Here is a 71903-nt window from a genome sequence, read left to right on the forward strand (position 1 = left end):
TCTCCCAGAAAGATGGGATTAGCTTGGGGACCTGACCTAAAAAGACTAAATCTAAAAATGTCAGCTGAGGGAGAGGCAGGCAACCCTAGCAAGTCAGACACTTCCAAATCTGAAAGCTCCAGGAAGGGTGGACACCGTGGACCTTCGGGATCTTGGAGCCAGGAAGACAAATAAACGTGGGCCGATCACGCATGTGACCTCATCAGCATCATGGCAGCTGTTTCCAGGAGACATTTTCTTTTAGCCTCAGAGTTGTTCCCACAGAGGACACTTCCCAGACAGCAGTTAGATTGGCCCCAGCCATTTCTGGGGCCTCGGGAACCTAACCTTTCCAACCCCACTGGCCCCTTTCGAAGCATAATTTGACAATGAACATTTCCTCCGATTTAGGTAACAATTGAGGCAAATGTAGCTTCAAAGACCCCTTTCTACCCTTAAGATATCTTGGACACAGAGAGCCTGACCAAGGACATGACATTAGGCAAAGAAATAAAACTCTCTGTTTGTAACAAGTGCAGTACACTGAACACCACCCCCTTTCCCCCACAAAATCCAGAAGCTATGTTCAGTGTTTGCAGATCTGCCAAATGTAGGGATGAATCTCTGCCCGGGCTGGATCACAAGTGGATTCTTTTGAAGTCTCAGGATATGAAGGATGGGAGACTATCCCTCTGTTTCCAGATAATTCCCCAAGCCTTTCTCTCCTCCATTCAGTGTGAGGTCCAAACAATTCTTCTATTACCACTGGGTGCCAGGGCTAAGATTCTTTGAAGGATGTTCTCCATCTTGGTATCTTTCTGGAAGATTCTTTTTGCCACATATCTGCCCTTGGTATAAATGGCCTTTGCATAACATTGGGTTTAGTTGGATTGTACTCAACAGACATTTTATTTATTTATTTTTTAATTTTTTTTAACCTTTATTTATTTTTGAGACAGAGAGAGACAGAGCATGAACGTGGGAGGGGCAGAGAGAGAGAGGGAGACACAGAATCGGAAGCAGGCTCCAGGCTCTGAGCCATCAGCCCAGAGCCGGACGTGGGGCTCGAACTCACGGACCGCGAGATCGTGACCCGAGCTGAAGTCGGTCGCTTAACCGACTGAGCCACCCAGGCACCCCTCAACAGACATTTTAACTCCTAGCAATCACCTTTATTAATAACCTGCATTAGGGTGAGATTCGTGACAAGGATAATCATAAATGCCTGTTATTGAACACACACTGGGCAAGCCATGGTGCCAGCACTTTTCCTCCACTGCCTCAAATAACCTTCACAGAGAATCTGAAGATCACTGCTAGCTCCCCCATTTTTAAGCCTGCTAGCTTTGACACAGTGAAGAGTTGGAGGCTCAGAAGAACCTCCCTAGTTGTCAGACAACTTAAATGTTAGAAAATACTTACTGATAGACTTCTTGTGAGTATCAGTGAAAATGAGAAAATTGTAGAAGTCCAAGGGAGGGATATTTCTATGGGATCCAAGCTTCTATGAGACCCAAGGAGGTAGGAGGGGTCAAAGTCTTCAAATGTCCTCGAAAATATAAATGTTCAACACTCTTCTCCTCTCAGGCAACAGGACACTCTTTTCTGTCCACCACCACACAGGGCCTGTTTGCTAAGGGGACACACTGGGGCATCCGAAGAGTAGGGAGCCCATCTGCACAGAGATGCCATCATCCTTGCCCAATTCAGGGGTCCAGCAGGACTCCTGGAGTCTGGTGAGAAGCCTGGATTTGTGGGACATTTTATTGTGTCCTACTCTCCTGTCCTCATGACCCCTAGTTTACTGCCCACGTGAGAGCAGCCTTCTGAGCCCATCAGGGTGATGTCCTGACCCCCTTTCTCCAGTTACAGAATCCCAACTGAGATTCCAAAAATCTGCTCTTGGGTCCTTGCTCAGGGGGTTAGAATATTTCTTCTAGTTCCCTCTCCCAGCCTGAGCTGACGTGGCAGCCTTCTCTTCCTCCATTCCAGGAGCTCCAGCTCACCTCTCCTAGAATGTGGAGCATGGAGACCTTTCCCATGGTATCAGCAGAAATCAAGAAATTCTTCTCACATTCTACTAGGCTATTTTGAAGGATATGACTAACCACAAGGCACAGAGTACCCCAACTGCCCTTCTGAATCCAAAGAGGCACCCAGAAATGCTGGAAAGTGACCCCTTTTGGGTTTCAGAGGAGGACCCTGATTCTTCTGGTCTTCCTAGAGGTTCAAGGATGATGAAAGGCTTTGGGGACCGTTATGAAGTGGCTCTTCCCTCTGTGTCTCTCTTGGCCCAGACCTTGAGCTGGCAAAATCCTACTGGGATCCAGGAAATTGTTCTCTCCCAAGTTAGATGTCTTCTTACCTTGAAGTGTCTTGTCTTCTGTGCCTTTTTAAAAGCCCAAGTCTCTTTTGACCCTAATTACCCCCTCCAGTTCCATGAATATCTTGCCGTAAATAAGGGGCTGTTCTCTTTCTTCCTCATCAATAAAGGTTTCATGACAAATCACCCTGGGTCCAGACAATTAAGGCCAAGGGACTAGCTTGTAGAAGCATGGGGTGGGAAGCGTGTCGGCTAGCTCCCTCAAGTGGGGGGGGGGGGAGGCGCCAGAGGAACCCAGGGAAGGAAGAGGAAAAAGAGCAGGGTATGGCCAGCTGAGCAGGAGAATATGTCCTCTGGTTCTTGCAGAGCTGTGTTCCTTCAAGGCTGAGCCCACCAGGGTCTCAGCCTGGATTTGGGGGCTGAGAGTTTCCGAAGCCTTGGCTTTGTCTGCACCAGCTACAGTGAGTTTCCAGGGGCTGCCTCCATTCCAAGGGCACAGAATCAGGCCAGTGGAGAGTCCAGAGGGAGAGACTGGTGATCACCCATCCTGGGTGCAAAGCTGAGGGGCCGGTTGTGAGGGGACCTGGCCTGGACTTCAGGCTCAAGAGAGGGTACTCTTTGGAAAATTTGCTGTTCATGTCTCCTCACTCCTTATGGTCTGTTTGGACTTAGAGACTTTGGCTTTCCAGGAGAAAAGGAGAAAGAATGGTGCCTGGCACCATGTCCGTGTCAACCAAGTGGACTCAAACGTCCTACTGCAAGCCATTGGAAGGTCAAGGTAGATGCAAGTAAAACCAAGGTCTCCCAGGCTGCCTAGGAAGAGAGAACAAAGGTGGAGTACGGGGAACCTCAGGACAGGAGCCCGTATGGGTGGAGGACTCTGTGGGCACATTCACTGCGAAGTCTTGGCACACTGGACACACCCCAAGGCCACCCCCTCTCTCCACTCTCCCTGATTCATTAAAAGTGTTTACTTATTCGGGGAGCCTGGGTGGCTCAGTCGGTTGAGCATCGGACTTTGACTCAGGTCATGATCTTACTGTTCGTTAGTTCAAGCCCCACATCAGGCTCTGTGCTGACAGCTCAGAGCCTGAAGCCTGCTTTGGATTCTGTGTCCCCTCTCTCTGCCCCTCCTCCATTGGTGCTCTGTCTCTCTCTCAAAGATAAATAAACATAAAAATTTTTTTTTAATTAAAAAAATAAAATTCATAGTGCTGATGGACACACAACTCTATGAATAGACTAAAATCACACAATTGTAGCCTACACATAGCTGGATTGTGTGGTATATGGATTATACCCCAGTAAAGCTGTTATTTTTTTAATGTCACACTTCATACTCATTTTTTTTTAATTTTGGAAAACACAACTGCTTTTGATTAAAAAAAAAAGATGGTGTTTATATTTCGTAGCCCATAGGTTGGGAACTGTTATATATAATTTCATTAATAAACATGTTTTTAACATTTTTCCATTTGAGTTGATTTAGAAAATATTAATAGACATAACCCACCTGAACAAAAGCTCTTGGGGATCTTTGATACATTTTAAGGATAAAAAGGAGTCTTTGAGACCAAACTTTGAGACCTGCTGATCTAGGAAGAAAGTTGACCAAAAAGGAAAGCAGTGGTTTCTCCCTAGTGTTGAGAACTTACATGATGGTTCTTTTCTCCTTATATTGTTAGTTAATGCCCTGCGAGCCACCCACATACACCTGGCATGATCTGACTGGTAGGGGTCAGCACCCCCCCCCCCCGGACAGACCACACTCCAGCAGCAACTCCTGGCTTGGTTGTGTTAGTTTAGACAGAGAAGTCAATCCTAAATGCAAACATTTCTTTTATCTCTTCCGTTGCTTTCATTTCTCTTTCCAGTCCAGTTTTTGGCATGACTTCTCAGAATAATTTTAATATGAATCATGAAGTCAGCAACATGCAGTGCCCTACAAACCAACGGAGTGTGGAGAAATGTGGGGTGCTGTCTGGGGTGCAGGGGTACCTCTCCGCGGTGAGACCCGAGGCACTCGGTACCATGCCCTGGCTCCTAGCCGGACCCACCAGCCCGGCGGTGCCTGGACCGGTCATTCGTGCAGCGGTTTCCTTATTATGGTTTATGCTTGAAGATGCACTGGGCCAACACCAAAGAATCAAGCCAGCTAGAGTCATATCAAGCTGTCCCCTGAACTTCCAAGTGAAGTTCATCTGCATAACTGGGGCTTCCCCCACCAGCGCCCCTGGTTTGCACTGGGTGCAACTCCCGGCCTGACCTCAGAACCCTTTCCCGACTTGGATCACAGGACACGGTTCTTCAGACCTTGGAAGAGTGGACACGTGGGCGGGCTGGGAGACTGCAAGGTTATCCTCAGGGCCTCCTAGGCCCCAGGACGCCTTCTGCCGGTTCCTGCTGCAGTTGCAGAGCGCCCCCTGGGGCTACCACGACGCCACATCTCTTTCCAGGGTCCTTCTGCAGGGTGTCTGTCAGTGGCAGAGCCTTTCCCCAGGGAAGGCAGTGACTCAGAGCCCAGGTTCCCAGGAGGTTCCTTGATAACTGCTTCAGACACAGCCCAGTGGCCACGCCCACACAGACGTAGTCGCTGGTCCCATTCGAGGTCCCCAAGGCGAGCTTTAGGCCCATTCGGATGTCCGCTGCTCTCCCGTCCCAGCCCCAGCTCCAATTCCCAGCGAGCAGGCGCCACACCCGCGGGGACTATTAGTCAGACTTTCCTCTCTCCCACTAACGCTCTTGGTCTTCTAAGCCTTTGCTCTTCCAAAGCCTTTTCCAAATCTACAGGGTCCTGTCCCGCCTCATCTGCCTCGTCCCGCACCTCTCTGTCTGGACCATCTTGTGTCTCTGACCACCAGGGGGCACTGTGGGCCCGGAGTTGGCGGCAGTGGAGGATGCCCTGGAAAGCACTGGTCTCTGCTTCAACTAGGGGGGAGCGTAGGGAGAGGAGGCTAGGAAGGCAGAAGGTAGCCATGGGGGCAGAGGCCGGCTAGGGTCTCACTGGAAGTTTGTAAGTAGGGCTGTGACCTGACCTGATGAATGTTTGCCACTCCTCCTCGCTCCCCTCCCCACACTACGGCTGGATTATGTCCCACGGGGGAGTTAAACAGGGAAGCAGAGACACCAGCCAGGAGACTGTCTGCTGCTCCCCATGGGGGATCCTGGCTTGCCCTTGAGTGGCCCTGGGGATAGCCTTGTGGACATCCTGGAGGTGGAATCACTGGGACTTGCTTAGAGCAAATGGCAGGTGTGAGGGGTCAAGAGACCCTCTAAAGCTCGGTCCTGACTTTCTGAGATTAAGAGGAATGGAAGGGAGCAGGTGTATCAAAAAAAAAAAAAGGTAGGGAGGGGGTAAGAAGTTAAGAAGTTGGCTGCACTGTATTAGATTGCAGACAATTCTATCACTGAGTGAAAAAATTAAGTACAGAATAGCAAATGCAATAGAATTCTATTCAAATAAAATGATATATATACTCATTCAATCGCTATTTGCAAATGTCTCCGGTTGATTTTGTATTTTTTACCTGATGCTGCAGGGTTGGAGGGGCACCAGCAAGGTCGGTTTCAGGTCTGGAGGAGTGACTATAACCACAGTTCCACTGCCATCTCTCCAGAGACCTCAGAGACATCCCATTTCTCAGATGGCCAGAATTGGGACCTCAAAGTGAGCCCTACATAAACTTGCAAGTCAACAAGGATATGCCTTCAAATTCATGCCCAATTCTCTGAACCCAACATGGGAGCACCCAAATACATAAGACGGTTAATAACAAACATAAAAGAACTAATCAATAATAATACAACTATAGTAGGGGACTTTAATGCCCCTCTTACATCTGTGGACACGCTTCTAAGCAGAAAACCAACAAGGAAACAATGGGTTTGAATGCCACAGAGGACCAGATGGATGTAACAGATATATTCAGAAAATTTCATCCTCAGACAGCAGAATGCACATTCTTCTTGAGTGCACATGGAACATTCTCCAGAACAGATCACATATTAGACCACAAAACAGGCCTCAGCAAATTAAAAGGGCTGAAGTCATACCAAGCATCTTTTCTAACCACAACACTATGAAACAAGAAGACGAGCACAAGAAAAAAATTGGAAACAGCACAAATACATGGAGGTTAAAGAACATCTTACTAAAGAATGAATGGGTCAGCCAGAGAATCAAAGAAGAAATTTAAAAGTCCATGGAAACAAATGAAAATGAAAACACGGCAGCCCAAAACCTTTGGGATGCGGCAGAAGGCAGTTCTAAGAGGGAAGTTTATAGCAATACAGGCCTAGCTCAAGAAGCAAGAAAGATCTCAAACAACCTAAGCTTGCATCTAAAGGAGCTAAAAAAAGAACAACAAATTAACCCTGGATCAGAATAATAACCCTGGATCCAGAAAGGGAATAATAAAGATTAGAGTAGAAGTAAATGATATAGGAGCTAAAAAAACAATAGAGCAGATCGATGAAACCAGGAACTGGTTCTCTGAAACAAATCAATGAAGAGGGCCTCCTGGTTGGCTCAGGTCATGATCTCACGGCTCGTGGGTTCAAGCCCTGCATCAGGCTTGCTGCTGTCAGCTCAGAGCCCACTTCGGATCCTCTGACCCCCCACTCTCTCTGCCCTTCCCCTGCTCGTGCTTGGTCTCTCTCTCTCTCTCTCTCTCTCGTAAGTGTCCAACTTCAGCTCAGGTCATGATCTCATGGTTTGTGGGTTCAAGCCCCACGTCAGGCTCTGTGCTGACAGCTCAGAGCCTGGAGCCTGCTTCGGAACCTGTGTCTCCCTCTCTCTCTGTTCCTTCCCCACTCACACTCTGTCTCTCTCTCTCCAAAAATAAAAAGATTTTAAAAAATGTAAAAAGCTTCTGCACAGCAAAGGAAACAATCAACAAAACTAAAGGACAACCTACTGAATGGGAGAAGATATTTTCAAATGACATGTCTGATAAAGGGTTGAATCTAAACTATATGAAGAACTTATACAAATCAACGCCAAAACAAACAAACAAACAATCCAATAAAAAGTGGGCAGAGGACACGAACAGACATTTCTCCAAAGAATACATCCAGATAGCCAACAGACACGTAAAAATATCCTCATTATCACTCATCGTCAGGGAAGTGCGAGTCAAAAGTATAATGAAATATCACCTCACACGTGTGAAAATGGTTAAAAAAAAAAACCTCTAGAAACTAGTGCTGGTGAGGATGTGGAGAAAAAGGAAACTTCTTGCACTGTTGATGGGAACGCAAACTGGTATAGCCATTCTGGAAAACAGTATAGAGATTCCTCAAAAAGTTAAACATGGAACTACCCTACAACCCAGCAACTGTACTGCTGGCTATTTACCCAAAGAATACAAGACCACTAATTCAACGTTTATTTATTTTTGGGACAGAGAGAGACAGAGCATGAACGGGGGAGGGGCAGAGAGAGAAGGAGACACAGAATCGGAAACAGGCTCCAGGCTCCGAGCCATCAGCCCAGAGCCTGACGCGGGGCTCGAACTCACGGACTGCGAGATCGTGACCTGGCTGAAGTCGGACGCTTAACCGACTGCGCCACCCAGGCGCCCCACAAGACCACTAATTCAGAGGGGTGCACGAACCCCTATGTTTACAGCAGCATTATTTACAGTAGCCAAGATATGGAAGCAGCCCAAGTGTCCATCGACTGGTGAATGGTTAAAGGAGATGTGGTGTGTATGCAATGGAATATCATTCAGCTGTTAAAAAGAAAGAAAACTTGCCATTCGCAACATGGTTGGAGCTAGAGGGTATAATGCTAAGTGAAATAAGTCAGAGAAAGACAAATACCATATGATTTCACTCATAGGTGGAATTTAAGAAACAAAACAAATGAGCGAAGGGGAAAAAAGAGAGAGAAGCCAAGAAACAGACTCGTATCTATGGAGAACAAACTGGATGGTTATCAAAAGGGAGGTGGGAGGAGGATGGGTGAAATAGCACTTGTGATGAGCCCCAGGTGATGAAAATAAAAACTTAGGGGCACCTGGGCGGCTCAGTCAGTTAAGCATCTGACTTGAGTTCAGGTCATGATCTCACGGTTTGCAAGTTTGAGCCCCGCGTCGGGCTCTGTGCTGACGGCTCGGAGCCTGGAGCCTGCTTCGGATTCTGTGTCTCCCTCTGTCTCTCTGCCCCTCCCCACTCATGCTCTGTCTCTCTCTGTCTCTCAAAAAATTAAAAAATTAAAAAAAAAATAAACTTAAAATAAAAACTTAAAAAAAAATCATTACTGAATTCTCTAAGCATCGGTACACCCAGGTTCACCACCAGCTGCTAGATGTTTTCCGAGAAGAAACAGAAAATCTGGTTTTGAATTATGTTCACGTCTGCAGAATTAGTGTCAATCCCAGAGAAACCCTGAACCCAGAACCATAGCCACCTGTAAACTGGTGTCAAATTGGCCATAGGGGGCAGGCTGGTCCCATCCAGTGGGACAGCACCAGGGGTGGCTCCTGGGTTTTGCTCCTGAAGTGCTAGGTTGCAGAGTAAAAACATCAAAGCATCACGTCTTGATGGAGGGAACGGCTGGCTAGACTTGTTCTCTGTGGCCTTGGCTGTTTTCTTGACTGTTGTCTTTATTGAACAAGAGTTGCCACCATTTATGGAGGATATATTACGTACTAAGGTCTGGCCTCAGTATTTCTATCTGCGTTAGAGACAGTTATTTGCACCCATTGGTGGAGGAAGAGAGATTCAGAGAGGGGCAGTAACTACTTCAAGGTCACACAGCCTATCCCTGGTGAAACTGGAATTCTAAGGCATGGCTGCCAGTGTTCTTGAACCTTTCACGATGCTGTCCCAGCACCCAGGAATGCACTGCTCATTTTATACTTTGTAATACATTCTGGACACCCGGCCTCCTAGTGCAGCTGGAGGAAGCCTTACAGAGAATCAGGTCCAGGTGTTTGCTACACTGTTTTCACTGCAGAATCTGTCATTCCAAAGACATCCCGCAACTGAAGTAAGAGGGCAGCCTGCTAGAGCGGTCCCCAAAGTGTGTTCCCCAGACCAGCAGTATCCACATCACCCGAGAACTTGTTAGAAATGGGACTTCTCAAGCCCACCCGAGACCTACTGAGCCACAAACTCAGAGGACAAGAACCCCACCCCTGCCCAGCGATGCTGATGCTGCTTAAATTGGAGAAGCGAGCTGAGGCAGGGATGTGGGAAGAAGAGCCTCCCTGCCTCAGTTTCTCTCTCCTTTCCACTCCTTTGGAAAAGATTGGACCATCCTCCACCCTGGTCTAACGGGGGCCACGGCTACTGGTTGTGCAGCCCAATTTATTAATCTGGTTACAAATGCTGTAGTCTGGTTTTTGAACACTTAATCTGGTTCTAGTACTTCCGGTGACTAGTGTTTACAGCCACTTTTTAATCTGTGAGTGGGGAAGGCGAGGGAGCACTGACTGGTACGGGCAGCCACAGGCCTTGGGTCTGTTCAGTCCCAGCCTCCACCTCCCCAATTGCCTGGAAAGGACTAGATATGTCTTGGGGCTTAAGTGATGGAATACACGCGGGGTGCAGAGGGCACCTGCCTTGCATCCAGGCTCCAGGTGAATAATGCACTCCCAGCCCCCAACCACAGTCCACACCTTCACCCCCTGAACCTCTAAATAGGTTAGTTTATATTCAAAAAGGACTTTGCAGATGTGGCTAAGGATTTGAGATGGGGGGGGGGGTTATCCTGGATTATCCAGGGCGCAATGTAATGACAAAGGTCCTCCTGAGAGGGAGGCAGAGAGAGATGTCTCATCGCTGCTCTGGAAACAGAGAGAAGGGCCATGCGTCGAGGCGTGTAGGTGTCCCTTCGAAGCAGGAAAAGACAAGGAACCCAGTCACCCCTAGAGCTTCCAGACCAACTCATAGTGGACTTCTCGCCTCCGGAACCGCAAGAGAATAAGCTTTAAGCCGCTAAGTTTGTGGTGTTTGTTACAGCAGCAGTAGGAAACCCATACACGAGCTTTCTGGGCTCTTAACAGACCTGCCAAGCTCCTTCCCAACACGGAGCCACACACACAGGCTATTCCTGCAACCTGAGCTGCACCTCCCCCTTCCCCACCTGCCCCTGCACAAGGCCAGTCCCCTCAATGTCCCGGCCTCAGCCTAAATGTCCCTTCTTCGGGGTAGGCTTCCCTGATATCCTGTCCCCATGCCCCCATTATTGCTCTTAGGGCTTCCCTTCACTTCAGCACCCCTGCCCCCACCGATCTCCCTGATGACCCCTTGGTCCCCAAGGTCCCGAGTTCCAAACGCCTGTCTCCGACTTCTCTCTATCCTGTCCTGTATTGGTTGAAGAGCCCTCTCCTCTGCCTGATGGAAGGTTCTGTGTTGGCACCAGCTCCCCAGATCTCAAAGGATGTTTACGGGATGAATGAGTGGCTCCTGGAGGGGTGAGGAAGTCCAGCTGGGCACCAGCCCACAGCTGTCACTCCTGGCACAACATCCTTTATTCCTCTTCCTCTTCTGGTCCATCCCTCATTCAACAAACATGACTCAGCACCTCGCATGCAGTGCCAGGCTCTGACTTCAGAAAGCTTCAGAGTCTCGTAGGGAAGACAAGGTCATTGAACAGACGCTTGGAGAAATGAGTGATGGCTCTGAAGTGTGCTGAGGTCAATCTAGAGAAGCCCGGAGCCAGCAGGTGTCCCTGGCAGGGATAGCCCGAACCCAGTCTTCCTCCACTTTGAGTCACATTACCTGTGGCACAGAGTTAAAGCCAACCACACACACGTGCCCCTGAGCCACACGCACGGCGGATCAACGTGTCCAGCTGGTCCCAAGGGTTTCTGCTGGCATTTCTTTGAAAAGACAGTTTTGCACCAGACCTAAGCATGCTTGCTCTGTGGCCAGCCTGCCTAGGACTCATTCCCTGTGCAACTGCAGACCAGGCAGTTAATCTCTATGGTCTGTTCCCTCATCTGTAAACAGAAATGACATTTATAATCCCTATTGGGGCATGTATTATAGATGGTGGTGGTGACAAGGCAATGAGATAATCTAAATTAGGCCCAGATCCCGGGCCTTCAACCCAGAATAAATATTAACTTGGGTTTTTCCCTGCCCCCCCCTGCCCCAGCTTTTTTTTTTTTTTCCTTGATTATTTGCTAGAATGTGGTAGCAGGTGCCAAAAATGTAAGGAAAAGCATCACGGAAAATACTTCTACGCATTCCTTTTTCTCCAAAGCAGAGAAAACAACTGTTTGTCGTAGCAGATGTGAGATGGGCTGGCAGAGACTCAGAATTGCATCAATGCACCGCCGTGGACAGATGGCCGGGTTCTAAAGTATGGAGGAGCAGAAAAGTGACTTCCTCTCTGATGCTGGCAGAAGGATTCTAGGTGGGCTCGCTTTTTCCCCGAGTCAGAAGTGAGAGGGCCTGGGTGGCTCTGTCAGTTAAGCTCCTGACTCTTGATTTCATCTCAGGTCATAATTTCACAGGTTCGAGCTCCGTGTCAGGCTCCTAACGTGGGATTCTCTCTCCCCCTCTCTCTCTGCCCCTCCTCCCCTCCCTCTCTTGCTCTCAAAAATAAACAACTAACTTTTAAAAAAAGAGGTGGGAGAAGCCAAGATCTTGGAAGAATAAGCTGGGGTCTGGATGGAGGGGGACAGGGGTTGGGGAGAGCAGCTATATGGAGGCTCAAAGTGTGGAACTGGACTGGGTCATGGTGAGTGGGGTACAGCGTGGGTCCAGAGAGGAGCCCCCAAAGAGACAACAGTCCATTCATCCATCCAGCCAAGGATTATTCAGCACCAACTCTCCACGGAGCACTGCACCTACAGTAATGAATGCAGACCATCAGGGTGGAGGCATCAGGCAGGGAAGGCCATACAGAGAAAGCAGGCTATAACCATCCAACTGTGTCAGTGAGAGAGGACAGAGGAGGCCGGCCGCTCTCAACCAGAGGCTGGACTCCATGCCAAGTGGCAGAACATGCCTCTAGGGACTCCATCCTGGGGGAGGACAGCACCAAGTGCCTGAGCCAGGACAGCGCCCTGTCCTTCTGCCAGGGGGTCCATCCTTGTTCCAAGACACTCACTGAAAAAGCCCCCATTCCCTGGAGCGCCTGGGTGGCTCAGCCAGTTAAGCGTCTGACTTCAGCTCAGGTCATGATCTCTCGGTTCATGGGTTTGAGCCCAGCATCGGGCTCTGTGCTGACCTCTCTCTCCGCCTCTCCCCTGCTTGTGCTCTGTCTCTCTCTGTCTCTCAAAAATAAATAAATGTTAAAAAAAAAATTCTTTACATAAATAAATAAAAAATCCCCTATCCTCAAACTCAACTCTGGAAAAGATTTGAGAGCTCGGAGGTGGAGGGGAGATGCTGTGTGTCTCCCTTCTTCTGAGCCCCTGGGGAGACAACGACGTGCTGGGCACCCCCCCTCCCCCCTCCCCCCCCACCACGGATGACCAGCTCCTGCAGGGTGCCTGCCCTCCCCATAACCACATTCGACCCTTCCCCGGAGTTCTGCAGCGGGTCTCGTGGTCAGACCCCCTCCTCCATGGACCAGACACTCCTGGAGGGTGTCTATGCCGTGAGAACCTGCAGGAATCACGTCACCTCTCTGGGCCTCAGTTCCCCCTCACGTGAAAGGCCGGGGGAGGAACTTAAGAGTCCTGACATTCTGCAGAGTTGTGCATATAGCTGCCACTCCATCGCCTGGAAGAGCTTTAATTATGGGATGGAAAAGAAAGGAGCCTGAGGGTTTGGAGGACACGGACCATGAACTAGGGGCCTCAGCCGGGCCAGATTTAGCACTCTGGGTGTGTCGGCAGCCACCTGCGGCCTGGCGGGTCCAACAGCACATTGGGGCTCCGGTCGGACCCACCTGCACAGCCCGTGGCCGTTCTCAGAAGCGCGGGACAGGGTGCAGGCGAGGGGGAGGGACAGGGATGGCGTGCTCCCGCCGGGACATGGCACACAGCGGCGGTCTCGGGTAGGACGAGGTGTAAATGCTCTCCCTCAGGGCAGCCCTGGGCGTCAGCCACCTCTGCTTCAGCTGCTCATAGAGTCCATAGTTGGTAGGGGGAGCTGCAAGAGAAGCCGGGGTCTGCGTGAACGGTCCGGGCGTAGACTGGCCGGGGGACAGCGCGGCGGGGGCCCTGGGGGTTTCCCGGAGCGAGGCTGGCAGGGCTCCGGAGGGAAGAAGGGCTTGCGGGGGGCCGGCTCCCTGTGTCCTCAGGAGGGACCAGGCGCCCGTCTGTGGGCCTCGGAGAAGTCAGCGCCGTGACTGGTTAAGGATGGAGGGGAGCGTCCTGCCCCAGCGGCGAAGCGAGCAGTGCAGGTGTGTGAAGGCTGATGTCGAGGACAAACCCCAGGGTAACGGGGCGTGGCGCGCAGGTCACCATCGGACCCGCGCTCCTTTGCGTGGAAGGGTGGGAGTACAAAACATAGGGTGCAGAGAAAGAGGGCAGCTTGAAATGTAAATCAGATCAAGGCCCTCTCTTACAAAAATCACTCCAAAGTCCTAGTTCTGCTGGAAGGACACAGCCCCCCTCCTCACTGTGGCCTCTGAGCCCTGATGTGGTCTTCCCGTACTCCTGCCTTTTCACTTGCCATTCCCTCGCCTGGAATGCTCTCCCCGCCCCCACTCCTGTATGGCTCCCTCCTTCTCGACTCAGCTATCTCTCCCAGAAAGACCATCCAGCATCATTCCACCCGAAGGAAATTCACAAACACCCGCCTCATTTTCTGTTGCTTAGCTATAAGTTTTCTTCATGACGCACATCCCTGTCCAAAATTACCGTATTTACTAGATCTTAAGGTATCTTATGCATGCATGGCGTCTGATCTGAGACCCACTGGAATGACGACTCCCCAAGGGCAGGAATTTCTCCCCTGTGTGTCACTCCTGTGTCCTCAGGTGCTCCCGCAGGGCAGGGCCCCTGGGAAGTAACAGTCCCCATTTAGCACAGCTGCCGGATCCGAATGTGCAGCGGTGTTTTTCCTGCCACCTGTGCTCAGGTGACCATGTTTCCATGGTGCACGCAGGTGAGGGCTCCAGTGCACGGCCAGCGTCACCTCTGTGTCAGGGGGCGGGGGCAGGCAGCAGCCCTGGGGGGACACGGGATTCTCCCGCTCTCGGGTCATTCTGATGCCCTCACTGCGCGTCTTTCAGCCTGTGCCCGGCACACCTCAGCCCTACGTGGCTGTGGACCCCTCGCAGCCCACTACGGGGGGGAATCCTGAATTATACAAATACCAAGAAGGGGGAAGTCTGCTTTCTCCGGGAGCCACAGCAACTTGTGTCCACTCCAGGTGCGACGCGGGGGCAGGCTGGGGTTGTAATTATGCCGGTTGTAATGGTCGTCATATGTGCTAATCAGATGGCGGTGTGAGGGCTCCTGGTGGTGCGTCAGCAGGTGTTTGTACGGGAGCCCCTGGAAGGACAGACACAGCGGGTGTGTTACTGGTCAGAGCAAGGCATCCACGGGGCGGTGGACGGAGGCAGAAACTGTTGCCACCGAGGCTCGTGGTGCTGATGGCGAGGAGGCCTCCACAGGCCGGCGGCGAGGGTCTGCCGCCTGGGCCCTCAGGGCCACCAAACGGGAGACGCGGTTGTCTGGTCCACCCGACACAGCTCACCTTCACACACACATTCCATCTTGGCTGCAGTCCGTTCTCCGTATGAGGGCCCCCAACCCATGCCAAGTCAATTCATCCCTAGAATGGGCAGTGGGGACACATTAAAATGAAAGTCAGGACATCCAGCTGAATGGGAAGAGTCAGAACCATCTCAGTGCTGCCCTGTGATCTGAAATTATACCCTTTGATTTGTCTCGAGTCTCATCCATCCAAGTGCCTATTTTCATGGCTAGAGAAAGACGTTGAATACCGAGCCTGACATAAGCACCTTGTATTTCAATCAGTTACTATGGGAAGAATCAGAGCATGCCCCATAAATTGCCTTCTCCTGCAAAGGATTTATGGCTCCCTCAGCTGGAAACTTGGGGAGCGATTTCTTTGGTGGGGGTTATTTACAAGGAGAAGAAAGCCATGTTCTCCTTATTCTGGGACGTTTGCCTGCATCAGTGCTTTTCCTAAGAAAATCCTCTTGGCCCTGCAAGGGAATCTTGGAGGACTGGGCTGATTTACAGGGGAAGATAATGTGGATTTCCATGCCTGTTCTCTTGTCTGGACCAAACAGGGAGGTCTGTGTCTGCTATGGTCTGGAAACGCTGACTGCACATAATATTTCAAGTAGTGGTTCCATAAATAAGTCAGATCACAATGCCGAAGGGAGACAAGGGGGGAGGCACAGACATTAAGCAGGGGTTCCCAAGATCCGTATCACTGGGTGCCCAGAGAACATTTCCAGTGCCAGGGAGGGCACATTGGCGGGGGGGGGGGGTTCCCATGAACCAAGGGAAGTGCTGGGGAGGCATCACGGCAGGGAAAGGAGAACAGCCACAAGTTTCTCTTGGTGTGGGGTGTGGCCCTGCTGTCTGGATTATGTACCTAGGATTTTTGTTTTGATCAGGTATGGTCAGGTGGCAGAGAGGGAGACAGCTGCCTTTGAAAGAAACAGTTTTGAAAGACATGCCACACCACATGGGGCCACATTAGGGAAACACCCAGAAGGAGAGAAAGAGAGAGAGCATGACCCAGGTTGTCCATGTGGTTTCCAAGGGAAGGAACAGGTGAGGCAGGATAGTCAAGTTTGAGTTGAGGATTACAGAGTTTGAATGATTTCAGCAGGCTCTGGGCTATAGGGGTGCCCACTCTTGTTGGTGCCTGGCCCTGGAGTGATTTGGGGCAAAAGTATATTGACTTGGCATAGAAGCGTTAGATAAAAGGTGGTTGGGATATAGGCTCTGGGTTGGTTGCTTTGTATCCTAAAAGCTTGTTTATAGGCAAGTTGTGTACTATCTCTAGGAATTAGCAAACCCTGGGAAGGCAGTCTCTCCAGGATCAGCAAGGCCCCTAAGATGTCAAGCCATCTAAAATACAAAACATAGGGGGCGCCTGGGTGGCTCAGTTGGCTAAGCGTCTGACTCTTGGTTTTGGCTCAGGTCATGATCTCACGGTTCATGAGTTCAAGCCCCGCATCGGGCTCTGCGCTGACAGTGGGCAGCCTGCTTGGGATTCTCTCTCTCCCTCTCTGCCCCTCCCCCACTCACTCTCTCTTTCTCTTTCTCAAAAATAAATAAATAAACTTTAAGAAATTAATAAAATAAAATAAAATACAGAACATAGAAAATTTGGTTAATACACCTGCCTAGGGGCAAAGCACAGGAAGGGGGTTTTCCCTGGGGAATGCTAACCCCATCTATCCAAAGTCAATTTGAAGGGAGATCAGCATTTGCCTAAGAAGGGGGAGGTGTGAGGTGGGGGATGGGAGAGGTGCAGAATGAAATCCACAGAACAGCTGACGGACTGAAACGGCTGTTCAGAAGCAACACTGTGTCCAGGGTCCCTGGCACACAGATATTTGAACAGAGTCCTTAGAAGCGAATATCTGATTGCTTGGTTCTATTTTGTGTATATGTTGGCAGGGGGCTTCTTAATTTTAAACGGACTGTGTGTGTGTGTGTGTGTGTGTGTGTGTGTGTGTTTATCTCATCAGGGTTTGTTATGAGTCCAAAGAGAGGACACCTAATGTGTATTGAGAACTAGCCTAAGCACTTCTTATGTATTGATAACCGGGGACCAGGATCCCCAGATCGTGGGTTTTTATTTTGACTTCCTTACATTAACAGGCATTTGGCACGCTAGTGGCAAAGGCCAGCAGCTCCAGACCATCAGCAGGGTCTGTGGATGCCAGCGTGCTCCAGGAAAGTCAGTGCAATCCAAAGATGCCAGGATTGTCCAGAGATGCCAACACAGCCCAGCGGTGCCAGCACAGAGCTGAAAATTTGCTGCTATTTATACTAAGATGGACCCCCAAAATGCAGAAGACAGAGTCAACTCCAGCAGATAGTGTAAAGGAATATGAAGATACTTCTTGCTTGATTTACAGACCGGCCACCTGCTTTGTCCCTTACCAACCAGCCAAACGGTTTTGGACAAACCATTGACCACACCTGGGACACCTTTTTATCTGAAAAGGAGGGTGCTGAGCTGAACTATCTCTCAGATCCCTTCCAGCTCCAAAATGCTTCCATCTGACAATGTCCACCCCTCACTCTGGGCCCCCACCCTGAGTTTAGGCAGGTAAGGGTTAGATGGGTCATGGTGGGGGACGTGTCCTGAGGATGCAGTGCCCTGCTTCCTGCTCCGGAGGCCTGTGACACAATGACGCACAATGTGCTTCACTGACGCACAATGAAGCCCTCAATGAGTGGGAGAGGACAGAATGGCCCTTGATTTTATACAAAAGAACAGGAAGTTGGGGCATAGATGATGCAAAACACTGCCGTTCAAGCATCACCGCTACTTGTTTTTGGAGGACCTCCCCTATTTCCTCACTATGTTCACCTAATTCAGTATTTACCCTTTGCCTACCTCCTGTTGGGAAAGTGTGGGGGAACGGGGAAAATGATCCAAGAAAGTGCTGGGGTACAGGGCAGAGGGAATGCTACTGGGTTGACATTTGGTGGGTTGTAAATAAAGGTGAATGCCATCAGTGGCCCCCGGGTGGGGGAGGATGCCCACGAGACTGCTCCTGTGTCCCCAGAGGGAACCAAGCCTAGAAGGAGGTGGTGTCTCCTGAGCTCTGGAGGGGATCCCAGGCCTGAGTGTGGGGCCCCCACCTCCCCCACTTACCTCCACTCTCCTCTTGCCATACCACCTGGAGATCTGGTCGGGTCTGTGGCCCGGGAAGGGGACATACTCTTTTCTGTAAATGGACTGAGGTCTTTGCTCCATGGCTTTGGTGAACTGAAAAAGACCAAATACTCAGGATAACTTCTGTGATGCACCTTCTCATGCTTCTGTAGCGTCCCCTCCCCTCCTGGGCTATGGGAGGCTGGGCAGAGGAAGGATAGACATGACCCCAGGGCAACAGCCTACACAAGCCGGGCTTCATTTTGCCCCCTCCCTCCCAGAGCTTGAAAAGGAACATGCTCAGGCCATTGGCACCCCACTGCCCAGACCCACGCCTCAGGAAAGCTGTTCCTTGGGTCACCCGGCCACTTGTCATGGTCTGCACCTGTTCCCTTTGTCCTCTCTCTCCCCGCTCTCCACTCCTGCTAGCCTCCTTCTTTTCTTCTTCTTTGTTTTCCTCGCTCTTCCCAGTTCCACTCTTTTTCCCCCCATTATCTTATATCTCCTGGTTCAGTTCTTAAACATTGATTGTGGTAAAATATACGAAACAAAATTTACCATTTCAACCATTTTTAGGCACACGGTTCAGGAGCATTAAGTACATTGATATGGTTGTACAGCCATTAACACCATCAGTCTCCGGAACATCATCTTCTCACACTAAAACCCTGAACCCATTAAATGGCTCCCTCCCCAGCCCCTGGCATCCCCCATTCTACTTTCTGTCTCTATGAATTGGACTCCTCTGGGGAGTGCACACAAGTGGAATCCTACAGTATTTGTCCTTTGGGGCCTGGCCTATGTCACTTAGCATAGTGTCTTCGAGGTAGGATTGTCTTCCTTTTCAAGGCTGACTACCGTTTCGTTGTATGTATATGCTACCTTTTGCTTACCCATCCTACCGTTGGGCTGCCTTGAATAATGCTGCTACACACATAATGTATGAACCTCTCTCTTCCAGATCCTGGTTTTAGTTCTGATGGTTATAAACCCAGAACTGGAGTTGCTAGATGATATGGCTGTTCTATGTGTACTGTTTTTAGCAACTGCCATAGCTTCTGTCTCCCACAGCAGCTATACCATTTTACATTCCCACTAGCAATGTACAAGTGTTCTGATTTCACTTACATCCACACCAACACTTATTATTTTCTTTTTCTTTCTTTTTTTTCAATATTAGCCATCTTATTGGGTGTGAAGTGGTATCTCGCGGTTTTGACTTGCTTTTCCCTAATGACCAGTGATGTTGAGCATCTTTTCATGTGCTTTTTGGCCATTTGCATAACTTGGAGGAATATCTTTTCCAGTTTTTTCCCCATTTTTAATTGTTCGTTTGCTTTTTTGTTGTTGAACTTTAGGAGTTCTTTATATATTTTGGATATTAATCCTTTATCATATGTAATATTTGCAAACATATTCTCCCATTCCATGGGTCACCTTTTCACTCTGTTGATAGTGTTCTTTGATGCCTAAAAGACTTCAATTTTGATGAAATCCAATTTATCTATTTTTTTTCTTTTGTTACCTATGATTTTGGTGTCCTATCCAAGAAATCATTGCTAAATCCAATGTCATGAAGTTTTCCTATGTTTTCTTCTAAGAGTTTTACCATTTTAAGTCTTACATCTAACTTTTTGATCTGTTTTGAATTAATTTCTGTATGTGGTGTAAGATAAAGGTCCAATTTCATTCTCTTGCCTGTGGATATGCAGTTTTCCCAACACCATTTGTTGAAAACACTGTTTTTTCTCCATTGAATGATCCCTGTTGAAATCATTTGACCAGATATGTGAGGACTTACTTCTGAGCTCTTTATTTTATTCCATTGGTTTATATTACTGCCTTTATGCCAATATATCAATATTTGGTTACTGTAGTTTGTAATAATTTTTGAAATCAGAGAATGTGAATCCTCCAACTTTGTACTTCTTTTCAAGATTGTTTTGACTATTCTCGAGAATGGTCTCTTGAGATTCCAAGTGAATTTTAGGGTGGATTTTTTAATTTCTGCAAAAAAGATCATAAGGATTGCATTGCATGTGTAGCCATTTTGGGGTGGTATTGACATCTTAATGATATTAAATCTTTCAATCCATGGACATAGGAGGTATTTCCATCTATTGGCATAAACTTTCATTTCTTTCAGTCATATTTTGCAATTTTCATTGTATAGGTCTTTTGCTTCTTTGGTTAAGTTTATTCCTAACTATTTTATTCTTTTTGATGCTGTTATAAATAGAATTTTTTAAATCCCCCTTTTAGATAGTTCATTTTTAGTGTATAGAAATGCAAATGATTTTTGCAATTTGATTTTTGTATCCTGCTACTTTGATGAATTCATTTATTAGTTTTGACAGGTTTTTCTGGGGTTTTTTGTTGTTTGTTTTGTCTCTGTATGTGTGGTCTCTAAGGTTGGTACATATAAGATCCCTCATCTGCAAACAGAGATAATTTTACTTCTTCCTTTCCAATTTCTTGTTATTTCTTTTTCTTGCCTAATTGCTCTGGCTAGAACTTTTAATACTATGTTGAATAGAACTGGCAGAGCACGCATCCTTGTCTTACTCCTGATCTTAGAGGAAATTATTTTTGGATTATTTACCACTGAGTACGATGATAGCTGTGGGCTTTTCATTTATGGCCTTTGTTATGTTATAGTAGTAAAATACTGAGTAGAATTCACAAGAAAAGCCATCTAGTCATGGACTTTCATTTGGGAGATTTTTTTAAATGTTTGTTTATTTTTTGAGAGAGAAGGAGAGAGAGAATCCCAAGCAAGCTCCTCACTGACAGCACAGAGCCCGGTGTGGGGCTCAATTCCACAAACCATGAGATCATGACCTGAGCCAAAATCAAGAGTCGGACACCTAACCAACTGAGCCACCTAAGCGCCCCAGGAGATGTTTTTATTACTGAATCAATTTGCTCACTAGTTCTAGAACTATTCAAATTTTCTATTTCTTTGTGACCCTTTCTTCAATATGTACTCTCCTTATTTGGTTCTTGTAACAGTTTTTGACTTAAAGTCTACTTTTTATGATGTTGGTATAGCCATGCCACTCTCTTTTGATTGTTATTTGTATGGATATCTTTTTTCACTTCCAACCTACGCATGCCCTTAGATCTAACGACTGTCTCATATGAGTCATATACTTGCATCCCAGGTTTGGGTTTTCCCCCCCATTTGCCAATCTATGTCTTTTGGTTGAAAGTTTAATCTATTTACATTTAAAGTAATGACTGTCAGGGGAGGACTTCATTTAACTACTTTGTTACTTATTTTGTTACAGGGTTTTTGGTCCCTCATTTCTTCCATTACTACTTTCATTTGTGTAGTTGACTTTTTGTAGTGACACATTTTTATTTTCTTCTCGTTTCCTTTTGTGTATACTCTGGAGATATTTTCTTTGTAGTTATCATAGAGATTGCATATAACATCCTAAACTTATAATAATCATTTTAATAATCTATTTTAAACTGGTACCAACTTGACTCAGCTCAGACATAAAAACTGTGCTCCTGTACAGCCCTGCCATCTCCCATTTTATGTTACTGATGTCATAAATGGCATCTTGATATATTTTGTACACATTAACATGGATTTATAATTATTTTTATGCATTTGGTCTTTAAATCCCATAAAAAATAGTGGAGTTACAAACCAAAATCACAATAATAGTGGTTTTTATATTTGTTCATGTGTTTAACCTGTACCAGAGGTCTTTATTTCATATGACTTTGAGTTACTGTCTAGCATTGCTCTGTTTCTTACAGGGCAGGCCTAGTGGCCATGAACTCCTTCTGCTTTGGTTTATCTGGGGATGTTTTAGTTTCTCTTTCATTTCTGAAGGACAGTTTTGGTAGCTATAGTATTCTCAGTTGATAAGTTTTGTGGATTTTTTTTTTTTTTAGCACTTTAAATATATCACCCCACCCCTTTCTGGACTACATGGTTTCTGCCGAGAAATCTACAGATAATCTCATAAAGGCAACTTTGTACAGTGATGAGTCATTTTGATTTTGCTGCTTTCAAAATTCTCTCTTTATCTTTGACTTTCAACAGGTTGAGTATAATATGTCTTTGTGTGGGTCTCTTTGGATGTATCTTTTTGGAATTCACTGAGCTTCCTGGATTTGTAGACCCATATCTTTTCTTCAAATTTAGGAATTTTTCAGCCATTGTTTCTTCATATACTCTCTCTACTCCCTTCTCTTTTTTTCTCCCATAATGTGTATACTGGTCTGCATAATGGTGTCTCATAAGTCCTTAGACTCTGTTCACATTTCTTTCTTTCTTTCTTTCTTTCTTTCTTTCTTTCTTTTTTTTTTTTTTTTTGGTCTTCTCAGACTCAAGAATTTCAAATGATCTCTCTTCAAGTTCTCCAAACACCTCTAGTGAATTTTTTCAATGTAGTTATTGAATTTTTCAGCTGCAGAATTTCTATTTGATTTCTTTTTATAATTTCTATTTTTTATTGATATTCTTATTTTGTTCATATATCATTTTCCTGATTTCCTTTAGTTCCTTTGTTCATGTCTTCTTTAAGCTCTTTAAGCATATTTAAGACTTTTTAAGTTTTTGTTTAGTCCTTCTGATGTCTGTCTTTCCCCAGGGCAGTTTTCCCCACTTGGTTTTCTTCCCTTCAGTGGGCCATGTTTGACTATTCCTTTGTATGTCCTGTAATTTTTTGTCGAACATGGACATTTGTAAAAACAGCCCCCTCTCATAGTCTTTGCAAACTGGCTCCATTTAAGGGAAGATCTCCACTAATTAACAGGGCATGTTCAGAGGCTTGGAATCAGCCTGATATGAAGGAAGGCTTAAGTTCTCAGGAGTTTTCTGAGCATGCATCTTGCCTGGGCCCGTGTATGTGTGTGTGTGTGTGTGTGTGTGTGTACCTTTGTATTTAGTCTGTATTCACAGCTACTTTAAAATGCCTTAATTTCCCAAAGAGTGTCTCCCCTGCTTCTTCTCAAGGCCCTTTATGTTCCGTTGTATTCCTCTACCTGTAATCTCAGGCCTCAGACCTTCACTGGTTTATAGTCCCCTGGCAACTTTTGCTCACTGTAACCAGTCTGCTTTCAACAGCCTTTCTTGGCCTGAAACATGAACTATGACACTTTTCCCCATCTGAGCTCTGAGTCAAGAAAAACAGAGACCAGTTCTTTAGGCAGCCTCCAGACAGATTAAAACGTTGCCCCATTCAATAGCCAAAGTACGGAAAGAGCTCAGATGTCCATCAACTGATGAATGGATAAAGAAGATGTGGTTTATATACACAATGGAATACTACTTGGCAACGAGAAAGAATGAAATCCTCTCATTTGCAACAACGTGGATTGAACTGTAGGGTATTGTGCCAAGTGAAATAAGTCAGTGAGAGAAAGACAGATACCATATATTTCCTTTCATATGTGGAACTTGAGAAACTTAACAGAAGACCATGGCAGAAGGGAAGGGGAAAAAATAGTTTCAAACAGACGGGGAGGCAAACCATAAGAGACTCTTAAATACAGAGAACAAACTGAGGGTGGATGGGGGGCGGTGGGGGAGAGGGGAAAATGGGTGATGGGCATTGAGAAGGGCACTTGTTGGGATGAGCACTGGGTGTTGTATGGAAGCGATGAATCACGGGAATCTACCCCTGAAACCAAGAACACACTGCATACACTGTATGTTAGCTAACTTGACAATAAACTACATTATAAAAATAAAAATAAAAAGTTTGATGTCCAAAAAGTAAAAAAATAAAAAATAAAAATTTTAGCCCTCTTTTCCTCTTTGCAGGAAAAAAAAAAAAAAATGTGCCTCTACTCTCTCTGGGCTCAAGGGAGGGGGAATGGCCGCTAAGCCACTGCTTCTCTGAAACTGAACTATGCTGTTCTAAGGAGAGAATGGGGAAAAAAGCAACTAAAAATACCTTAGAATTTCCTACCATTTTGAATGTGACTTTTTCTAAACTGGGCCTTTTTTTTGTTCACTGTGGACCTTTAACTATTTCCCAGAGCTCTTGTATAGTTGTTTTAGACAGGCCATAGTTGTTTCCATGGGAGAATAAGGAGCTGGAGCTTCTCATCTACCAGGTTTCTGATATCACTCCAACTCTGCTCTCTTTATGCAATCTCTTCCAAGTATAGGACCAACCCATAGTATTCCTGGATACTACCTCACCCACAAGAGCCTGGAGGATTGCTCAGCCAGTTCTTCTTGCCCTTGGAACTTCTCTTACACACACCCTTACTCCCCAAATAAGGCCAAGTGAAATCAGAGCTAACAATGGCCATAGACCACATCTAGCCAGAGGGCTGGTGAATTCCAATGTTCTCCCCGAAAACAGCCTTTACCGATTCTCAGAAGTCACCACCAACCTTCTCCACACTTAAACCAAAGCCTCCAATTGTATTTCACTCTCTTTTCTTTGCTCATTTCCCAAGAAGAAATGAGGATGTCTACATGTCTCTGCAGACATTTAAGTGGCTCAGTCTTGATTGCCACTAATGAAGATATTTAATTTCAAGTAGGCCAATTCAGGCAAAGTATTTTTGTCGTGGCCTTAAAATACACGGGAACACCAAGAGCCCATTCGTTCTGTTTTGAAAATAAAAACTGAGGGGCGCCTGGGTGGCTCAGTCGGTTGAGCGTCTGACTTCGGCTCAGGTCATGATCTCATGGTTTGTGAGTTCGAGTCCCGCGTCAGGCTCTGTGCTGACAGCTCAGAGCCTGGAGCCTGCTTCAGATTCTGTGTCTCCCTCTCTCTCTGCCCCTCCCCTGCTCATGGTCTGTCTCTCTCTGTCTCAAAAATAAATAAAAACATTAAAAAATTAAAAAAAATAAAAGAAAAACTGAAACGCACAGGCCGGGCAAGGTTGTGGAACAGGAGCCCATCCCTGGACATCAATGTAGAAGAGTGGCAAGCCTTCCTTGGCAAGTACCACACTCTGGGAAGGGCCAGGCCAGGGAGAACGGATGTTCTTCAGCTCAAGATGCAGAGGAATTAGAGACAGGGAGCACCAGATGCCTAGAAACACTCCACTGAAAATAATGCTGTAAGGCACAGCTATATTCATACCTGTACTATCGTGTTTTCAAGCTATACCAGGGACCTTGCTGATTACTTGAATGTAACTCCTCTCCGAAGAGCACAGAGACCCTAATGCCCCATTCTTAAGATGTAACTATCTATGGCCCCTAATTTGGAAATAGTAATGACCTCACTCCTACCTCTGCCTGCCATCAGTCCATCCCCCAAGCCCTCTGTCCACTCTCTCCCTTTCCTTACCTTCCTCCTCTCTTCCACCCAGTTTCCAGTGAGCACTCGGGTTGAATACTTGGTCTCCACCTTCCAGCCTGGGGTAGAGAATGACTGTGGACTTACTGCAGCCAAAAACTGCATGGTAAGTGCTTGCCCCGAGTCTTTAGACTTGAGACAGTTTCAGGCTTTAGGGGTGGGTAGATGTTATGAAGTTGCTGAGTGTAGGGTGTCTTTCTCTCTTATCGTCCCAGCCACTCTTCTGAGTGGATAGAGATGACACCCTGCCAACTTCACAAAATAGATGGGCCTGAGAGTCTGCTTTCTGCCTCCAGGGAGAGGTGATGTGATCTTGGATTCCCTACTGTTGACTGTCTCCATGGTGATAGATTGTGTATAAATACTCTCCTGAAGGGAGAAGCTGATTCTTCAGGAGCAAAACTGACCTCATAAAAGCAAATCAAACCAGCAATAACCACCACAAATGCAGGAGCCAGAAGGGCTTGGTGTTCGTGCTGTGACCCCGTGAGAGGCATCATCTTTAAGACACTCTTTACAAGGGTGAGTTGAGATGGTCGCACTCTATCACTACGTAATGAGTACTGATGTGTGAGGCCCACTCTGAGATATCTGCGTGCATTCACCCATTTGATCCTCACGGCAGCCCTTTGAAGCAGGTGCCATCGTTACACCCATTTTACAGATGAGAACAGTGAAGCAAAGAGAGACCAAGTAGCTGTTGAAAGTCCCACGTGTGGGAGAGCTGGGATTTAAATCCAGTCTGATTCAGGCCTAGACCCTTGGGCTCCACTCAGTGCCTGTCTGCCCCTTTGCCCAAGGAGTTTCCACAGAGAATCCTATCTTTGTGCTCAAGCTGATGCTGTATGGTTCATTTGGTTAGTCCTCATTCATCCCACAATCCTCTCACTGACCACATGCTACATCTTGGGCACTGAGCTGCGGCTATAAATGCATCAGTGACTAGACCAGGGTCCCATCCCCACAGAACCCAGTCCGATGGGAGAAAGACTATTATTTTGTTTATTCACTAAGCAAAGGAGTCTGGAAACCACACGTGGAGGCCACACGTGCCTCCTCCCTCTACCACCTGACTCCTGCAGTTGTCACTTCCTTGTTGTTTTTTTTTTTAATAGGCTGAGCACCAAAGGGTGTGTTCCTAAACACTAATGCTTAGCCTTGCCCATTTGTGGACTTGATATAAATGCAACCGTAGAGCATGTATTCATTTGAGTCTGGTTTCCTTTCCTCAATATGGTTAATGCTTTTAAGATTCATTCATGTTGCATATAGCTGTGGTTACTATGACTATTTTGGATCTAGTATGTGTCTCCTGGTGCCCAGATACAGCCATTTCTCTAGAGCTGTACTTCTCAAATTTCTAGTTTCTTAAAAATTATTGAGGACCCAAAGGGGCTGTTTTTCAATGTTTATTTATTTTTGGGACAGAGAGAGACAGAGCATGAATGGGGGAGGGGCAGAGAGAGAGGGAGACACAGAATCGGAAACAGGCTCCAGGCTCTGAGCCATCAGCCCAGAGCCCGACGCGGGACTCGAACTCACGGACCGCGAGATCGTGACCTGGCTGAAGTCGGACGCTTAACCGACTGCGCCATCCAGGCGCCCCCCCCAAAGGGGCTTTTTAAAATGTGGATTGAGGGGCATGTGGGTGGCTCAGTCGGTTAGGCGTTCAACTTCTTGATTTTGGCTCCGGTTGTGATCCCAGGGTTGTGGGTTTGAGACCCATGTCGGGCTTAAGATTCTCTCTCTCTCTCTCTCTCTCTCTCTCTCTCTCTCCCTCTGCCTCTCTCCCACTCACGCTCTCTTTCTCTCTCTAAAATAAAAAAAAATTTAAACTAAAAGAACTAATAAAATAAAATAAAATAAAATAAAATAAAATAAAATATGAATTGTATTGGTGATCTGGACCCAGATCATGGCAGTGCATGAGAGCCAACTGTGCCCATCTCTTCCCAACACCATATTCTGTAAAATCACATCGGCAGCTCCACATCAGTCATGGTGGGAACATTTGTACCACAGAACGGGCAAACTCAGTGGATTAATATAAATATATTGACTATTATTTATTGATTTCAAAAAAAATTCCATCTGTTATGATATATTGTCCTGTGTAAAGGAGAACATCTAATATCACATAGATACGTAGTTAGAAGAGAGAGAGGTATTTTAATAGACTTTGCAATTAATTGTGGATATTCTTCGATACTACAGGAAAACTCAGTGAGCGGTAGTTTCTTAAAGGTTAGTTACAAGGTGGAATCTGAACCTGTTCAGGCAACTCTTTGAACTCTGTTACATTAAACTCTACTTGTTGATTTCATGCTTTGAGGGGACCTTCCAGTTATTTGTGATTTTGTTACATCGTGGTGTCATTTGAATACCTGAGCTGTCCAGATCTTTCAAATGTTGACCTATTATACGGTATCTTAAAAATCTGTAGGATCTTAAATATCACTAGTGATCTCATCAGAAGAGCATTTAAGTGTTAGGAAGTTGACAAGTTCACAGTGATGGATACAAGTTCTCCAAAATTCTAATTTTAGCTTGAAAGCTAAACTGTTGTCATTGGCAACAGCTACTGTCCACTGTTTTCCCTGAAGTGTCAGACTTATTTTGTTCTTTTTTTTTTTAATTTATTTATTTTGAGAGAGAGAGAGAGAGAGCACGAGCAGGGGAGGGGCAGAGAGAGAGAACTCCAAGCAGTCTGATAGTGCACTGATAGTGCAGAGCCTGATGGCAGGGCTTGAACTCACAAACCGCGAGATCATGACCTGAGCTGAAATCAAGAATTGGGCACTTACCTGACTGGGCCACCCAGGCGCTCCTACTTCGTTCACTTTTAAGAAAACATCTGCCAAGTGTTCTAATTTGAATATTCACGGTTTGTCCACCCATCATGCTTTCAAGTAACAATCATATTTAATTAAAAAAAAAAAAGTCTACCTAATTCTGCTCACAATTTCAGCAATTGCACACAGCACTCTTTTTCAAGAGAACATCATTCTTGGGTGCGCAATAACAGAGCTTAACTCATACCTACTTTCTGTTTCATCACATGGCGTGTTAGAAAGATTACTGCTCAAAGGTCAAGATTTAATAAAGTTAGTAATTTTTACTTCTTCATCAAGGACATCCTTAAGGGAAACTAGCATTGTGATCGTTGTTAGTTATCTCACTGCAAAGTGTGTGGTGATGGAGAACATGACCGCAATCACCACTGATGCCCCTGCCTTGATTCACGCATCGGGCACCAACTGCTTTACCCACCACTGCTTCTACAGCCCAAGTGCCAATGCCGACATTGTGGAAAGGAGTGAATAACATCTTAGCATTAGTAACAAAATAGTTTTGACCTTGCAGGTCTCCTGAAGGAAGCTTGAGGATCTTGCTTTGGAAACCTCCACTCTAGGATACATAGATACACCTAGCAGTGGAATTGTTGGGTCATAGAGTATGTGTGTCTTCAACTTTGCTAGATAGTGCCGAACTGTTTTCCAAAATGTCAATTTATATTCCCCCCATCAGTATGTATGAGTGTGTGTTTCCATCACTCCACACTCTAGAAATTTTTCACCATCCTAAACAGAAACTCTGTACCCATCAAAACAATAATGCCCCATTCTTACTTCCCCCAGGCCCTGTTCTACTTTCTGTCTCTATCGATTTGCCTGTTCCGGGTACCTCATATAAGGGAAACCATATAGGGTTTTTGTTTGTTTTTTGGTTTTGGTTTGTTGGTTTGCTTTGGTTCAGGTTGGTTTGGTCTTGCTTATTTCACTTAGCCTAATGTTTGCAAGGTTCGTCTATGTTATAGCATGTGTCAGAATTTCACTCTGAATGTCCTTTTTCAGAATGAATAATGGTTGAATAATAATATTCCATTATATGTGTAGACCACACATTGTTTATCCATTTGTCTGTTGATGGGCATTTGGATTGTTTCCACCTTTTGGCTATTGGGAATAATGCTGCTGTGACCATTGGTATATAGGTATCTGCTTGAGTTTTTCCCCTTTCAACCTTTTGAAATACCTAGGGATGGAATTGGCAACACAAAACCGTTTCCCCCAGTGCTCACACCATTTTACGTCCCCACCAGCAATGCATAGGTGTTCTGAATTTCTCCACATCCTTGCCAACCCTTGTTATTTTTCATTTTCATTAATAACCCATCTTAATGGGCGTGAGGTGACATCTCATCATGACTTTGATTTGCATTTCCCTAACGACTAATGATGTAGAACGTCTTTCAATGTGCTTATTGGCCATTTGTGCATCATCTTTTTTTTTTTTTTTTTTTTAGTTTTGTGGGTACAATTTATTTATTTATTTTTAGTCTATTTAAATTCACGTTAATTTACATACAAGGTGGTATCAATTTTAGAAGCAGAACCCAGTGACTCATCACTTATATACGACACCTGGTGCTAATCCCAACAAGTGCCCTCCTTAATCTTTAGAAAAATATCTTTTCCAGTCATTTGCCCATTTTTTAAATGGGTTGTTTGAGAGTGGTTTTTTTTTTTTTTTTTGCTTTTGCTTTTGTGTGTGTGTGGTTGAGTTGGAGGAATTCTTTGTATATTTTTTTTTTTTAATTTTTTTTTTCAACGTTTATTTATTTTTGGGACAGAGAGAGACAGAGCATGAACGGGGGAGGGGCAGAGAGAGAGGGAGACACAGAATCGGAAACAGGCTCCAGGCTCTGAGCCATCAGCCCAGAGCCTGACGCGGGGCTCGAACTCCCAGACCGCGAGATCGTGACCTGGCTGAAGTCGGACGTTTAACCGACTGCGCCACCCAGGCGCCCCTTCTTTTTTTTTTTTTTTTTTTTTTGTATATTTTTGATATTAATTCCTCATCAGATACATGATTTACAAATATTTTCTCATATTCAATGTGTTATCTTTTCTCTCTTGATATTGTCTGTTCCTATGTATTTTACATTTTATGCTACTTAAATGGATTATTTTCACTTCACTTTCTGATTCTTGCCTACATATTAAAATGCAGTTGATTTTTTTTTTACAGATGATAACTTTATATCCATCAACCTTGTTAACTCTTATTAATTCTACTGGGGTTTTTTTGTAGATTCCTTGAGAATCCACATGTAAGATCACAGCATCTGAAAATAATAACGATTTTATTTCCTCCCTTTCAATCCCTATTGGTTTATCCTTGTCTTTTTGCATTGCCTAGGACCACTAGTACAATGTTAAGTAAAAATGTTAGGGAACAACTCTTTTCCTGTTTCTGATACCAAGGGGGAAAGTTCTGTGTTTCACCATTAAGTACGATGTTTGCTATACGTAGATTTTGTGAATGCCATTTATTAGGTTAAAGAAATTTTCTTCTCTTCTAAATAGCTGACAGGTTTTTCCCCCATAAATAAGTGCTTAATTTTTTGCATCTATGAAGATAATCACAGTTTCTTTCATTGAATGTGTTAAGTATCACAAATTATATTGAGTTTGTGATATGAACAAATTCTCCAATGTTAAACTGATCCTGCATTTCTAGAATAAACCCAACTTGGTCATGATATATTATCCTTTGTATGTATTGATGGATTTAGTTTGCTAAATACTTTTTAGAAATATTTATATCTAGAGGCGCCTGGGTGGCTCAGTCAGGTTAAGTGTCCAACTCTTAATTTCGTCTCAGGTCACCATCCCCCAGTTCATGAGATTGAGCCCTGCATCGGGCTCTGAGCTGATAGCACAGAGCCTGCTTGGTATTCTCTCTCTCTCCGTCCCTCCCTAACTCATGCTTTCTCTCTCTCTCTCTCTCTCTCTCTCTCTCTCTCTCTTTCTCTCTCTCTTTCACTCTTTCACTCTCAAAACTAAATAAACATTTAAAAAATATTTATACCCATGAGTAAGATTCTCACAGCCTGTCATATTCATTTCCACTCTCCTTGTGGAATTTTATTACTAGGTAAGCCTCACAGAAAGAGTTTACCTGCTTTTCATATTCTCTAGGTCAATTTATGTAGGATTAAGTTCATTTTCCCCTTAATATTAAGTAAATCAAGGCATCTGGGCCAGGAGATTTACATTTTGTTTCAGTTTGTTTTGATTCAATATCTTTTATTATAAAATGAATCATATTTTGTCTTTTTTTGTGGGTGTCAGTTTGGTAAACTGTATTTTTCTGGGAATTCACACATTGCATCCAAATTTTCAAATTTTTAGTGTGTGTTGCTCATAATTTCCTCTTATTATCTTTTTAATATCTCTAGGATCTGTACTGAAGTCTCTTTTTATTCCAAGTATTTTCTATTTGTGCCCCCCTTCTCTTCATTGGTCTCATCAGATGCTTACCAATTTTCTCAGTGTTTTCAAAGAGCCCAAACAAGGCAATATTGATCATCTCTACCATATGATTATTTTATATTTTAGAAATTTTGCCCCAATGATATAAAAAATAGATAAAGATAAATACATTGAAAACTACACAATTTTTTAAAGATATTATTTTTAAATAATCTCCACACTCAACATGAGGCTTGAACCCACAACCCTGAAATCAAGAGTTGCTGACTCCACTGACTGAGCCAGCCAGGCGCCCCTATAAAATACTTTTTAATGTTAATCTTTCAACCACTTTAGGAAATTCTTAGCCACCATATGTTCAAATATTGTTTCTGCCTCCTTTCTTTCTCCTTGCTTTCTGGACCACCAACTACATATTTGCTATACCTTCTCACTGAATTTTCAATGCCTCTCGTCCCCTCCTCTGTGTTTTCTACCCTTTTGTCACTCTGTGCCTGATTCTGAATAGTTTCTTCTGACCTGTATTCCAGCTCACACATCCTCTATCAAGTGTACAATTAAGCCCACCCACTGGATTTTTAGTTTGATTTGTTGCATTTTTCACTTCTAAAATTTCTGTTCAATTTATATATATGTCGTGTTTTATAGTTCCAATTTTTAATTTTTCTACCTTTTGAGTTTTTAAATGTTTTTTAATGTTTATTTATTTGAGAGAGAGAGCGTGAATTGGGGAGGGGCAGAGAGAGACACACACACAGAATCCGAAACGGGCTCCAGGCTCTGAACTGTCAGCACAGAGCCCAACGTGGGTCTCAAACCCACGAACTGTGAGATCATGACCTGAGCTGAAGTTGGTCGCTTAACTGACTGAGCCACCCAGGTGCCCCTGAATTTTTAAATTAGCACTTTTTGCCTTCCAAATTTTCAAATCTATGGATTTATAGATTAAATTTTAAATTTATGGATTATATTTATAGACTTACATATAGATTTACTTGTTATATTTATATAGATTATACTTATAAATATATTTATACAGATTTTTATCTCCTTGGAGAATGTAAGCAGAACTATTTTACAGTGTGTGACTCTTTTTTCTATTTTATTTTGTTTTGTTTAATTTTTTAAAGTTTATTTATTTTGGGAGAGAGAGAGAGAGTGTGTGTGTGTGAGTGGGAGAGGTGCAGAGAGAGAGGGAGAGAGAATCCAAAGCAGGTTCCACACTATTAGCAAAGAGCCCAATGGGAGGCTCGAATATACGAACCATGAGATCATGACCTGAGCCAAAGTTGGGCGCTTAACCAACTGAGCAACTCAGGAACCCTGACTGGTGCCTAACTTAAACTGTTATTTCTGTGGCTTCTTTTTGCTAGCTTTTCTCTTCTCATGTACCTGGTACATAAAAAATTACTTGCAAAAATAATGTAGGTCTAGGATGACTCATCCTCCTGCAGAGATTATTGCCATTTGCTTTTCCAGTCCCCTGTGGACATTAGAAATTGGGGATCACTTTCATCCAGGGGCAGACATTTTGGTCATTGCATGACCCCAATACTGTGTGCTAGAGGTATTGTTAGAGGAAAGACAGCATACTCTGCAAGCTCACAGAAGGATCCAACCCTGCTTGGCTTTCCAGAGAAGGTGAAACCTGACAGAGGGATCATAGATTGACTTCTCCTCTCCTTGTCCAGCATGGCCTAGAAACACTTCTTAAAAGATGGCCAATTTGCTTCGGGTTATTTCACAGGCAATGGAATGGTGGTGGGTGGTAGATTTGGAACTCAGACACATTTGGCATCAACTTGAAGATTGCCCAAGTCAACCTTGGTTTCCTAATCTATAAATTGGGAGGAAATATCATGTGCATTATGAGATTATGAGAATTCAGTGTAATGTCACCTGTAAAACACTTCATGAGATGTTTGTCACATATAAGGGGTAGATAAATATTCAACCCCTTCTTATGTTTGTGCCTAAACCCAGTTTATGTTGGTGGCAAAATCCATTCCTTTCCCTACATTAGAGAATCATAATTTGGGAAATTGGGAAATTGAGGGCTTTTCCCTACGGCTAGAAATGCTTTGAAACTGAACTCCAGGCACTGACTTATCTGATTCAACTTTGTGCAGCAATTTGCAAGACAGCCAGCTACAGTGTTGGGGCAGAGATGTTCTTGCTGGGGAACAGAGCAAACCATGGCAACCATGGGAATGAGGAGCCAATCTTCTGATTCAGACATCCATTGTTTTCTTAGACGAGATGCAAAGATGTCGGAGGCAAGAGACCGATTATATTGCAACCTTCCCTTGACTCCTCAGCTGATTCTCATAGAGGTTCATTTGAATTAAAGAACTTAAAATACAGGCATGCCATGCCAACTTGCTCGCACCCTATTGCTTGCCAAGCCAATCAATTTTTTTTTTTTTTTTTTTGGTCTTTGGGATGGGTGGTTATGATCTATTTCCCTCCCAGTTGAGATCTGCTGAGAAAAAGGGAATGGGACAGGCATTTTGGTAACATCCACCGACAGGTAAAATATGCCCAGTCAACACTTCTCCTTCTTGAATCTATCACAGAATCACATGTGCAAAAGTGGGGGGGGGAGTGTATGCAGACACATTCACTACGGATTTATTTGTGAAAAACCGGAAAGAGACCAAACATTGGGAATTCCCACTAGTTGGGAATGGCTAAGAACTATAATATAGCCACACTGGGGAATATTTTTATGCAATAGCTAGAAAGAGTAAGGTAAATCTGTATTGTTTACTAGGATAGATTTCTGGTATATCATTGAAAAACACTCAAGTGTAACAACATGTACAGAATAATATCTTTTATGTACTAATATCTAGCAAAACCATCCCACAAAATAATGCTTCATATTTTCCATGGGTACATATCTGTGTATGTAAAACCATAGAAAGAGGCTTTAAAGAGTTGAAAGACCACCCCCAACCAAAAAAGGTAACAGTGGATACATCCAGATAAAAGGGGATAGATTTAAGGGAGGGTGGTCATAAAGGAGTTTAGCCTTATCTCTGGTATTTGAAGGTTTTATTTAAAAAGATAATATCTTTGGAGCACCTGGGTGGCTCAGTCGGTTGAGCTTCCGACTTCGGCTCAGGTCATGATCTCACGGTTCATGAGTTCGAGCCCCGCATCGGGCTCTGTGCTGATGGCTCAGAGCCTGGAGCTCGCTTGGGATTCTGTGTCTTCCTCTTTCTCTGCCCCTCCCCCACTCATGCTCTGTCTGTCTCTCTCTCAAAAATAAACTTACAAAAAAAACATTAAAAAAATTTTTAAGATAATATCTTTGTCTATCACTTACATAATGTAAAGTTAAATTTTAAAGGTAGAATGGAAATATTATGATTGAGGGCATGGTAAGCTGTCATATTGTCCAAAAAAAATATCTGCTGCCCCTCTCTGGGGAGGATGATGCTTCTCTGTGCTATTCTGGCCAATGAAAGGAGAATGGAAGCTTGAGGAGTCAGTGTGTGATTTGCCGTGTTCTTTTCTCCTCTGCCACAAGACTGGAGACATATCAGAGAGAGGCTGTCCCATCAGCCTGGACCCTGGAGTAGACAAATGTGGAGCGGAGCCCCAGCCAACCTGTGAAGGCCATGCAACATGTAATGGGAGCAAGAAATAGACCTTTGCTATTATAAGCCACCGAGACTGTGGGGACCACTTGTCACTGTGGCAGAACCTAACCTAGACTAGCCCAGAGAAGCCCAGGGATAACAGAGAGTAAGCAGCCACTCTGGAGCAGAGGGGGAGACAAGGTTTGGGGTCAGAAAGGCCTGGAGGTCCCGGGTAGGGGTGAGGAGGACCCCAAGGAGGACACTGAAAGGGAAGTAGACTGAAAAGCAGCAGATGCTAATTTTGCCCATTTCTCAACTTTGCCTTAGGACCTTGTCCTCAATTACCCCCCGACCAATGAGAGCACTTTGGGATGCGACATGTTGCCCTTTATCAGATGGCACGTGCCCTAGGCTAACTGGCAGATCTTTTCAGGGATGTCCTGGCAGATTACTGAGAAAACAGTTGCAGAGCGTCCAGGTTTAATGGTATACATAGGTGCCCACCTCCCCTGAGCTGGTATTAGCTGGGCACCTCAGCTGGAAAGGCCTACGATGACCAATTCCAAAGTCATTCGGACTTCAAGAAAGCTACAGTTGAAAAAGCAAAGGAAACCAGGAGGCAAAAACACCTAGCTTCTTCAACATGACTCAGATCAGACAGGAGCCGGCACCTAGGTGGATGGCAAATGACTCAAATAAGGTCATGTGGCTCAGTTGTGTCTTTTAATTCTGAATGAGGAGGAAAGGAACGAGCTAATGGGTCATGGGGCACAGCAGAAAAGGGGTGTCATCAGTTGGATCAGGGTTACAATGCACAGCACCTGGCCAATCACGTGGCCTTGAACCTTACCACAAAGAGACAGGAAGTGAGAAATGTTATTAATGATTCTGAGCCTCAGTGTCCTCATCTGTAAAATAGGCTTAAGAGTATCTACTTTGGGGACTCCTGGGTGGCTCAGTTGGTTAAGCATCTGACTCTTGGTTTTGGCTCAAGTCATGATGTCATGGTTCGTGGGTTCAAGCCCCATACTGTCAGTGCGGAGCCTGCTTGGGATTCTCTCTCTCCCTCTCTCTCTGCCCCTCCCCAGCTCCCTCACTCTCTCTCTCTCTCTGAAAATAAATAAAATAAAACTTAAAAAAAAAAGAATACCTACTTTGTAGAATTCACATGAGGAACACACAAGCTTGTTGGGGGGACCATAGCTGGTGTATTACGTTAAGAATATGCAGATTATGACCTGCTGAGTGAGGAGGTGCGAGCCTCCCTCGTAGGGTGGGCAGGCAGCTCCCTCAGTTTCCTAGCTCCGATCTTGGGGATGTAGAAACCTGGGGGTCTTTTTGATTGAAGGCGCAGTTTCAACATGCTCACACAAAGGTAGTGAAGTCTCAAGATTTATTGCTTATAGATCTCAGAAATGGGGTTGTGATGTACAATGAGCCAAGTCCTCTGTTTCAGGTCTTGAGTGAGCAGGAGAGAGAGCAGGGTAGTAAGCACCTGCTACTGATAAGGTGGCTGTGGCAGAGGTCACTAACTTCTTGTGGACTCAACCCTACATGGCTATTTTTTTTCAACTTTTTTTTTTTTTTTGGGACAGAGAGAGACAGAGCATGAACGGGGGAGGGGCAGAGAGAGAGGGAGACACAGAATCGGAAACAGGCTCCAGGCTCTGAGCCATCAGCCCAGAGCCTGACGCGGGGCTCGAACTCACGGACCGCGAGATCGTGACCTGGCTGAAGTCGGACGCTTAACCGACTGTGCCACCCAGCTGCCCCAGTACATGGCTATTTTTAAAGGTGGCCCAGGAAAAGTAGAGTGGGAACTTACAGCAAGAATCCTAAGCTCCAGGCTCTTATCTGAATGTCTAGCCTGTGGGTGTGAACAGGGCTGTCGTGCTGGAAAATGCCAGGGTAGCAGCTCGAAGCAACTGCTTTCTTATCACAGGGCAGTGGAAATTCAAAGCCAGAGGTTCTTCCAGCCCCAAAAACATAACTGACTCATCTCCCTTGGGTATGGTCCTCCACTGGTTCACACACCCCCTGCCATCCCACAGTAGGAGAGTTAACCACCCAACTCCCCAGAAGGCCAGCTCAGTCAGAGGCAGCATAAAACAATGAAGGCCACATTCCAGGAGAGGAGTCTACCCAGACTCAGCTCAGAGACCTATTCTAGAAGGGACCATGCTCCTCAGATCCCAGTGCTGCCCAACAGCTGAGGGGCCACCAGACGAGGCACTTTCAGTGAGTGGTTCCTAATTCTCCAACAAAGACACCTGCTGGTCTCCTGCTGTGAATGGATTGAGGAGCCACCAGATGGGATTCCTCTCTGCCCCATGTTTCAGCATGAGCATTCAACTGAAAGCCAGTTAAGGTCATGCACGGGGGTCTCTGTGCAGTAGACTTGGATCTTGGCCTATAAAAGCTGCTAGCCAACCTGAAGACCAGGTAGGGCCAGCCTGGGAACCTGGGCCATCCTCTTCATTAGAATTTTTTTAAACATTTATTTATTTTTGAGAGAGACAGAGACAGAGTGTGAGCGGGGGAGGGGCAGAGAGAGAGGGAGACACAGAATCTGAAGCAGGCTCACAGAGCCCGATGCGGGGCTCAAACTCACGAACCGCGAGATCATGACCTGAGCTGAAGTTGGACACCCAACCGACGGAGCCACCCAGGCGTCCCTTCATTGGAATTTTTATTCCTCACGGACAAGTGGCCAACTTGTTGAGTGGTCCTTGACATCCCTTGCCACATCCAAGGACTCTGATTCAGAGTTCATTTAGCTTCTGTGGTAGAGTAAGCATTGATGTCCACCCAGCAGAGTTGGCACTGATGTCCACTCAGTAGAGTAAGCATTGATGTCTACTGTAGAAGAGTGAGTGTTGATGTGAGGAAAATATTCTCTCCTTCCCTCATGCTCAGTCCAAGCACTGGGTGGAGTTGATCCCATCCTTCACTCCAAGGCCAGTATGGGACTTAGGCCTGGCCAGTCAGAACATTCCATTCCCTTAGTTGTGGCACCTGGACACACCACCCAAAATGCCCACAGAGCCATTGAGTTACAATGTGGTTTCTTCTGGCATGGCTGAGAATGAGGCAAGTCTATAAGGACGGACTTGACTCTAGAGAATGTAAGTATGGAGTTGCTCAGGGCCACCCGTATGCAGAGGTGAAGGTGAAGTAAATGCAGAGGAGAAGAGAAAGCAGCTGGTGGCATTGTCTGAGTTCCTAGATCAAACCTTACCTGATTTATCCTTGGAATCCATAGCTACATCAACCAATACATTCTTTCTCTGATTTAGGCCAATTTGAGTTGGTTGTGTGTCTTCAGACAGAAATCGTTTTTGCTAATACATCTTCAGCCCTTTGGCTCCTTTGACTCCAAGAGATCCAGAGCTCCCTGGCCAGATGGCTCTTGGCTATCTTCATCAGCCTCTAGGTGCCAACCACTATGGAAAACCTATCCATTCTGTCCTAAATCTTCAAGCCCAGACAGTCAAAACTCTGAGCGCAGAGGCAGAGGAACAGCAGGAGAAATGTTACCGTGTACCCACAGGGGGAGAGTGACACCAGTTTCCCACCTCCATTCAGCAGTCTAGAACATCAGAGCCCCATCCTCTGAGCTAGGCTGAAAAAAGCCCATGGGATTGCACATGATGCCCGTTTCATTCCAAGGCTAGCCGAGTGCTACCTACAGCCTACATCAGCCTGAACTCTCCCTCAGGAAAGCCACAGGCAACCCTTACATGATCATTCACTCTCTCCAATGGCCACTGCAGCTCAAGTTTTCCTGACCACGAACATGAACAGAGTCCCACCCTCCCCCCAAACCTGTCTCTCCTACTGCTCTCCCTTGAGACATCAGAAACACTCATTCTGCAGTTCTAGAAGCTGAAGCAAGAAGAACATGGCAACCTCGACACCCTCCCCAGCCCCACTCAGCCTCGCCTACATCACAACAAAGAGTCCCATTGGGGAACCAGATCGTGGCTGAACGCACACTTCCGCAGCTCTAACAGGAAGGAAAGACGGTCACAACTTATTTAGAAAATGGACCATGGCATTTAGAATCCTCGTGGAGCAGGGGAATTGCAAGTAGCCCATATCAAAGGTGCTAAGCACTCCGTGGAAACCGTCCTCCATGTGGTGCCATGTCACCGGGACTCCCAAGTCCTCCAACCGCTTCTTGAACAACAGTGAATGGTCCCGGAGAAGGTCATACTCACAGCTCACAATGCAAGCCTCGGGGAGCTGAGACATGACTTCATCTTCTGCGATCAGGGGTGAGTTCATCAAATCCAGAGCGAGGTTTGTCTCCAGGTAGGCAGCCTCGTTTAGGGGCTCACGGGGCATTGGCCGGTAGCTTTTCTTCTTAAACCTCTCCGGGATGTTTTCTGCACCCAACCACTTTCTGTACTTTTCCCAGACTTCAGCAGGCAAATGGGCACCTTTCATGATGGTGCTTTTCCAGGAGGGGTTGATGTCCAGGTAACAACTCCAACAGTAGAAGGCAAAATTCCAATTGAGCAGTGGGATATTCCTGTTCTGCTGATAGGAAGGGGATTGAAAATCCACAGCTTGGAGGATGGCGTAGACCAGGATCTGAGCACGGATCTTGGGGAGATCTGGACAGTCCAAAAGTTTTTGACAAACTATCGTGGCCACTCCCCCTCCCACACTGTCACCACAGACCACGACCCGGTCTGGATCCACCCCATACACATTCAGGGACTTCAAGAAGTGGATGGTGGCCGCAATACAGTCTCGTGCCGCCACCGGGAATTTATGCTGGGGCAGGCGGCGGTATCTAAAAAAGAACCAAGGAACACGGTTTACGCTCATCGCCCTAGGAGAGCCAACAATACGTGTCTAGCGTCCCTTAGACCAAATTTCATCCATTAGCCTCTCTTTCTGAAGCCCAAGAAAGTGAACTCATGGTATGAGGCTTCCATGAGGTGATAGGCATGAAGCCTGGCACACAGGCTCCGTGAGTGGCGGTTGCTGTTCCCTCCATCTAAATGACCCTTTGGGGGACAGGCTGTGACCACGAGAGCCCTGTCATCTGCCTATGGGTCAGCAACTTAGCAATCACCAACATGAACCCCATCTTTCTGAACCTACCCATGGGTCCTTCCCTGGCTCACAGCTGTCCCCTTTTCTTATGATTCTTGTATGAGCAACTCCAGATTTGCCTGGGTTTCAATTCCAATTAACCCTGCCATGCTTGCAGGTTTTGTGGGAGGATCTTGCAGACATAAATACCACCAGGGGCCAGCAGTTAACGTACGGGTCTCCTCCAGATCACCCATGTCCACTCTGGACCACTGCTGTCCTAAAGGTGTGCCACACACGTACTAACATGGAGGTCAGCAGCGTGGCATGCTAGACCTCCCGGTTTCTCAAGAGATTCCAGAAATCTGGGTGTTGTGAGAAATGTTACCATTTTAAATGCTGGTCTCAAATTTTAAAAAGAAAGAAAAAAAATACTCTGTGGGACCCACGAACTTTTGCCAACCATTCCCATCGCGATGCCTCCTCTTTTAAGCCACCCTGAGTTCATGCCAGGACAGCAATGTTTCTACTCTAAAGCCTCATCTATCTTGGATTCATAAAATAATTCTCTTGCAGAGATTTGCTGGCATACTATAGTGACCAGAGTTGTAAGGCATATCATGGCCAACACTTGGATCAAGACGTCTACCCCACTGCAGATACGGTTTGGGAGCTGAGAATTGTAAAGTGAGTGGTTTCTCTGGGGTCCTCTGCCTCATCCAGGACCGATTTCTGTATCTTTCACTCTAACTCAACCAGCTGTGCCACACGGAAGCTGGGAAATGTATTCCCACCAAGACATTGGCATTGGTACTGCTCTATGGAATGTGCATTTATTAAAATTTTTTAGGAGCAGGAGTGGGGAGGGGCAGAGAGAGAGGAAGACACAGAATCCAAAGCAGGCTCCAGGTTCAGAGCTGTCAGCACAGAGCCCGATGCGGGTCTCGAACCCACAGACTGCGAGATCATGACCTGAGCCGAAGTCAGATGCTTAACCGACTGAACCACCCAGGCGCCCCTGGAATGCGCATTTAAATGAAACCGCAGGGAGAGTGTTATGCTAAGTGAAATAAGCCATACAGAGAAAGACAGATACCATATGTTTTCACTCTTATGTGGATCCTGAGAAACTTAACAGAAACCCATGGGGGGAGGGGAAGGGAAAAAAAAAAAAGAGGTTAGAGTGGGAGAGAGCCAAAGCGTAAGAGACTCTTAAAAACTGAGAACAAACTGAGGGTTGATGGGGAGTAGGAGGGAGGGGAGTGGAGGTGATGGGCATTGAAGAGGGCATCTTTTGGGATGAGCACTGGGTGTTGTATGGAAACTAATTTGACAATAAATTTCATATATTAAATAAATAAATAAATAAATAAATAAACCGCAGGAAAGATTAATCAGGAAGGAACCATCCTGCCCCCGTGGGACAAGGTGTCAGGCGGCAGGGGAGGGAGGATGAGGCCACTTGACCACAGTGACCTCTCCTCTTATGTGTCCACTTTGCCAGGGGAGGGGCCACCCCAGGTCTCTCCTGCCCCTGCCCCGTGTCTCACCGGGGTGGACCTCCCTCTCGGGAGCACTTGGGAATTCTACAGCAATGGCCGAGGTTGTCTGTTACCGTGCAGGGCACTGTGGCATTTCGCGTAAGAGGTGCTAAGTGTCTGGAACGTGCTTCTGTGCCACCAACAGGGCTCATGTTTGCAAAGCCCTGCACTTGATCTACCCAGAGAAGACCACTCCCCACACAGCTTCCAGATGTTACCATGCACAGAAGGCCCGAGGGCCACCCACAGGGAGGAGTGCTGTTCTCTGCCTCTCCCTGTCCCTCTCCTCACCGCTGCTCACAGCCCATCATCCCCTGCTCCGGTGTCCTGGTGTCCCTGCATCCCCCTGCCCGCCCCAAGCCTGGCTCTCCACCCCCCTTATCCAGCACCACCCCTCCGTCTTTTACTCACCCAACTGATAGGACCACTGAGCCACTCTTCTTGGACAGATGACAGCATATGACATGATGGGTTTCTAGAAAATAAAAGGTATTTAACATTCACTAGGAAGACTAGTGGCCTCCTTTGCCAGCCATCACCATGAGCTGCCCCCTTCTCTCTGACAACCAGCACAGACAGACAGCTGGGGCTGATCCTAACAAGGTTTTGCAAACTTTCTTTCCAGCTGTGGAGCAGTCCTTCCTCCCCACCTTCCAGAACTTCTCCTCTGAGATCCTGTCTGAAGAACTTCCTCTAAGATTTCCCCCCATCCCCATTGATTCTGCAATCCATTCAAAATATCTGAGATGCCGTTTGGCCATAGAGCACAGGGGTGCGAGCTCTAGATTCAGACCGGAGCTCACATCCCGACTTTGCCTCCTTTTAGCTTGAGCCGAAGTAGTCTGGGGCAAGTGCCTTCACCTCCCTGAGGCTTGACTGCCACATCGGTAAAATGGGTACGATGATAATAACAGGGTTGTTTTGGGGGGGGGGGTGGTTAATGAGATAACTATTACATAGAGGGCTTCCACAGTGTCTGCTGTGTAAATATTAATTAATAATAATAGTTATCAATACCTACTGACTGTTACCGCCATCCATTATGCAGACCAAACCAAAACCATGGTTGCATCAAATCCCTTACTCTCAAAAGCTACCGCAGTGTGCCTCTGACATTCCACAGTTCAGAAGGCAGGGCTGAAACCAAATAAAAGGGTTTTTTCCCTTGAATTCATGGGACACCAGTGCGTGGGGGAGGGGGGGCTAAGATAATAAAACGGTCTCGATTTTGAGTTTTTTCTGTCATTGATTTTCCTCAAATTGTTGGTTCTCCTGTCTGTACCAGAATTTGTCTCAGACGATAGCTGGTATGAAACAAAAGGACATGTGTTCAGCTATTTCCACTTTAAAAAAAATCCTATTTCCAACTGAATAGAGGTGCTGGTTGTAGAACACTATGAACGTACTAAACACCACTGAATTGTACACTTTAAAGTGGTTAATTTGGGGGCGCCTGGGTGGCTCAGTCAGTTAAGCATCCAACTTTGGCTCAGGTCATGATCTCACAGTTCACTGAGTTTGAGCCCACATGGGGTGAGTTCGTTGAGCCTCACTTCGAGCTCCACACTTAGGACTCACTCTCTCTCTCTCTCTCTCCCTCTTTCCTTCTGCCTTTCTCTCGCTTGGGACCTCTTTCTATCAAAAATAAATAAATAAATAAAGATAAATAATTGGGGTGCCTGGGTGGCTCAGTCGATTGAGCGTCCGACCTCTGCTCAGGTCATGATCTTGCAGTTCGTGAGTTCGAGCCCCGTGTCAGGCTCTGTGCTGACAGCTCAGAGCCTGGAGCCTGCTTCAAGTTCTGTTTCTCCCTCTCTCCGCCCCTCCCTCATTCACACTCTTTCTCTCAAAAATAAATAAACATTAAGAAAAAAAGTGGTTAATTTTATGTTGTGTGAATTTCATATATATATATGGATATTTCATATATATATATGGATATAAACATATCCATAGATACACACATATACACATATGTGTATATATGAATATATGAATGTAAATAGAGCATATATATGAATATATATATTTATATAGCATATGTATATATGAATATATATGTTGCATATATAGGTCTCCTTAGTTCCAGAAAGAGATCAGTACCTTCCATATCTCTGCCACCTGGATGATCTGGGACCCGCTAACTGTCCGGGTCCTACAGCGGCTTATAGACTGGGGTGCCACCTCTTGCTGGAAGGTGGGTGGCCACCCAGCTCTGCTCTGGGACTGTCATACTATGGGTGGGGTCTGAGGGAAAGACTCTTACTCAGGCTCCCCAGGACCCCCCCGCCGCCGTGGTAGAACACGATGCCAGGCCTGGGGATGCAGGAAAACACTTTGGGCTGGTACAGCTTCACAGGGATTGTCCCGTAGCGGAGGTCTGTGACCACGACATCCGGATCCTCCTTCAGTGGTCTCAGATCATGCATGAAACGGACAAATTGGGGCATAGAACAGATTCTCAGTTTCTCAAAAATCATCCCCTGTTGGTGAGAGAGGAGGAAATGAGGCCGGAAGGATTTCAGTCTGTGCTGCGCTCGGGTGCAGCCGCCACCCGTGCCCCCAGCGGAGTGGCTGGTGGGCAGGCTGGACCACGTGGCCACGTGCACCCTTGCGACACTGCAGTAAGTCTACCCCACCTTGGCCCACACTGCCCCCTCATCCTCTTTCCCCAGACAATTGACACCCGGTCCCACAAACCGAGCTTCTGGCCACCCCGTGAGGGTCCCTCTCCCCCAGAACACCCCCAACCGTGGCCTGGACGTGACCTCTCTTCCCAGGGCAGGCCCTCCTGGACCAGCCCAGCCAATGCAGCCGTCCCAAGCATTAGTTGCTATTTTAAGACGTGATAACTACACTGTGGTTATGTTTTTTAAAAGGTGAGGGCGTTCTGGTCTTTCAGAGATAATGACTGAAACCTTTTGGATAAAATAATATGATGTCTGAGGTCCACTTCCTGAGAAATGAGAAGGGGGAAAAGCTGGGGGCACCGGGGAAACAAGATTGGCCAGGAGTCAGCAATCAGTACTGGGGGGAGGGTACGTGGGGCATCCTCATAGTTTTCTGTCTCCTTTGGTGCATATCTGAAAGTTTGCATGATAACAAAATAAAAGTAAACAAAGTCGTCTCTCACCCAGGCGCCCTCTTTCTAGTGGTTCCTAACCCTTTCTGCACCAATGCCAGTTTGGCTTTAAGCGATGCCTGTGGACCTCGTCACAATGTTTTTGACACCTAAAATAAAATATGTGGGATTACATACGAGCACACAACAGCGAGATCTAGCGGCTGGTTTAATATCATTATTACTTCGAAGAAATGAGGCATCCGTGCAATTTTTCACCATATGTGCAATGGCTGTAATACGCTCTGGAAATATGCGGGATTCCTCTTGGTGACAAAGTCCCAGGTTGTGCTGTCACAACTGTGGTTTGTCCCCTTCATTCTTCATGGAAGGGAACCCCGCATTTCCTTTAGAGGTGAGTGAAAATGGAGCGTTTTTTTTTATCCCACCCACTTTCACGGACCCCTTGTCTTCTGTCCCCTTGGGGATTCAGAGAACCCCGGATGAAGAAGCCCTCTTTCACTTTGCTGGAAGCACTCGCCGCTCTGTAAATGGATTGGTTTATAGTGGTTTTGCCTGATTCTTCTCTCTGTCTCCCCACCAACACTGCCATGAGACTATAAGCTCCCTGAAGGCAGACTCTATCTGGGACTTTATTTCTCTTGCCCCTCATTGATCCCAGAGCCACAACTGGTGGACGACACATCATAGTTACATGACACATCTTTGTAAAAACAAAAAAACAAAACCAAAACAAACAAACAAAAAGCAAGTCAACAAACAGTAATAAGGCTAATACGTATTGAGGGTTTCCTTTATGCCAGGAATTGTAACCTGCACTCGGGACGGTTTAACTCATCGTAGCCCACAACATGCTATGGAGTCTGGACTACTATTTCCCCCTCTTTTGCAGATGAGGAAACTGAGTCATCGTATTTGGGAGCCCAGACTACAGACTATGAGGGTCAAGGTCAGGAAAGCCAGAGGACAAATCATCAGATCTTATGAAAGCTGGACATAGGAAGCCTTCAGCCAGTGGGTTCTTCTCCAGGAAGGAGTCTTCATGGGAACAGGTGTTTGCACTTGCTTTTCATTATGTAAGAGAGTTGAGAAAGCCTCAGCCTCGGGTGGGGGGCGTTAAGATGGTGGAGCTGTAGGGGGGCCCTAGGCTTGCCTCATCCCTCAAACACAGCTAGATAATGTCAAATCACCCAGGAAAATTGATCTGAGGACTCACAGAACAAACTGCACAACAAGAAGGAGAAAAAGAGGCCACATCGTGGAAGGTAGGAAGGTGCAGAGACGTGATTTGGGGAAGAAAAGAATTGTAGGTGCTGCAGAGGGAAGGGAGCCCTGATCATGGAGAGAGGACAGAGATTGAGAGACAGAGAGAGAGGGGGAGAGAGAGAGAGCAGGGCCCAGGGGACTACATAAGAAAAACATTTGCCCAAACCATTGACGGGGAAATCAAGAGGGGCCGAACATCACAAGTTGCACAAGCAGGGGGACCCAAAGAAGGCAAAGAAGTCAGAGGCATGGCCTGGTGGGCTTAGCGGTGCTTCAGGGAAGGAGGGAGGAGGCCCAGGAGTGGGCAGTGTGGTCTGAGGATCCCCTGGGTCACACTGGGAGACACAGTTTTCCTGCTTGGAGTGCATCTGGGAGAGGTGGCACAGCCTCTCAGGGGACAAGAGAGCCCCAGGCGCCCACATGCTGCCCTGTTCACAAGCATCACAAGCAAAGGAACAGAGACAGAGGGCAGCAAACCTTGGCGTCGGCTTTTTGCTGCGCTTTACCACAAACTCCGAGCCCTGCGCGGTCATGCGACTGCCCTTCTGGGAGAAACAGGCACCGGCCACAGCACAGTGAGACCCTACCCCAGAGGATCAGCATGGGTCTGTGCCACACTGGGTCCCTGAATTTGGAGTTGTGAAACACAGCTGGGTACCTGAGATAAAACACAAGAGTACTGTGCCACCAGGCAGCAGAAAGCCAGGACACAGAGGGAGGCAGGGGCATCTGAGGGACACCTGGGACACACAAGGGAGATTGTTCACTCTTCTGTGAGGGTTCCTGAGCAGCAGCAGGGGAGAACTCCCTGCTCCAGGTGAGAGAGAGAGAGAGAGAGAGAGAGAGAGAGAAAGGACTGACGTCATTCCCCAGCCCATCACACTGCCAGACTTCAGTGGGCAGCACAGCATCACCCAGGGGAAGCTGGAGCCCCTTACTCCAAGCCCCTCCCCCCTGCGCCTTGCAGGTGCTTCTGAACTAGGGCAAGTCCCCCTGAGAGCTAGCGCAGAAGGCCCCTCCCCCAGAAGACCAGTGCAACTCCCCCCCAACACACACACACACACACACACACACACACACACACACACACACCAGGTCTACTGATCACAGAATGCAGCTCTAGGGGAAATAGGATCCAGCTTCTTTTAACAAGCAGACTAAAACACACCTAGTTAAAGCTCGCCATACACTAGACAAGGTCCAAACACCCCACTGCAGGCAAGGAGAAGTTCTGCAGAGGATTGACCTGAGGGAAAGGGCAGCCAAAACACAGCTGCAGAGTGCACACGGCATACACCAGAGACCCTTCCTGAAGCACCAGGCCCTGACCAGTATATGAGGTCTTCTTAATATAGCCATTACTCTTGAGACGCCTGGCTGGCTCTGTCAGTTAAGCGTCTGACTCTTGATTTCAGCGCAGGTCACAACCTCGAGCTTCGTGAGATCGAGCCCTGTGTCAGGCTCTATGCTGATGGCACAGAACTTGCTTGGGATTCCCCCTCTCTCCCCCTCTCACCCTCTGCCCCGCTCGTTCTCTCGCTCTCTCTCAAAATAAATAAATGAACATTATAGCCATAACTCTCAGGAGCAGGAAACAGAACAGGCTTTCCTAACACACAGAAGACACAGACGTAAACAAAATGCCAAGACAGAGGAATGCATCCCAAAAGAAAGAACAAAAAGGGGTCACGGCCAGGGATCTAATCGAAACAGATATAAGTAATACGCCTGACCTAGAATTTAGAACAACAATCATGAGGATACTAGCTGAGCTTGAGGAAAGCAAAGAAGACACCAGGGAGTCCCTTCCGTTGCATAAGAGACTTAACTGTGTTTTCTGTATTCAATCTGTCAGCCCTCTGGAAAAGCACAACCAGTCCCCATTGGCAACTTTGACACAATTCTCCCCATGATTTATTTGTATCTATTCTATTAAATTCACACACCAGTAGCAATGAGCAGAATCTGACTATATGACATAAACAGTTTTCCATCTCTCAATAGTAAAAAGATTGTGTGTGTGTGTGTGTGTGTACCTAAAGCTACATTCTGAAGTTTTGCTCATTTGTACTAATTTACTAATTGGCTGCATGTGTCTTTGTTGTTGGCTGGTTCTAGCTAGGTAGGTGGTAATGGGGACTCAAAATCCGGAGTAACTCATTCTTGTCTTCACAGCTTCATAGTGTGTGCTGTGAAGACAGTAAGACAGGAGGCAGGGAGGGTGGGACTGGAATTGACCTTTCTTTCCTGTTAACCGAGGAAGTAAATCTTTTTTCATTTTCTGGCTCTGAGCCCAGTACAGCTTGAGCAACACTAGGAAGAGATTGAGAACCTCTTAGTTAATAGGTTCCCTAACAGGGATCATTCAGATGTGAGAATAAAATGCAGCCAGCCTGTGTCTGCTGCTGCGTCAGTGCAACTAGAATCTTCTCATGTGTTTTCCCAACCTCCTCCTTGAACCCTCAGGCGGAGAGGAAAAATCAAACACGGAACTCACCCATCTCAACAACAGCAGGAAAATGCAATCCAGGACCCGCAGTTTCACCGGGTGGCCGATGGCTGCAGGGATGTCCGCAGTAAGGAAATGGCTGCAGATTACCCACAGACCAACCCCCAAGAACGCACAGGCTGCCATGAGAAGGGGCAGGAGCAGGACTGCCATAATGCTGTTTTTCAGCACAGAGGAGGCTAAGAGAAGAGGCTGTTCAGTGCCAGACACGGCCAGGAGTCAGCAGCCCTCCTCCACTTATACACCACAACCTGCCCTCCCCACCTCCCCATCTCCACAGCATTGGCCCAGCCCAGGTGAGTCACAGACTCAGGTGAGGACATAATTCTAGGGCAGGGCCCATGCAGAGGAGAAAGTGGTTCATGCAGCCTGACTCAGCTGGAAATGAGGGCTCCAAAGTTCCAGCTACACCCTGGAGCACTGCTACGTGAAATGGCCTTGGAGGAGCACCTGGGTGGCTTAGTTGGTTAAGAGCCCACCTCTTGGTTTCGGCTCCGGTCATGATCTCACAGTCTGTGAGTTCGAGCCCCGCATCAGGCTCCGTGTTGCCACTGCGGAGCCTGCTTGGGATTCTCTCTCTCTCCCTCGGACCCTCACGCACTCTCTCTCTCAAAATAAATAAATAAACTTAAAAAAAAAAAAAGAAATGGCCTTGGAGAAGTCACCATGGATGTCACAAACACCATTCCCTCCACCTGTGCTCTGGTGGCACTCACCCCCTAATTACACTCTGGCCATGCTCGCTGTTCCTTAGTCTGCCAAGGAGGTCCCAGGGTGTTTGTACTTGTGGTTCTCTGGGCAACAGTGTTCCCCAAGATAATGGTTGAGCTCAACTCCTCCCCTACTGCAGGTCTCTGTTCAAATGTCACCTTCTGAGTGAGGCTGTGCCTGGACACCTTATTTAAAGGTATAACTCCCCACCAGCATCCCTATGCCCATCCCACCCTCCACTTCTTCATGGCCTTTATTATCACCTGAAATATCGCATACATCACTTGTTTGTTTATTGTCTGTGGAGTGGCACCTCTGTGGGGACAAGAATTTTTGCTTTGTTCCTTGCTTTATCCTCAGAGGTTAGGTCAGGGTTTGGTACTTAGCGGTGCTCAGCAAATGTCTACCAAATGAAGCAATGAATGAACAAGCTTTGTCCTTTTCATTGTAAAGCAGGAAAATTTGAGCTTACCTGCCTTTTCAGGTTAGGTCAGAGATCGATGTCACTGTTCAAAATCTTCCCTAATGACAAGTCCCACATCTGCAGTAATAACAATGACGGCTGCCCTCTCTTCCACCTCCCCACCATGGTGTCAGAGCACAGGGAGATCCTACCCGCCCGGGAGAGAACTGGCAATGTCTAGAGACATTTTTGGTTGTCACAACAAAATGGGCAGGGTGGGGGCTGATACTGGCATCGCAGGGGTATGTTCCAGAGATGTTACTTAACATCCGGCAATGCACAGATGGCCCCGACAGCGAGGAGGTACCTGGTCCAACAGGCTGGTAGTGCCCAGGATGAAAAACCCTGAGCTAGTAAGACTTGGATTTGAATCCTGGCTCTGCCTCATCCAGCATTCTCATCGTGAGCAAGTTACAATACACTCTCTGAGCCTCAGCTTCCAAGACTGTAAGATGGGGATAATAATAGTAACTCCATTAGCTTTCAGTGTGCATTTCTTTGAATCCAATGAAGTAGAACATTCTTTCATATTTTATCCATTATTTGAGGTTTTTCCTTTACAGATTCATGTGAATTTATTTTGTGTCTTCATACTCTGTATCTAAAATTTTCTATTTTCGTTTATCTTTTTGCACTGACTTGAAAAAATATTTGTAGTAATAACATTGGTGACAGACGGTGACCACACGTATTGTGGTGAGCACTTAGTAATGTATAGAATTGCTGGGACGCCTGGGTGGTGCAGTCGGTTAAGCGTCCGACTTCAGCCAGGTCACGATCTCGCGGTCCGGGAGTTCGAGCCCCGCGTCAGGCTCTGGGCTGATGGCTCAGAGCCTGGAGCCTGTTTCCGATGCTGTGTCTCCCTCTCTCTCTGCCCCTCCCCCGTTCATGCTCTGTCTCTCTCTGTCCCAAAAATAAATAAAAAACGTTGAAAAAAATTTTTAAAAAAGAATTGCTGAGTCAGTATGCTGTGCATCTGAATCTAATATCACACTGTATGGAGTGTATACTTCAATAAAAAAATTTTTAAATATTTTTAAGGATTATTTTCTAGTTATTTGCTTTTTTAACTTTGTTAATGTCGTTTTTCTGCATTGACGTTTGTAATTTTTACACAATGAAATCTCTCATCTGTTCTCTTATTATGCTTAGAAAGATCTTTTTTACAGTACATGAAACTATATGGCAATGATTTTGAAAATGAAGATTTTCTTTGTCAAAATATAAATATCTGGGGGCTCCTGGGTAGTTCAGTCGCTTCAGCATCCGCCTCATGATTTCAGCTCAGGTCATGATCTCACTGGTTCATGGGATGGGGCCTCACATCAGGCTCTGCACTATCATTGGGGATTTTCTCTCTCCTTCTCTCTTTGCCCCTCCCTTACTCACACATGTGCTCTCTTGCTCTCAGAATAAATAAGTAAACTTAAAAAACATATATGAATTTCACCCAAGAAATAGAAAATACGCATAGATCAATTACTATGAGAAGGATTAGAGTCTGTTACCACTGAGGTTTATAAACACTTAACCCAGAAATTATGCAAAAGCACAGGGAGAATGAGGGAATGCCTACATGTAAGCACCGAACCGTTTTTTATTTCCCGGTTATATTACTTAGGATCAGTAATTCTAGCTGCTATAACAAAAGATTTGGGTAGAATAAAGACTAATTTTCTCCTCCCAACACAGACACTGGCGTGTTTGATGAACATCCGCACCACTTGGTGATTACAGGATCCGTGTTTCTTTCCGTCTGATGTTCTGCCGTCTTCCAGGACCTCCGCCGATCCTCCGTGCCTTGCCAGGAGCCCCAGGAATGATATGCTCGTGGAAGAACCCGTGGAGGAGAACTTAAGGGCCAGGCCTGGAAATACATCCCATTGGCCGGAACGCATTCACATGGCTTCACCGAAATGCATGGGACTCTGGGGGGGTGGGGGGGGGGGTGGGGGGGGGCAAACCTTCCATCTACAAGGATGAAAATGAAATGGAGTTTGGCGGATTCATAGGATCGTTCTGCCACGCAGCCTTTTGTCCAACAAGCAAGAGGAGATTTAATACAGGGAATTCAAAACACTGTGGGCAGGGTGGAGGGATGGCAGGCTTTCAGTAAACAGCACCCCAGGTGTCACAAGAAACCACGCTGCTGACTGATCTCTGGAACAGGAAGAGGGCTGACTCGCCAGGGGACACCTGGAGGCGCAAGCAAAACGTGGAGGCTTCTACCGGCTGGTGCTCACATGCGCATGCTCGGCGCTGCCCAGGAAGAATGGCTTCCGCTTCTAGCTGCCTTCCAGAGCTTCCGGGATGGATGTTCCTGAGACAAACTGGAGCCTTGTGGGCAAGATGGCCTAGGAAGCGCCATTCTCCTGCATTTAACCCCCAGACACAGGAGAGGGTTCAGAACAGTGAGGAGGGTGCTGAGTGCCAGCATCTGGCACAAAAAATAGTTTGATCGTGATGTTAGGGCCCTTGAAGTCCAACCACAGACTGCCAAGGAGTCCCCAGCCCAAGGTCAGGTCAAGTACTCCTGTTACGTCTCTTTGTGGTGTCTGTGATCCTGCGCGCTCATTAGGGAATTTCTAGCAGTCTTTTCTTTTGTGTATCTTGCTGAGATGTCATTTGGCACAGAGTTATATATTTACTGCGGAAGTCGCCTTTCTCAGCGTGCTGGAGTTGCCCTAAACAAAGGACCCCAGGCTGGGGGTGGGGGTGGGGGAAGGGGGGCTTTAGCAAAAGAAGCTTAGAGTCTCCCAGGTCTGAAGGCTGGAGGTCCAAGGTGTCACCAGGGCTGATATCTTCTGAGGGCTGTGCAGGAAGGGTCTGCTCCAGGACCCTCTCCTTGGCTTTTGGACAGCTGTCATCGCCCTGTATCTTCACACTGTCTTCCCTCTACGCATGTCTCCGTGTCCAGTTTCCCTTTTTGCAAGGACACCAGTTGTATTGGAGTGAGGCCACTCTGAGGACCTCATTTTGATCATCTCTGCAAAGACCTTACCTCTTAAGTAAGGTCACATTCTGAGGTACTGGGGGTTAGGCTCAACATATGAATTTAGGGGTGCCTGGCTGCCTCAGTCGAGTAGAGCATGTGACTCTTGATCTCAGGGTCGTGAGTTTGAGCCCCATGTTGGGTGAAAGGATTACTTAAAAAATAAAAAAAAAATTTTTTAAATTTAAAAACTCACAACATATGAATTTAGAGGGACATAATTCAACCCACAACAGCACCCTTATCAACATCGAATGGTATTCTTTTACGATACGTTTCCTGCCTTGAATTCTACTTGCCCAAAGGCAGAAGCTAAGAAGTATTTGAGTGTACTTCTCCCCTGGGCCAAGCAATCTCTAGAAAAATAACACTCTACGTTCCCTCTACTTCTGCACTCACTCTTCCCCTTGGAGGAGAAGTGGCTTTTGTGAAATGGAGAAGGAATTGGGCATGCTCAGCGCGCTGTGACATCTGTTTGCCCGCAGAGAAGGGGCATCCTGTTCTCTGTAGCCAGGTGCCTCCAGAGAGAGGTGTATGTATGTTCAATGCTGCCTGGGACCCTGTTCCTAATATCAGGCAGCACCCTTGCCCACACACCTAAGCCACATGCTCTGATAATCAGCTTTATCAGAAAGAAAGGTGATGTATCAGGGTCCTAGCAGGAATTGGATGGCTTACTCATGCTATAGACTGAATGTTTGTGTCCCCCTGTAATTCATATGCTGACTCTAATCCCCAGTGTGATGATATTTGGAGGTGGGCCCTTGGGAGGTGATCAGGTCATGAGGGTGGGGCCCACATGAATGGGATTAGTGCCCTAGTAAGAGACTTCCAAGAGTTCCTTTGCCCCTTCTGCCATGTGAGGATACAGAGAAAAGACAGCTGTCAATGAACCAGGAAGTGGGTTCTCACACATGGAATCTGTTAGCGCCTTGATCTTGGACTTCCCAGCCTTCTATTGTGTTTAAGCCACCCAGTTTATGGTAATTTTATTACAGCAGCCTGAATGGACTAAGACCCTCATATTAGGATAATTTGCAAAGAGCCCACAGGATAGCACAGCTGGTAACAGCAGGGCTCCATTCTCCCTCCCAGAGGGGAGGGAATATAGCAGAACCAAGGCTGTGTGGAAAGGGCTCCCCGTGAGCTGAGCTGAGGCACACAGCTTACACATGGCAAACCCACGGGGATAGAGCTGGCCCCACTGTGACTCCCCTTCCTTCCTAGGCTCTCATGCTGTTGTGCTCCTCTGCCCAGGCCCTTTAGGAAAGCAGAGGGCAAAGGATGCTCTTGGCAGGGTCCGTGCAGGTCAGTTTCCCAGGCTACAGAGTGGGTGGAGGAAGGTGGGGAGCCTACCTGGGGGACAAAGGGAAAATGTCTAGCACAGAGGTATTTTCATCTCCAAATCCTTGACCCCTATTCTGTTTTCTGGTTAGTGTTGAGCTCATGGAAGAAGGGAGGAATAATGTATTCATTTCCCACTGCTGCTATAATAAATTACCACCAATTTAGAGCCTTGAAATGATACCGATTTATTCTCACACAGTTCTGGAAGCCGAAGTTCTAACATCAAGGTATCAGCTGGGCTGCATTCCTCTTAGAGGCTCACACCTGTTTCCTCCCTTTTCCCAGCTTCTAGAGGTGCCTGCATTCCTGAGCCAAGGAATCCCAGGATCCCCTCCCAGCACCACTCTGTTCTCTGTTTCTGTCATCCCACCTCCTTCTCTGATGCTGCCTCCTCCTATCTCTCCCTCTTATATGGGTCTTCGTGATTACATTAGGCCCACTTGGATGATCCAGGATAATCTCCCCACCTCAAAATCCTTAATTACAAGTTCAAAGTCCCTTTTGCCATGTAAGGTAACATATTTGCAAGTTCTGGGATTAAGATATGAACATCTCGGGGGGGGGGGGGGGAGGGGATGTTATTCAGCCCACCACAGTGAAGGGACCAGTCAACCAACCCTTTTCAAACACCCTTGGCTTTGGGAAATAGGCACGTGCAATTTGCTTTTGCAAATGCACTCAGTGTGTATTTTGCTATAGCAGTTACTATCATCAATATAACTCCCACTTGAAACTCTTTTCGGTGCATCATCTAAAGACTTAGTAGAATTCTCTCCTTTCTCAAGATAAGAATTACCTGCCTGGTGTTTGCCAGAAGCAGGGAGTGGGGGCAGGCAAAATGAGTGAAGGTGGTCAAAAGGTACAAATTTCCATTTACAAGGTAAATAAGTCCAAGGGATGCCATGTGCCGTGAGGACTCCAGTCAACAATACTGTATGTTGAAATTGTTAAGAGTAATTGCTAGATTCTTATCACAAGAAAAAAAAAAGTCACTATGTGTGGTGATGAAATTAACTAAACTTTTTTTTAAGGTTGTATTTTTAAGCAATCTCTACACACAACGTGGGGCTCGGACTCATGACCCCAAGATCAAGAGTTGAGCCACCACCAACTGAGCCAGCCAGGTGCCCCTAACTGAATTTTTTGTGGTGGTCATTTTGCAATGTATGTGCATACATCTATCGAATCATTATGTCACATACCTAAAACCAATACAATGCTGTATGCCAATGATGCTTCAATAAATTAATAATAATAATAATTACCTGCCTGGAGTGTGGCATGTTGTTGGCTCCTTTGGGAAACATGCTGCTTTCTTATCTTCCTCCCTTTTATCTTCTATCTTCCGGTTGTGTGTCCACTTCTGTGCATCTTTTACTTTGACTTCATTGCACATGCTTTTGCCGTAAGTTGTCACAAATCCTCTGTGAAAAGAGCCATCAGGAATCTTTGACTTTCTTTTCTATCTTCCAAGTGAATAAAGACAGAAGGTATGAAAAAAATCACTAGACTAATCTTCCTTAGTATAGTTCCTACCTTAAAAGTGGCTCCATAAATGGATACCAAGGACACCTTTGTCTCTTTCCCCACCTTTCATGTCATGGAGGGGCTCTTAATCCCTTAGGAAAATCCATATGTGCTTTGAAGGGTAGAGGGGAAGGAAGTGAGGGTGGAGGGGCTGAGGGACTCGGGGTGTGGTGCACATTTTAAGGGAAAAATGAGCTAAAAGTAGTTTCCTGAAAACACATTCCTGGGTTTGGAGAAACAGAGGCTGAAACTCCCAGATGGAAGTCCCTGGAGCCCAACTGAGTCCCTAGCAAAGGGTTTTGGAGAACAGTGTTGGTAGCAGGTGGACACGAGGGTCTGCAGGGCCAGAGAGGCTGTGAAAGCTACATCAGGCCACCTGACCCTTTGGGTCTCTATCTCAGATGCAGACAAATCAAAAGGGTGACAGTCAGGCATGATGGTGCAGAGAGCCAGGTGGAAGTGTTCCACAGAGGGCACGTGAATTTAAACTTGGACCAGATCCCAGCAGTGCCAGCTTCTCCTGCATGCGGCACCAATATGGCGTCAGCTTTGGAAAAACCTGTCTCTGTGTAATTGCCCTTGTTTGCAGCATCAGAAGGTGCCTTCATGCATTCATTGACTCACTCATTCATTTATTCATTCATAAATGTTTAGGATGCTCACTCTCCAAACAACTCTCTGGGGAGAGCCTTCCAGGCAGAGATGTAATACTTCCTGAGGGAGCCCCTGGGAAGGAAAGGAGGGGACCCACCTTGTGTTTCAGGAGCCCCTCCTGCCTCAAGAACAGGCAAACAAGCTTTGACCTAAAGGCCAGGTCAACTTTCCAAAATCTGAAGTAACTAATCCTGGCTGAATCTTCACAATGGCTTTGTTCATCCATGTTAATTTTATGATGGCCTGATGTTGGACATAATGGCAGACAGGTGGAGTGACCGTACAGACACCCAGGAACCCTTTGGAATGTTCCACTCCTTCCTGATCATTCATTGTTGGGGGCTGATCCTTGAATCTTTTTGTGCTGCAGACTTTTTCTCAGAATATTTTTCGTACTTATTTCATAAAAACAATGTTCTTAAATAACTGCAAAACAGACATAGACTTACTAAGAAAAATTAATTATATTAAAATGGAGTTGTAGAGATTTTTTTCAGTTTCTAATATAGAAATATAAGTGCTTTAAAAAACATTAAATAACACTACCTAGTGGCAGATCTAGAAATGCCACATTTTGAAATAATGATGAGCATAAAGGATGTTTTGTAATATTTGTCACAACTGAAATACATGAAAATATTTGTGATCTTATTGGTGATAAAGTCCCATGCACAAGCAATATTACTGTGGCCTGTGGCCCACATTTCTGCCAGAAAAAAAAATTTAGGGATGCCCGGATGACTCAGTCAGTTAAGCGTTCGGCTCAGGTCATGATCTCATAGTTTATGAGATTGAGCCCTTTGTTGAGCTCTGTGCTGATAGTGCAGAGTCTGCTTAGGATCCTCTCTCTCCTTTTCTCTCTGTCCCTCCTGCATATTCTCTCTCTCTCTCTCTCTCTCTCAAAAATAAATATTTTTAAAAATTCTAAATTTCAATTAGAGGTTCATGAAAATAAGTGTGATTTCTTTCCCCATTCAAGTTCATGACTACTTGACTGCTAAGCACTGAGCCCCTGTTTGAAGGTACAGTAGTTTTGTTGAAAATATTTGAGCTGCAAAATAAACTTTTGGTGTTTCCCAAAGATGAGAAGCTATCTTGGTTTCAGGTACTCAGCAAAACGAAGTGTTCCCACTAGAAAATGATACCTGCCCTCTGTTCCCCAAGGGAAATATAATCCCACTCCCTTCTGTAGCCACAGCTGGTTAGTAGCTTGACAGGTCTGGATCCTAATAATTGATTCAGGATTTGAAAGACAATTAAGTGAGGGAGGAGTTAAGGTGGTGGAGAAGTAGGGGTGGGCTTTCCTCTCCTTCAAAACATAGCCATATTGAGGTCAGATCACTTGGAACATCCAAGAAATCAATCTGGGAGTAGCAGAAGGATATCCACGGTTGGAGAGAGACGGCATGGCAGGTGAGAGGCACGTGCAAGTGAATTGATGGTAGAGGAAAATGGTGGTGCTGCGGAGGGGAGGGAACCCTTTCTGTGGAGAGAGAAAAGAAAGAGAGAGAGAGGGGGGTTGAAAGAGTGCGGCATTGGGTTCACTCAAGAGGAAAGCCTCTCTGGACCAGGGGCTGGGGAGTGAGGGGTACTGAGTGTCATGTTTTATGCAAACAGTGTGTAGCTCAAACTCTGAGGTTTTGGAACTGCGTGACTTTCTCCTGAGCAAAGTTGTGGTGCACACTCCTGGGGAGAAGGAGGGTGCTGGCCCCAGGGTGCATAGCATGGTGTAGGGATCTGGGTCTCACTGGGAGAGAACATTCCCCTTACAGCCTTTCATCAGGAGGAGACAGAGGCATGCACAGAGGGCAGATAAGCTGGTTGCTGCTTTCCATGGTGCTACACCATAGGTTCCATGCACCACAAAGGTGTGGGACTGTTTTTCTGGGACAAAGGACATCAGCCCAGTGTGAAGAGGCTCTATTCTGGAGGAATGGGTTGGATCAGTGTGGTGCTGCACCCTTTAAGATTTCAAGTTTTAAATCCCAGCCCCATGCCAAAAAAAAAAAAAAAAAAAAAATTGCAGGAGATCTATGATGCAGGGCGCACTGACTGTGCTCGCTATTCTGTGAGGGCTGGCTGAACAGCAGGGGGTGTGAGATCCCTGGTCCAGGGAGGGGAGATTGGATTGGGGTGGCACCATTTCCCCACTAACAGCAACACTGTGGGACTTCAGAGAGCAACACTGCTGCCCCCAGTGGACGCGGGACCTGCTTACACCAAACCCCACCCCCTGTGCCTAGCAACTGCTTATTTACAGGGGCGGGACTCAGAGCCAACACAGAAGTCTTCTCCAGAAGCCCAGCACAGCCAGCACTCTGCATGCAACAAGTGTACTGAAAAACAGAGTGCTTCAAAGTGTCACCTACAATGCTGGTGGAAATAGGACCAGGCTTACTTTTTTTTTTTCCCCATCTCTTTTTTTTCTTTGGAGTCAGGCTTATAGTTTTATGTTTGTTTTTTCATTTCCTTTTCTGGTTTTTTGTTTTGTTTTGTTTTGTTTTGTTTTGTTTTGTTTTGTTGATCAGCCTTCTTTTTCTTTTCCTTTTCTTTGGAATCAGGCTTACAGTTGTTTGATTGTTTGGGTTGTTGTTTTTTTTTTTTCACTCCTTTTCCTTCTCTCCCTCTCTCTCTCTCTCTCTCTCTGTTTTGGATCAGGCTTTCCCCCACCCCTCACTTTTTTTCCAGGATTATTTTAACAAATCAAAGCACATCTAGTTAAAGGTCCAAACACTCCCCAACGCAAGCAGAGAGGAGCTCTGCAGAGAACTGACAGTGGGAAAGAAAAGCCAAAAGGCAACAGCAGAGTGCACACAGCAGACACCAGAAACACTTCCTGAAGTGCCAGGCCCTGGACCGTGTATGACCCCTTTTGAATATAGTAGTACTCTCAGGTGCAGGAAGTATAACAAGCTTTCAAAATACACCTAAGACAGACACTTAGCCAACACGACAAGACAAAGAGGAATTCTACCCAAAAGAAAGTTCAAGAAGAACTCACAGCCAGGTACTTGCTCAAAACAGATATAAGCAATATATCTGAACAAGAATTTAAAACAATACTCACAAGATTACTAGCTGGGCTTGAAGAAAGCATAGAAGACACCAGAGAAACCTTTGCTGAAGAGATCAAAGACCTAAAAACTAGCCAGGCTAAAATAAAAAATGCTGTAACTGAGATCTAAATACACAGTCACAAGTTAAAATAGAAAAGAAGTTAAAATTATGGAAAATAAGCTGAAAAGAAGAGGGAAAGAAAACTATTAGATCATGAAGGCAGACTTAGGGAACTCAATAATTCCATCAAGTGAAACAATATCCTTATCCCAGGAGTCCCAGAAGAAGAAGAGTGGGAAAAAGGGGAAGAAAGTTTGAACAAATTATAGCTGATAACTTCCCAAATCTGGGGAAGGAAACAAGCATTCAAGTCCAGGAAGCACAGAGGACTCCCTTCAAAATCAACAAAAACAGGTCAACACTATAACATATCATAGTGAAACTTGCAAAATACAAAGATAAAGAGAGAATTCTGAATGCAGCTAGGGACAAATGGTCCTTAACCCACAGGGATAGCAATATAAGGTTAGCAGAAGACCCATCCACTGAAACATGGCAGGCCAAAAGAGAGTGGCAGGAAATATTCGATATACTGAATGGGAAAAGTATGCAGCCAAAAATTCTTTATCCAGCAAGCCTGTCATTCAGAATAGAAGGAGAGATAAAGAGTTTCCCAGACAAACAAAAACTAAATGACTTCATGACCACTAAACCAGCCCCGCAAGAAATTTTAAGGGGGACTTTTTGAGTGGACAAAAAAAAAAAAAATACCAAAGCAACAAAGACTGGAAAAGACCAGAGAACATTTTCAAAAACACCAGCTCTGCAAGCAACACAATGGCACTAAATTCATATCTTTCAGTAATCACTCTAAATGTAAATGGACTAAACACTCTAAACAAAAGACATAGGGCATCAGGATGGATGAAAAGAAAATAATATCCATCTATGTTCTGCCTATAAGAGACTCATTTTAGACTAAAGACACCTGCAGATGGAAAGTAAGGGGATGGAGATACTTCTATCATGCTAATAGATGTCAAAATAAAGCCAGAGTAGCTATACTTATATCAGACAAACTAGATTTTAAAACAAAGACTGTAGGGTCACCTGGGTGGCTCAGTCGGTTAAGCGTCCAACTTCGGCTCAGGTCATGATCTCGCAGTCCGTGAGTTCAAGCCCCACGTCGGGCTCTGTGCTGACAGCTCAGAGCCTGGAGCCTGTTTCAGATTCTGTGTCTCCCTCTCTCTCTGACCCTCCCCCGTTCATGTTCTGTCTCTCCCTGTCTCAAAAATAAATAAACATTAAAAAAAATTTTTTTAATTAAAAAAAAAACCAAAGACTGTAACGAGAGATGTAGAATGGCATTATAGCATAATTAAAAGGGTCTATCCATCAAGATCTAACAATTGTAAACATTTATGTCCCCAACTTGGAAGAACCCAAATATATAAATCAACTAATAACAAACATAAAGAAACTCATCTATAATAATACAATAATAGTAGGGGACTTTAACACCCCACTTAGAGCAATGGACAGATCATCTAAGCAGAAAATCAACAAGGAAACAATGGTTTTGAGTAACACACCGTACCAGATGGACTTAACAGATACATTCAGAACATTTCATCCTAAAGCAGCAGAAAACACATTTTTCTTGAGTGCACATGGAACATTCTCCAGAATAGATCTCATACTGGGTCACAAATCAGCCCTAAACAGGTACAAAAAGATCAAGATCATACCATGCATATTTTCAGATCACAACACTATGAAACTTGAAGTCAACCACAAGAAAAAAATTGGGAAGTCTTCAAATACATGGAGGTTAAAGAATATCCTGCCAAAGAATGAATGGGTTAACCAGGAAATTTAAGAAGAAATTTAAAAAATACATAGAAGCAAATGAAAATGAAAACACAACAGTCCAAAACTTTTGGGACACAGCAAAGGCAGTCCTAAGAGGGAAGGAAATACTTTGCCATTCAGGCCTATCTCAAAAAGTAAGAAAGGTCCCAAATACACAACCTAACCTTACACCTAAAGGAGCTAGAAAAAGAACAGCAAATAAAGTCTAAAGCCAGCAGAAGAAGGGAAACAATAAAGATTAGAGCAGAAATAAATGATATAGAAATTAAAAAAAAAAACAGTAGAACAGATCAATGAAACTAAATTCTGGTTTTTTTTTTAAGTTTTTATTTATGTATTTTTGAGAGAGAGAGCATGCACACGCAGGAGAGAGGCAGGGAAAAAGAGGGAAACAGAGGATCTGAAGCTGGCTCCATATGCATAGCAGAGAGCCCGATGCAGGGCTCAAACACATGAACCATAAGATCATGACCTGAGCCAAAGGCAGATGCTTAACCGACTGATCCACCCAGGTGCCCCTAAACACTGGTTCTTTGAAAGAATAAACAAAATTGATAAACCCCCAGCCAGACTTATCAAAAAGAAAAGAGAAAGGACCCAAATAGATAAAATCACAAATGAGAGAGAAGAAATCACAACTAGCACCACAGAAATGCAAATAATTATAAAAGAATACTATGAAAAAATTATATGCCAACAAACTTGGCAATCTGGAAGAAATAGACAAATTTCTAGAAATTCACAAACTAACAAAACTGAAACAGGAAGAAATAGAAAATTTGAACAGAACCATAGCCAGCAAAGAAATTGAATCAGAAATCAAAAATCTCCCAACAAACAAGAGTCCTGGTCCAGATGGCTTCTCAGAGGAATTCTACCAGACATTTAAAGAAGGTTTAATACCTATTCTTTTCAAAGTGTTCCAAAAAATAGAAATGGAAGGAAAACTTCCAAACTCAATCTACGAAGCCAGCATTACCTTGATTCTAAAACCAGAAAAAGACTCCACCAGAAAGGATAATTATAGGTCAATATCCCTGATAAACATGGATGCAAACATTCTCAACAAGATACTAGCAAATCAAATTCAACCGTACATGAAAAGAATTATTCACCATGATCACATGGGATTTATTACTGGGCTGCAGGGCTTGTTCAGTTTTCACAAATCAATCCACGTGATACACCACGTTAATAAAAAAAAAAAGAATAAGAAACATATGATCCTGTCATTAGATGCAGGAAAAGCATTTGACAAAATACAGCATCCATACTTGATAAAAACCCTCAACAAAGTAGGGAAAGATGGAACATACCTCAACATCATAAAGGCCATATATGAAAGACCCACAGCTAATATCATTCTCAATGGGGAAAAACTGAGAGCCTTTCTCCCGAAGGTTAGGAACAAGACAAGAATGTCCACTCTCACCATTACTATTTAACATAGTACTGGTGCATCAGCAATCAGACGACAAAAAGAAATAAAGTGTATACAAACCAGCAAGGAAGAAGTCAAACTTTCACTACTTGCAGATGACATGATATACTATGTAGAAAACCTGAAAGACTTCACCAAAAAAATTGCTAGAATACATGAATTCAGCAAAGTCATAGGATATATAAAACCAACGTGCAGAAATCGGTTGCATTTCTATACACCATTAATGAAGCAGCAGAAAAAGAAATCAACAAATCAGTCCCATTTGCAATTGCACCAAAAATAAGGTACCTAGGAATAAACCTAACTAAAGAGGCAAAAGATCTGTACTCTGAAAACTGTAGAACATATATGAAAGAGATTTAAGAGGACACAAAGAAATGGAAAAGCATTCCATACTCATGGATTGGAAGAACAAACATTGTTAAAATGTATATACTACCCAAAGCAATCTACACATTTAATACAATCCCTGTCAAAATACCAACAGCATTTTTCACAGAGCTAGAACCAACAATCCTAAAATTTGTATGGAACTACAAAACACCCTGAATAGCCAAAGCAATCCTGAAAAGGAAAAACAAAACTGGAGGCATCATGATTATGAATTTCAAGCCATATTACAAAGCTGTAATCATCAAGACAATATGGTATTGGCACAAAACAGAGAGACAGATCAATGGAACAGAATAGAGAACCCAGAAATGGACCCACAAAGGTATGGCCAACTAATCTTCAACAAAGCAGGAAAGAATATCCAATGGAAAAAAGTCTCTTCAACAAATGGTGTTGGGAAAATTGGTCTGCAACATGTGGAAGAATGAAACTAGACCACTTGCTTACACCATACACAAAAATAAATTCAAAATTGATGAAAGACCTAAATGTGAGACAGGAAACCACTAAAATCCTAGAAGAGAACACAGGCAGCAACCTCTTTGACTTTGGCCGTAGCAACTTCTTACTAGACATATTTCTGAAGGCAAAGGAAACAAAAGCAAACATGAACTATTGGGACTTAATCAAGATAAAAATCTTCTGCACAGCAAAGGAAACAATCAACAAAACTAAAAGGGAGAATATATTTGCAAATAACCTCTCGGGATAAAGGATTAGTACCCAAAATCTAAAAAGAACTTATATCAAACTCAACACCCAAAAAACAACAACCCAGTTAAGAAATGGGCAGAAGACATGAATAGATATTTTTCCAAAGAAGACATCCAGATGGCTAACAGACACATGAAAAAATGCTCAACATCACTAATCATCAGGGAAATACAAATAAAAACCACAATGAGATAACACCTCACACCTGTCAGAATGGCTAAAATTAACAACACAAGAAACAAGAGGTGTTGGTGAGGATATGGAGAAAGGGGAACACTCTTGCACTGTTGGTGGGAATGCAAACAGGTGCAGCCATTCTGGAGAACAGTATGGAGGCTCCTCAAGAAAACTAAAAATAGAACTACCCTATGTTCCAGCAGTTGCCCTATTAGGTATTTACCCAAAGGATACAAAAATACAGATTTGAATGCAACCTGATGTTTATAGCAGCATTATCAACAATAGCCAAACTATGGAGAGAACCCAAATGTCCATCAACTGATGAATGGATAAAGAAGATGTAGTATATATATACAATGGAATATGACGTGTCCATCAAAAAGAATGAAATCGTACCATTTGCAATGACATGGATGGAGCTAGAGTGTATTATGCTAAGTGAAATAAGTCAATCAGAGAAAGACAAATACCATATGGTGTCACTCATATGTGTAATTTAAAAAACGAAACAGATAAACATATGGGGGGGAGGAGAGAAGGAAACAAACCACAAGAGACTCTTAATGATAGAGAACAAACTGAGGATTGATAGAGGGGGGTAGGTGGGGGATGGGCTACATGGGTATTAAGGAGGGCACTTGTGATGAGCACTGGGTGTTGAATGTAAGTGATGAATCACTGAATTCCACTCTTGAAACAAAAAAAAAAAAAAAGGAATAAGAAAGAAAGAAAAGAAAAAAAGAAATACTTCTAACTTAAAGAAAGGCAATAAAACAAAAAGCCATATTGAAAAACACAATTACTGGATTCTCTGTTGCTATTTCATATCGTAGAGTAGCTGTATACATCCAGAACAGATGAGACCTTTTCAACAGACCACTTCTAATACTCTCCAGTAGAACTGGATATCAAGAAGTGCGGGAAGCAATACAGAGCACCCCAAACTCTCATACAACACTGGTAACTTGGCACAGTTGTTCTGGAAAGCTGTTTGGAAGCATCTACTAATTCTGAACACATGTGTACCCTCTGATCCAGCAATTCTACTCTGAGGTATGGAGCCAACAGAAGTTGAACATGTGTGCTAAAAGACATGGACAGAAATGTTTATGGCAGCACTATTCATGATAGCTAAAAACTGGAAACAACCCAGATGCCCATCAAGAGTCAAAGGGATGAATAAATGGTCCTTTGTTCACATAACGAGGAGCTATAGCACAAGGACATAAAACAATGTAGATAAATCTCACCAATGTTGAGCAAGAGGCACCAGATATGAAAGTGTACAGTTATGATTCCATTTTATAAATTTCAACAGCAGGCAAAACATGGTGGCAGAAAGGGGGCTTCTAGGACACTGAAATGCTGTTTTTTTAAATCTGGGTAGTGATTACCTGGGTGTAGTTGGTGCAAAAATGCATTGAACAGTACACTTAGGATTTGTGCACTTTTCTCTAGATTTATTCTCCTCTGGTAACATTTTTTTTTTCTTTTTAAAGACCAGGTTGAAAAAATCCAGAAGTATAAGGCTATATATTGTATGATTCCATTTATATGAAATAACCAGAGCGAGCAAGTTCATAGGAACAGAAAGAAAATTAACAGAGGCTAGAGGGAGGACAGAATGGAAATGATAGCTTAATGTACAGGGTGTCCTTTTGGGGGTGATGAAAGTGTTCTGGAATGAAACAGTGGTGAATGTTACCCGACATGTGAATGCATGGAATGCCACCTAATTGCACAGTTTAAAGAGGTGGCTTTTTAAATGTTTGTTTGTTTGTTTGTTTGTTTATTAGAGATTGGGGGTGGGGTACAGAGAGAAAGGGAGAGAGAATCCCAGAAGGCTCCATGCTGTCAGTGCAGAGCCCAACTCAGGGCTCAATTTCACAAGCCATGAGATCATGACTGGAACCAAAATCAAGAGTCAAACGCCTAACTGACCAAGCCACCCAGGTGCCCCAAGTGGTGACTTTTTATGTTATATATATTTTACCACAATAAAAAAGACTGATCTTAAGGGTGTTTTTTTTTTTAATTTTAGTTAGTTAATAAACAGTGCAATATTGGTTTCAAAAGTAGAGTTCAGTGATTCATCATACAACCGCCAGTGCTCATCATAACAAGTGCCCTCCTTAATACCCACCACTCATCTAGCCCAACCCCCCACCCACCTCCCTCCACCAACCCTCAGTTTGTTCTCTGTCTTAAAAAAAAAAAAAAAGATTGATCTGAGAAAAGCATGTTATTTCCCCCTTTTAGAGATAAGCCGAGGCCAGGAGCAGATAAATAACTTGCTCAAAGTTGACCAATGAATCTACAGAGTCAGAGCTCACCAAGGCTTGTCTGATTTCAGTGCCTTTCTCTTTCCCCAGGGGTAATGTGGCTCAAACTGTCATGAGTACATGAATCACCTGGGAATCTGGTTAAAAATGCAGATTCTGATTCAGTAGATCTGCAAGGGGCCTCAGATTTTGCATTTCTAACAAGCTCCCAGGCAATGATGGTGCTGCTGGCCCAGGGGCCACTATTTGAGAAGCAGGGCTCTAACCCAGCTGTTAACAGTGACAATTTCTCCTTTATCTTTGCAATTGTTGTCCACGGAGGTTTAGAGAAGGTGGGACCCATTGGCATTGTGTTCTATCACCAGCAACTCTCTGTGTAGAGAGCACAGACATCTTCCAATCAGAGCAGGAGAAAAGGACCTGCCATCATAGATGGAGAGCTCCTATTCTTGGCTTTGGTGAAGGGGAGAAACATTCACAGATTTATTATGACACTGGCAGCAACATTCATAATCTCCTCAGCACAAGGGAAAGAAGCCCACTTAATGCCACAGTATTGATGGCTCCATGAAAGCCACCCTCAACGTGGCACCAAACCACTGGTACCCATTGGTCTCCCATCCTCTTCTTATACATTAGAGTGTCATCTCAAAGGACATCACGCTCAGGGCTCACAAGACAAGTTCTGGGGGAGAGATGGATGATGTCATCACCGGCAACAAGAGGTGAATGTTTTAAGTTAAGGATCTCTGTGCTCACCAGATGGGCTTCCTCCCTAAACATTCCAGACTCCTTGAAGACAGCTTCTTTCCTTGAAGCTCTCAAGGTATGTCATTAGAGTCTGGCCACTTCCCTAATCTTGTCCTCATTTCCTCTTGTCCACAAATGAATGCCATTCAAAATACCATCTCTCCCAGACAGGAACTTTCAGGGACTTCCTGGAATCTGGGGTGGAATCAAAGACTAATGATCAACATCACCATCTCTCTTCTCACTAATACTTCCAACCACCAGGAGCCATCTTTTATCCTGCATTGGAAGAGGGAAAACTCATGTCCCCGTTGACCTCCATCAATGGGCCAGCCAAGCACTGTACCAGGTACTTCGATGATTTGTTCTATCCTCATAGCATCATACATCGTGAGCATTGCTTGTTGAGAAACATAAAGAGGACTCATTAGGGAGCTAGAATTGGAATGCCTCGTGCTGGTTGCCTAGCTTGAAGATGAAAGATTTGGAGGGAAGACCTAAATTCACTTCCTCTCCTAGTCACTGGGGTTGGATTTTTCTCTAGCCAAAAGTAAGAGTCTGAGTTTGCTCTTTGTCCTAGACCATTTGTTTTCAACTATCTTTGCCCAAATTTTGCACTTTATGGCTTTCTTAAGAGAAACTCATGTTATTTTCATATGGTATGTAGATCCTACCTACTTATTTATTTGTTTGTTTATTTATTTATTTAATTTCTTCCTCTTTCTTTCTTCCTTTCTTCCTTTCTTCCTTTCTTCCTTTCCTTTGGGCTCACGGGTCTCAGGGCCTCAGGTGAGGTCTGCCAGTTTGGTGAGCTTCACAGTGTCAAGAAGGTTTTATGACAGTGACCATCAGCTGGGCCTCCAGACACACTCAGACTATGGGTGGCCTACATGGCACCGGGCAGTGGGTCTCATTCGGCCAGTGGAGCTGGGGGTAGCAAAGCTCCATGCCTCCCTGGAGCAGAAAGCAGATAAAAAGCTGTAGCTCAGCTTCCTGATGCCTGTAGTCACTCTCACTGGTAACTCTAGGCAGTCTTGATTTCTACACATGGCTTGTACTGAGGATTCTAGCCAAGACTTACCTGTTGATCTTGTAAACCATGGACTGTGAAAGGGTAGGCTCCTTCCCTCCTCTCCCTCCTCCTCCACTTCCTTCCCAACATTGGGCTTAGGGATCAGTCCTAGAACTCCCTCTTTTCTCTTCCTCAACAATCTGCACTCCCACGGCTCTAAGGACCACCGTGGACATTCATACCTTTAGCCCCTAACTCTCTCCAGAGTTTCTGCCCTCTTGACATGTGCTTCTCTGTTTCTTTTCATTCCTGTCTCATTGCTTCTGCTAGAATCCCCAGAGTTCTCCATGGTGCTGTGCATTCCTGCCACCCTCACACCCAAGCCATCCCTGGGCCATTAGATCCTAGATCTCAAACACGTCTATATCAATTTCTATTCAACATTTTCAATAATGGCTCCCTACACCTTCCCTTCCAGTCATGCTAGAATTTGGAATTACATGTGTTTGCTTTTCTGCTTATTTTCTGTCTCCACAAGGAAATTACAGTTCCAGCAAGCACCCATGTCTTTTTCACTCCCTGTGGTATCCCTAGTGTCTAATGCACAGAGTAGATGCTCAATAAATAATCACTGAATGGATGAATGAATGATGATACGTGACAAGGATAACAGGGAAAATGCATCCTCTGGCTGCTTTGGTTGTTTATTGTAGGATAATATTGTCAAGTAGAAATTGCTGGTGGAAATGAAAGGTGATGAAATTGGGAAAAGTCTAGAGACAATACACAGGAGATCTGTGGGAATTTTATTTCTTTGAAACCATCTTGGACTCAAATCTCTTCAGATTCTGCAGCTTTTGTCTCCTTTATGTTGCCTCAGGCCCCAATGAGCTTTTGACCGCTGGGGGCGGGGTGGGGGTGGGGAGAGCTCCAGAACTAGAAACACTATTAATTCTATTTTCATGGATGAGGAAAGAGAAGCTGCATTTAATTAAGCACTTGGTCCACATTCACAGGCAGAAATAACTGGGATTCAAATCCAATTCAATATGAATCCAATTTGATCTAAATCCAATTCAATCCAAATCTAACTCCAAGGCCAAGTTCATCGCTTTCCAAAAAACCACCACAGCCCACATATCACAAAGCTTATAGCAGCCACTGAATGCCCTCCCTTCGCTTCTCTTGACCCACTCACATTTTAATAATTTCCCATCATGTGATTTTTGAAAATACCTGAAAATGCATTCCTGCAGGACAGACTGGGCAAAAATTCTTACTTATTGTAAAGATTGGAAAGAGGAACTTGGGGTAATGGGTGTTTGCTTTATCATTTAGGAATATTCAATTCTGCACCAGAGAGAGAGAGAGAGAGAGAGAGAGGGAAACAGGATGTATGAAACCCATAAGAAGGGTGAAGCATAGATGGAAAGTAAGCTGGTAACTTTAGACATGGATAAAACACATCGGGACTGTTAAATAGAGATCACGAATAAAGGAGGAGCTTGGAGACACAGGAAGAATTTGTATCACACATTCAAGATAGAAGTAAGACAGTAACTGTATAATATATTAAAAATAGAGTGGATAAACAAAATATTTGATGGAACAAACAAAATTTCACTTATAAAAAGAAGGGGATGGAAAGATTAAATCATAAGTCATGAGCATGCTGTGTCTGGATTGACAGCCACATCATCCTATATTGGTCTCCCATTGGTAACACCAAACATGGCCCCATTCTGGCTGTACATGTCCTCTCCCAAAGAATGCAGATAAAATTCACAGCTACTCAGCAAGCTAATGGATGAACTACTGCTGGAGCCAGGTTTAACTGTTCCCATTTCTCCCCCATGACATATGTATCTTGGTTCTAGGCACCCTCCATCTGTTGGAACCCCCCTGGTCTTTTTAACCACACCAGCAGAGGGGAAGACACATGTAGTATACAGATAGGACATATGGATATTGAACGACCCAGGGTAGAGTAGGTATAAAGTTTCTACCTTCTGGCACCTTATTCTATGTGGGTTAACTTTCCCCTTGCTTCTTGCTGTGTTTTAAATGGATTTAAACCGTGTGACTACACCATCTTAATTTGGTCTGTGAGCCTTTCTGTTCAGTGACCTTCAGAATTCTCTGCTTGCTAGTATTTGGGGCTACATTGCATCAGGGTAATTTTCCACAGCACACATGGTTGACCTTGAACAAACCTGTGGGTTAGAAGTTTTCCTATGACCTTTTGCTTTCTTTGTTATGCCTGCATGCTGCCTCATAGTCACCTGGATTCTCTCCCTCAAAATCTGCTCCTTACTCAGGTGATGAAAATTTCTTACCTCCATACACTGTCTTACTTAACAAAATTTGTCGTCTTGTGTATCATTCTGTCATCTTACTGCTATTATTTCTAATTTGAGGTTGCAGAATCAACCTTCAAAACATATTCTCCTTAGAAATTTAAACCTGTAGGGGCACCTCGGTAGCTCAGTCGGTTAAGTGTCTGACTTCGGTTCAGGTCATGATCTCATGGTTCCTGAGTTCGAGCCCTGTGTTAGGCTCTGTGCTGACATCTTGGAGCCTGGAACCTACTTCGGATTTTTTGTTTCCTTCTCTATCTGCCCCTCCCCCACTCGCACTCTGTCTCTCTGTCTCTCTCTGTCTCTCTCTCTCTCTCTCAAAAATAAATAAACATTTTTAAAAAATTTTAAAGGAATTTAAACCTATAATTAGGTTTAAATTACAAATTAAATAAATTTAGAAATTATTTTAGAGTACACTGCCACCAAGTGGTAGGGGAGCCTCAGGCACAGCTATTTCTATCCTTTGCATTCATGAAGGAGTAAAAAGAGGGAAATGACAAGGTTCCTAAGGGTACATACAGCAAGAAGCCCCTCGGCCAGTTAGTGACTGAGATGGTTGTGGAGAAAGCCATCGCAATGAAAAGCCAAAGGCAAGAACCTAAGACTTAGAAAAGAAACTTGATGTTCCATAAACAGAAATGGAGATGAGTTTTGCTAACTCTGTCTTGTCTCAGTCGGTCATTTTTGGTGATTATAAACCATGCTTCAAGGGGCTCTGGGGCTGGTCTGGGTTCAAGGGAGAGGCTGACTAGGCAGACCTCCTATCTAGACTTCAGCCAGACAACTGTGCTTTTCTCTGTTTTATACATCAGGGTGCCGTGTTCACTTTCATTTGATAAAAAGGTTCTATAACTAAAAAGGGGGCTGTTGCTATATTTCAAATCCCTCTTAGAAGTTGTCATTCCATATATGACATTATTATAATTTTTAACATTCTGAACACCAGCTTATTTCTATTGACCCAACTGTATGGAGGGTGGTCTGCTGGACAAGGAGGAGGGGAAGACAAGCATTTGGAGACAGAGAAGCCTTCCCAGTGAAGGAGGAGACATAGAAGACCCCCACCAACAATAGAAAATTGCTAGAACAAGGAGTTAAGTGCTGGGACCACAGGAGGTCCTGCCCACCTTCATTTGAACAAACAGAGAAAGAGAAAGAGACTCTTGCATGACTAAAACCTCCTTGGCACAGGTTTGGTTTCACTAGCATAACCATGATAAGGATCCTAGTAAACTCAAGGGCAAGTTCAAGTTTTATGAAGACATCATGATGACAATGATATTGGTAATGACTCTGAAGCTTAACTGAGCACATACGATGCGGTAAGTGCTATCATTACCTCCATTTTGAAGATGACAAAACTGAGCCCCAGAGAGGTTAAATAACTTGCCCAAGGTCACAAGGAAATAACAATGGAGCCAAGACTGCAAAACCAGGCAGTTTTTCGCCAGAGTTCCAGCTGGCCTCCTCAACTGATAGGGGCTTGCCTAAGAGCACCGCGTGTAAACCAACT

At 45.1% G+C, this 71903-nt stretch overlaps 2 protein-coding genes across 2 annotated transcripts; both read right to left on the bottom strand.

Moving 5' to 3' along the window:
* Positions 1-13178: 13178 nt before the first annotated feature.
* On the bottom strand, positions 13179-25428 carry CFAP107 (cilia and flagella associated protein 107). The gene is made up of 4 exons (XM_047083221.1): positions 25315-25428; positions 18035-18148; positions 14532-14709; positions 13179-13360 (listed from the first exon to the last, which is right to left on the bottom strand). Exons 1-4 carry the CDS (start codon positions 25426-25428, stop codon positions 13179-13181), a joined length of 588 nt encoding a protein of 195 aa, XP_046939177.1.
* A 13786-nt stretch (positions 25429-39214) lies between these two features.
* On the bottom strand, positions 39215-48785 carry LOC124514683 (arylacetamide deacetylase-like 3). The gene is made up of 4 exons (XM_047082844.1): positions 48621-48785; positions 44042-44258; positions 42187-42250; positions 39215-39989 (listed from the first exon to the last, which is right to left on the bottom strand). Exons 1-4 carry the CDS (start codon positions 48783-48785, stop codon positions 39215-39217), a joined length of 1221 nt encoding a protein of 406 aa, XP_046938800.1.
* Positions 48786-71903: the final 23118 nt, after the last annotated feature.

Source organism: Lynx rufus, unplaced genomic scaffold (assembly GCF_022079265.1).
Source record: "Lynx rufus isolate CCGP_SWC_20201006 ecotype Redwood Valley unplaced genomic scaffold, mLynRuf1.p SCAF_2, whole genome shotgun sequence".
NCBI lineage: Eukaryota > Metazoa > Chordata > Mammalia > Carnivora > Felidae > Lynx > Lynx rufus.

Coding starts and splice junctions, on each gene's coding strand:
- CFAP107 (XM_047083221.1), bottom strand. CDS start 25,428: ATGCAGTTTTTGGCTGCAGTAAGTCCACAGTCATTCTCTACCCCAGGC. Junction 18,149..25,314: donor GGGTGGAAGAGAGGAGGAAG/GTAAGGAAAGGG, acceptor GGTCTTTTTCAG/TTCACCAAAGCCATGGAGCA. Junction 14,710..18,034: donor ATGGCAAGAGGAGAGTGGAG/GTAAGTGGGGGA, acceptor CTGTCCTTCCAG/GGGCTCCCGTACAAACACCT.
- LOC124514683 (XM_047082844.1), bottom strand. CDS start 48,785: ATGGCAGTCCTGCTCCTGCCCCTTCTCATGGCAGCCTGTGCGTTCTTG. Junction 44,259..48,620: donor TCCTGCTGTTGTTGAGATGG/GTGAGTTCCGTG, acceptor TCTCACCAACAG/GGGATGATTTTTGAGAAACT. Junction 42,251..44,041: donor GGGGGTCCTGGGGAGCCTGA/GTAAGAGTCTTT, acceptor TTTATTTTCTAG/AAACCCATCATGTCATATGC.